At 40.4% G+C, this 72,089-nt stretch overlaps 1 protein-coding gene across 1 annotated transcript; it reads left to right on the forward strand.

The window, feature by feature from the left end:
- The first annotated feature begins 5,203 nt into the window (after nt 1-5,203).
- LOC149431625 (aquaporin-4-like) lies at nt 5,204-58,977 on the forward strand. Its single transcript, XM_089665457.1, has 5 exons — nt 5,204-5,312; nt 42,967-43,381; nt 47,218-47,382; nt 49,705-49,785; nt 58,199-58,977. The coding sequence occupies exons 1-5, from the start codon at nt 5,281-5,283 to the stop codon at nt 58,460-58,462; spliced, it is 957 nt and encodes a 318-aa protein (XP_089521583.1). The 5' UTR covers nt 5,204-5,280; the 3' UTR covers nt 58,463-58,977.
- The last annotated feature ends 13,112 nt before the right edge of the window (nt 58,978-72,089 follow it).

Genomic DNA, 72,089 nt, shown 5'->3' on the forward strand with positions numbered 1-72,089 from the left:
CTATTAAAAACCAAGCCTGTAGGTTGCCCTGATGCTGCCTGTGAAGAGGCACATGTTTACCCTATATAAAACCTACTATAGCAAAACTTTACAGACATTTACAAAGAAGAAAAGGTGTGTTTAAAATAACAGCAAAATGTCAGCTACCAGCTGCTTCGTTCTGTTTGTAAACCAAGCAGCCAGAGATTCCTTTCATCTATATCCTTATCCTAGATAAGGGTCTGAAATAAAATGTTAATGGTGGACTCCTACACAGAAAAAAATGGTATGGGGTTTCCCCAATTCACGTCAGGCCATTTAGGTCTGGTATGAACTTTAGGGGTGACCCTAAAGAAAAGAAAACAAAAAAAATTAAAAAACGATGAATTCACACCAAAAAATCTATGCCTGACCCTTATCTGAGAATGCAGCCTGGCATGTCAAGAAAGGGAGTCCCCCATACCAGGCCACATGCCATCAACATGGGAGCTTACTTTGCCAGGGGGACTCTGTTATGGTTCAGAAAGGGGGTGCACACTCATTTTCCCAACCTTTTCTGGCTTGCCAGGCTGCATACTTGGATAAAGGTCTGGTGTGGATTTCTGAGGAGACCTTTCACTTTTTTTCTTATTTTTGTGTGGGGTTTCCTATTAGAAATGCCTGGCCTAAACAGCCTAAACAGTCAGAGGGTCCAGTATAGAATTTGGGGGGACTACACATAATTTTTTTGTTTTCATTTCTTTTGTGCATGGTGCCCCCCTTTCATTCCAGACCTTAAAGGCCTAGCATAAACTATTGGGGGAACTCCACAATTTTTTGTGTGGAGTCCCATTAACACATACACTGTATTGCCAAAAGTATTGGGAAACTCCACCTAATCATTGGATTCAGGTGTTCCAATAACCTCCATGGCCACAGGTGTAAAACATCAAGCACCTAGGCATGCAGACTGCTTCTACAAACATTTGTGAAATAATTGGTCAGTGAATTAATTCATGGTACTTGATAGGTTGCCACCTGTGCAATAAGTACATCCGTGAAATTTCCTTGCTACTAAATATTCCACAGTCAACTGTTAGTGGTATTATAACAAAGTGGAAGCAACTGGGAACAACAGCAACTCAGCCACAAAGTGGTAGGCCACATAAAATAACAGACCAGAGATTACGGTGTGGGGTTGTTTTTCAGGGGTTGGGCTTGGCCTATTAGTTCCAGTGAAGGGAACTTTTAAGGCATTAGCATACCAAGACATTTGGACAATTTCATACTTGTGGGAACAGTTTGGGGATGGCCCCTTCCTGTTCCGACATGACTGCACACCAGTGCAAGGTGCATAAAGCTATGGATGAGTTAGTGTGGGGTGGATGAACTTGGCTGGCCTGCACAGAGCTCTGACCTCAACCTTTGGGATGAATTAAGTTGGAGATTGTGAGCCAGGCCTTCTCATCCGACATCAGTGCCTGACCTCACAAATGCGCTTCTGGGAGAATGTTCAAACATTCCCATAGACTCACTCCTAAACCTTGTGGGCAGCCTTCCCAGAAGAGTTATAGCTGTTTTAGCTGCAAAGGGTGGGCCAACTCGATATTGAACCCTGCAGACTAAGACTGGGATGCAATTAAAGTTCATGATCGTGTAAAGGCAGGCATCCCAATACTTTTGGTAATATAGTGTATTTCAGACCCTCATGTAGGACAAAGGGTGTACATAAAGGGAATCCTCGGTCATTTAAACAAAGGAGGTGGGGATAGTTTTAAAAATTGAGTGGGGGTTCCCCCACTACTTGTATCACGATTGTGGGATTTTTTTAATTAAAGGACTAGTCAAAAATTGTTTCTTTTTATTTACACTGTACATTTTTTTGAATGAAAAGGAGTACTATGTAGCCCTTACTCATACTAATGGTGGGGCAGTATCTGGGGACCCCCTTGTTGTTCAAGTGTCCTTCCAGATTCTAAAAAGCCTACTGCTCATGGACCCAAACAACCACCAGGCTGGGGGTGGGGAAGAGGCTCTTGTCCTTAACGTAGGGACAATGCATTTTTCTTAATTTATGTGGTTAAGTATGAGAAACTAACAAGGTTTAATTTTTTTGCATGGATCCCCTTAAAACTCATACCTGACCTAAAGGACCTGGTATGAATAAAGGGGTGAACCCAACTCAATGGGCCTGGTATGAATTGGTGGGAATCACAGGCAATTTTTTTAAACTATCCAGGCTCTGTTGCTTGCATTGACAGGAATTACCTTCCATGTAAGTGAATATGTTCAGTGACATCACTGGTTGTTAAAGGCATTGCAGTACCTTGTCCCGCCAGCATCCTTAACAACCATTGACAGCAAGAAGCTGTCATGTATAATAGTGGATGTAATATCACTATTATACATAACATTTGGCAAACAGATAATTGTTCTAGCATTAGTCTGAACAGCCAAGGTTTGTCCTCAGCTTGAGTTTGAACTGAAACTTAAGCTCATTCCTAATGCAGAGTATGTGGCTAACATGATGACATTAGTACCGCACTCTGCATCAATACACTGTGAGTGCATGGTACTAAAGCCATGTCACCCTTCACTCATAGTCTTTCTTTATTCTTTTGGGTTGAATGATACTGGTAATCATTTAACATGGAAAACTTAGGACATTTTGCAGATAAGAAGAGATGTTGTGGTGCACAGTTCTGTACGCGGATGCACGGAAATTAAAGTATCATTTTCCATTAAAAAGTCAAATTATATAACAAATAAAATATTTTAAGGCATATTTAAAAAAAGTTGTTATATATCTTGCTTTAATAAAATAAATGTATATATCTTGCTTTAATAAAATACATTTATATATCTTGCTTTAGTAATTTGGGTCACTGAAAACATATGCAGGTAAGGACTTCCCTGATCTGTATAATAGTTCTGAGTCAGTATTTTAGAAATTTAGAATTACAGTTTGACAGCTTGCATTTTAAAAAAGCAGTCAGCAATGGCAGTCCCCATAAATAGGAAAAAAATAGTTAATCATAATATTTAAATTGTTCTGTTTTTTTTTTCAGTAATAGTCATCATAGTGCTACAGTTCCGGAATTGAGTGCCATCAATATAATTAGAAAAATGTCAAGTTGTTTTTGGCTTAAGGATTAGTCAATAACAGCTATCACTTGGGCTTTGCATATTCTTGTTTGTTTCAGACATCATTTTCACCCAGTTTCAAGGAAGCATACATGTAAAATCCCAAGAGAGTTAAAAGTGAGCCAGGCAACCCACATATTTACATTAAAATATATATGAGTGTCAATTCAGGAAAGTCTTTCTACTTTGTTTGGGTTATCTGGGTTGACTTTTGTTGTATTTCAATCTTGTCAGCTTGTAAATGTGTAGGCTTTTTTATCTACACCAGGGGACTTGGCATCTTTCTGGAATGCCAATCAATATGCAGTTATTTTCTGGGTGCCACAAGTCATTATGGGATCAACTGTTGGAACTCCATTACTACTGGATGACTAGCAGCTAAAATGGCCTATTAAAGATTATTTCACACTGTCCAATTTACCATAGAATTACTTAGTCAAGGACTATCTTAAAGAGTATTTCCACTTTTTTAGCCAAACTAAGACAGCACCTACTTTATATGTGTTACATGTTCTTATTCACATAGCATAATTTTATTTATTTATTACAGGTACTTGTATAGCACTGGCAATTTACGCAGCGCTTCACACATATGCATTCACATTAGTCCCTTCCCTCAAGGAGTTTACAAACTAAGGTCCCTAACTCACATTCATACATACTGTATGTACTAGGGGCAATTTAGACAGAAGCCAATTAACCCACCAGCATATCTTTGGAGTGTGGGAGGAAACCAAGGAAACCGAACTGCCAGGAGGAAACCAACACCGGCACAGGGAGAACATGCAAACTCCAGGCATGTAGTGCCGTGGTTGGGATTTGAATGACCCTAGTTTTAAAAAAATATTAAAAAGTTGCTGCTACTCTTTTTACATGTTCTTTTCTGGAAACTTCAGGACTGAAAGTTTGACTTGGTATTGTTCGTTAACCCTGTCTATACTGTACTGGTGGATCTCCTTATCAGTTGTAAACTAGATTTGAGCACTCTGTCCTAACAATGGTTTAAAGATGTAGAAGCTCAGCTCCTGAATTATATGTTATTGAGAAGTGCATTTAGCCTGTCCTTAGCCTTACCATTGGGGCAAACTTTGCCCTCATTTACACAGGTGCATTTATGCAGACATCCATGCAAAGGGTTTCTTTGATTGCATAGGAAGCACAGGTGTTCCATGCATCTGTGTGCAAGTAGTTCTTTTCATGTCTGTTGGGATGCAGTAGTTTCAGTGATACAGATGCTGGTCTCAGTTTGACAGCTCTGCAGGTGTGTGTCCCCAAATGCACACCTGAGCATCCTGAGTGGGTAAAGATAGTCCTTCACAAAGATATACGCATAAGAATGCCTGTATGAATGAGGCCTTGCTCTGAATGATACAAAAATGCTTGCAGTCAGCCATGACACCTTCTCTAAAACATCTAAAAGGAAAAAAGATAAATGTTTGCAGGTATGCTATGTGAATAGGAACACATAACAAACATATAGTGGGATTTTGCAAAATGGGCTGCAAAAGTGGAAATACACTTGAGGCCTGTTCATCTGAGAGCAAGGATCAAATCTACAAAAGACTAGATAACAGCCTTATGCTTGCATTCTGTATTGCCTATAGAAACCCATTAAATCCTCTTAGTAATTTTCCTACCTCATGCTCAACTCATGAAATAGGAATTTGAATGAAGTTGGATCCTCTTTCACATATAAACACGTGGTCAAGTGTAAATAAACCACATAATACTATAATCCCTTATGAAAGTAATTAGGTACATTGTAAGTAATAGAGCACATAATGTCTATTTTAGTGGTTCAGCCACATGAAATCTCCATTAAAAAAGCATTTTACTAAATAGCGAACAATTCAGAGACAACAAACATCTGACTACGACAATGCAATACAACCATCCTCATATTTAGGTGTTTCTTTTTTATTGTATGCATTTTTTTATTACAATCTTTCATTCTAATTATACACTTTAGAAAGGAGCACACGAGGCAATTCTAAATGTATTCCTATGCTCTGATATTATTTGTCATCAGTAGATCAGTTACATCATACCTGGAGCACATAGCACTGTCCATGTCCACCCCTACCCCTGCAAAACCCAATCAGACAACTTGCTGAAATCTGACTCCTCATGTTCTTCTAGTGTGGACTATTAGAACATATCATTCTATCCTAAGGAGGAATGAGTGGCAGACCTGAGTCAAGGGTTCGAGGGTAAGTGCTTTCCACTGTGTTAGCTTTTACAAGTAGTGTATCAATTCTGCATCTGCAAGACACAGATGGCATGTCATTAGCTAAAAGTCATTGAAGTTTCTGGCTACATTTAAATATTAAAACAAGGGCAGACATTCTATGTATTCCTATTATAAATAGATTGTATAGTTACTATCTAAAACATGTAGAATAATTTAAACAATAATCATAAAGTCATTTGAGCTTAGAAAGAAAAGATGTGCAGAAACAAAAGTGAATAAAATGTACCATAACAGACGGTCAGATTTCTATTTACCATAATCAAATCTGTTGAGACAAGTGTTCTGATTGGTTGCTGAGACCTCTTGCACTTTCTACATTCTATTGTTATATATACTTCCTTATTAAATGCGTTCATTTTGCTTTTACGAACATAGAGCAAAGGACAACTGTCCATAGCACAAATCCTGTAATGGGAAAACAGAGACTGCCATTGCTAAGGTTCTTCTGAAAATGCTCGTTGCCTGGCTCTTTCTGGCTTTGTTACTGGGCCAAAATAAGCAGATCAGGAAAGTCAGAGAGAAGTCAGAGCTCTTCATCTCAGAAAGTATTGGATCATTAAAATAGCCAATGAACTGGCATTTTCAGATGAAGGAGGCAGCAATGGCAGTCTCCATACTTCCATGATTACATAGAGGTTGAAGCTTCCATTTTTTTTTTTTTTTTTTGTGAAAGCTTAATTAAACAAGCTGAAGTTAGAAGCTGATTGGCTACCATGCACAGTTGCACCAGATTTTACACTCTCCAGTTTTGGTACATCAACCCCATAGTTACATAGAGGGAAATTTACTAAAGCTGGTGCATACATAATCTGGTACAGCCATGCATAGTAACTAATCAGCTTCCAGGTTTTATTGTCAAAGCTTAATTGAACAAGCTGAAGTTAGAAGCTGATTGGTTACTATGCACAGCTTCACCAGATTCTGTGTGTACCAGTTTTAGTAAATCTCTCCCATAGTTTATAAGGTTGAAAAACGTCTATCCAGTTAAACCTACGTATGTGTGATATTTACACTGTAACAATTTACATAAAATGAGGCCTATATAATCTGCTACACAGCACTTTTTTTTTTTAAGTTCCAAAAGCAGATCATTGTTTGGTTCCCAGAAATTACTGCATGGCACTTGAAACTCTATTAAATTAGCTTCTTCTCAAACATATACTGTATAATTGCATTTCCTGTGATATTATCAATGTATGATGAACAGTACCAAAAAGAGTCATAGGTTTTATTATGTTTGTTCTGTTGAATAAATCATATTATTCCAATCTATAGTTTATAGTACTGAACTAAATAATTCTGCAGTATGTCAATTCACAGTACCCTATAACACAGTCATAATAACATAAATATGTAATGTTTTGTAAGATGGCTGCAATAGATACATGATCTGATCTTCTGTCCTGACTACTGACCAAAGTATTATTATAGTTTTATGAATTTATGAATGTGTTTACTCTAGTCTAGGTAAACAGATTGGAAAACCTACCAAATTGTGGTTTTTAGACAATTTTCTGAGTATAATTTTAACAAATGTGTGAATTTACTGTATTTCGGCTGTCACTAAAATGAAATTCTGGGCCCCCTTTACAAGTTGTTGAAGTGAGCACGCTAACGTGTGTTGTATTACGGCAACCCATTCATTATGCATGGCAAGGGGCCAAAAAACAGACACAACCCTTTTTTGTAATGTGGTGTCACAGCATTGCTTGGCATGTGTGATATGGTGCACAGAAGTGTGGCTGCATTGCAGCCTACTCTAATAGTATGTCCAGTTTTCTTTCATTCTAGTCATTAGACTTTTCAGCAGCACTTTTTTTTCAACAGGCTGTGGAGAATGCATGGGCTATTGTATTGTTGTTGGACTTTGCACTTTCCATTTAAATAAATCAACATACACAGTATCCAATAATGTCATCCACAAAACAAAAATGTATGATCATCAATTGAAGGAGAAAATACTGGTACTATAATAGCCCTTAGAATAGGAAGTCACTTTTTGAACTGATGAAAATTTAAAGTGGTACTAAATACGAAACCGATGCAGTAATCCCTCACCTTTATTGCTATGTTCTACCCTAGCATAGAAATCCCCACCCCACCCTTTCTGACTTTGAAAGTAGCTCCCTTTCTTTTAGAAGTGCATTCTTCTATATGCCTAATGGAAATCCAGTGGTGAAAGGATGGGGGGGCAGTTACACTATATTGCTTCAGTCAAGTTTGGCAGGAAAACACATTTCAGTTAACACGACACACACAAAAAAACACGCTATTGCTTTCTGTTGTTGAGATAAAATACCAATCATATGAGTTCGCTAATTGGTGAGAAGATGCAGTATAGCACATACACCGCATAACATTACAAAGCAGGAAACAGCATTTGCACATTTAATGTGCAAATATGGCCATCCCTGTGAGCCATATAATTATGGATTCATAGAACAGTCTTTTAAAAGAATTATTACCATATATAGAAAAAAGGGCTTTTAAAACATTAAAAACATACCAAAATTGCCCCTTTTACATGTGTATTTAAAAAAAAAACACACTGAACAGACTATCCAGAGTAATTTCATCAACAAAATATGAACATTTCCATCTGAAAAAAAAACTTCTTAAACACATTTGCACTGTATTCACAAATGTTTTCACAGACAGAAATTCCTCTCCCATGAGCTGTTGTGGCAAAACCTTTCCTATACGAACTGGCCCCGTTTGCACTCACTATTGAACACGCAAATGCCAGAAAACATTGAAATAAACAGATAAATGGATGAAGAGTGTTCATGAAGCCTGATTGTTAACCTTTCATTGATGCAGCTAGACAAGTGTCAGGAGCCATGGTGAGCATGGGTACCCTTGAAAACATACAGTACAGTACCCTTGAGAAGGCAATACAAATTAGAACACAATTTGATAATGACAGAAAGATTTAAAGAGGGAAAAATATTTGCTTGCTTGACATGAGTTAAGCTAATGTTGAATAACCTACATTAGACTGTACAGCTCAGACTATGAAAAATAAAACACCCCAAGACAAGTGCATTAAACAAGAATCACAAGTTTACAAGTACAATGTAAATTCAAATATAATAGTAAACTTGTGTTGGAAAACTAGCAATGATCCAGCTTTGTAGTCACTGAAACTCTTCCTAAACTTCCATAAAGTCTCCATCTCACTTACCAACCATTAAATATCACATGCTTTGATCAGATGAAACTGTTCTGTTTAAATTTCACCCCTAAAGTGTATTAATAAATCAGCACATGTCCCGTTAACACATGCAAAATTGCAAGTACAAACTTTTCGCCCAATTAAGTTGCGCATGCAAAAAATATATGTAGCAAGAACATTTCAGTGAATCACGTTATTTGGAAAAATAGTTTTCACTTTAAAACAAGCCAATAATTAAATTAAAAACCTTAGTGAAGCAGGCAATATGCATTCTCTTTAAAGATTATCTATAGTCATCTCAAAAAAGCTATATATCAGAAGCCCAGTTATACAATGACATCTAATAATTACCAGTGAAATGCAAGACCTTATATTTTAATAACTTGCAGTTTTCCTTACTGGCAAGGCATTCATTGCAAAATGGGAATGTCTGTGGCCACTGGAGATGCCCCTGTGGGGTAGAATAATGCAGTCAGTGGCACACACCCATTTTCCATCCATAGCAACATTACTTTCACACACCATTTAGTGGATGATTCTGACTGGGTGGAACATGGCTAGAATGTTTTCCTTCCCCAACCAATGTCTATATTAACACTCTGCAGCCAGACAGCTTGGCAGGAGCCAGTTCATGAACAGACAGCCAGGCCATTAACAGGTAAAGAATTAACATTGAGATAACATTTTAAAAAAAATGCAAGAACAACTATGAAATGGAAGTTTCTAGATATTACAGTTCAGCATTTAGTCATATTTCAAAGAGATTGTTTGTCTCATATTACCCCCCTGTAAATGAGTCAAGTTAGCAAGCACTTATATTACATATAGGAACTTTTACATATTATCACTAGTAATATGTTAGGGTGCTCAATTGATAAGGTTTGACATGCAATGTTTTTATAGGTATAATCATCATCATCAATGAAACTGGTTTTGTTTTCTCATATTATACTTCATTATATTTTACAGTTTCTGAGCAGAAATTGGTGCAACGTTTTGTTTTATTTTGTTTTTGTTTTTAACCAAATCACATATCTATTATTTATCTGAACCCTTTTGCTTTACCTATTAAAATTGATTGACACTTAAATATATATAATCCTAAATCTGCATGGAATATAGGTCTTAAAGCATATCTGTCTCATCGTGTTATAAATCAACATGACAGTGAAGATGCATAGCAGGGACAAACTGTTGCTAAATCACAGTGTTAGTGGTCCTGACTGCCTATAGTAGAAGTACTGCTACAGGGTGGCATGGCTGTGCAAAATCATGTATATATATATATATAAATACATGATTTGCATTTCCAGGTAGGGGGCTCGTGCATGCGGTGCACTACCAGCACCACCATTGGCAGCTACAAATGACAATCACCGGGTCCCGGCCAGAGATTCCCCGCCAACGCCCATTGATCACCGAGTAAAACTGACAGGTGAGAGACCTGTGCATAAACAGCACAGGTCTCTCTCCTGCACGCAAGGACATGCTGCTGTGTATTTCTCTGCACAGCAGAGAAATACACAGCAGCATGTTTCCTTATTAAAACACACACACAGCACATTATGTAAAACTGCACACAGCAAACCCTTTGATCACCCCAGATGTTAACCCCTTTCTGCCTAGTGTCAATAGCACTGATCACTGTATTAGTGTCATTGGGATGTCAGTGGCAGTTAGTCATTTCCCGCCCAGTGTCAGAATGCCAGTACTGCAGTCCCGCTATAAGTCGCTGATTGCCACAATTACTAGTATAACAAAAATAAAAATGCCTGTATTTATACCGTCATTTGTAGATGCTACAACTTTCATGGAAACCAATTAATTTACATGTATTAGGATTTTGTTTTATCAAAAACATGTAGTAGAATACATTTTGGCCTAAATTTATGAAGAAATTTGATTTTAAAAATTTTATTACTGGATATGTTTTATAGCAAAAAGTCAAAAATATTGGGGTTTTTTTTCAAAATTGTCGGTCTTTTTTTGTTTATAGCGCAAAAAATAAAAAATGTAGAGGCAATCAAATACCACCAAAAAAAGGTCTATTTGTGAGAAAAAAGGACATGAATTTAATTTATGTAGAGCATTGCATGACCGCGCAATTGTCAGTTAGAGTAACACAGCTCTGTATCGCAAAAAATGGTCTGGTCAGGAAGGTGGGTAAATCCTCTGGAGGGTAAGTGGTTAAGAAAGAGAGATTATACATATAAAAAGCCTTTAGGTAAGGTGTGTCAATAAAAATTACAATAACTGTAAACTAAACCAAAGTGCTGCATCATACGAAATGTTTCTGTGTATGTATCTGAAGTTGTGTATGTATCTGAAGTCTACCTGATTTTCTTCTTTCTTACTTTGAAGTGTTACTAAATCCAGAATTTTTTTAAATTAAAATAGCAAACACGTTATACTCACCTGCTCTATGTAGTGGTATTGCATAGAGTGGTCCCGATCCTCCTCTTCTCAGTTCCCCCATTGACGATCCTGGCTCCTCATCTTCTTTGTGTGTCCCCATAGCAAGCAGTTTGCTATGGGGACACGCGCTGTGTGCTCACGCCCGTCCTGTGTGTTTACAGAGCTGTACTCCATAGACACACACAGCGGGACTTAGCCTTGCTCTCAATTCCTCTTCACTACATTTGATTGACAGCAGCAAGAGCCAATGGCTCCTGCTGCTGTTTGAGTCCCTGTATGAGGAGGGAGTGAGGGGAAAAGAGATGTAGCTGTGCACAGCACTGATCTATTCTCCCCTTGCTTTCACTTCACACAGGGAAGGGGGAACACAGGGGTACTAAAAATGTTTTTTATCTTAAAGCTAGTGAGCCAATGAGAAGAGAGGGGGGGTGGGGCCGAGCCGCGGCTCCGTGTGTGAATGGACACACGGAGTAGCGGGTGCCCCCATAGCAAGCTGCTTGTTATTTTTTTCTTTAAAACAACAAACCTTTAGAATCACTTTAAGACAAGCAATGCATTAAGGTAAAAAATGTTTTTAGTTTTAGTATCACTTTAAATCTATGAAAACACAGCAGTGGACATTATTTGATGTTTAGTTACTTTGTTTTGTTTTGTTATTTTTGCTACAGCTGCAGTCAGATAACTTATCTATAATGAAGTGCATCAAATGTCCTGTGGGCTGATGGTTTCTGTAACAAGTTCTGTGAACAGGGCACAGGCGGATGAATGACAGGATTCTCTCCCCATTCACACAACGTTACATCCTGTGGAAAAAATGCGTTTTTGCATTGAAGTCAGTGGAAGGCTTTTTTGTATTGAAGTCAATGGAAGCCAATTTTGCATAGAAGTCAATAGAAATGCAGAAGCCAGAATCGCACCTCTGGTGAATTCTCACTCAAACCACTATGCTATTCACACAGAAATGCATGCATACATTGGATTGTAATTTCAGCATGCATATGTGTGAACCAGGGCTGAAAGTGATTTTTAACTGCGTCAATCACACATACCAACCAAATTAAAATATTTATTCTCTACTTGCCATTTTCCTTTTTGGGTTTGAATCTAATCGGTTGCTGCTCTGAAACAACACGTATAGTTTCGATAAAGTATACTTTCATATTCAATGCTGTCACATTATCCCTGTGCCAAACTCCAACAGGAAGGGGGGAACGGGATTACTAAAACTGGAGCACAAAGAATATGGTAGAACTGTGCATAGCAACCAATCAGCTTCTAATTTCAGCTTGTTCAGTTAAGCTTTGATAATAAAGCCTGGAAGCTGATGATTCACCTACATTCTGCTGGTTATGAAAGTGCCCTTACTTGTCACGACTATACTATTATCAGACAATGGGATAGCAGCTTCCAGATCTTAACTAGAAAATCATGGCTCTAGTAGGAAAATAAATACTGGTAAAAGCTGAACTTCGGGCAAACAGCTAAACACACAAGTGGAATACTTATATGTAAGCTGTTTTACCTGCCAAAGGATTCTGTCCATCCAGTCCTAAGATTTATACACCTCTGTCCAACAACTCAGTCCTGTCTAATAAGGGAGTGACCCTGACCTTTCCCTGCTGCAGTTTCACTTTTATTTACAGGTCCCTTACTGTTCTGTCTCTCCAATCTAAGCACTGAAAGTGTGATCTCTTTAACTTACAGTTGTGATGAGATAGAAATAACTCCAAACTTAGTTGAATATCACAGGCAGTGACTCAATCCAGAAGACATCTTGTAGATCTTGTGAAGTTTGGTTTCCTCCCACACTCCAAAGACATGCTGGTAGGTTAATTGGCTCCTGCCTAAATTGACCCCTAGTATGTGTATATATGAATGTGAGTTAGGGACCTTAGACTGTACGCCCCTTGAGGGTTAGGGACTGGTGTGAATGTACAATATATATGTAAAGCGCTGTGTAAATTGACGGCGCTATATAAGTACCTGAAATAAATAAACAGAGAATCTTACAACAATGAACATTGGATAGGTCAAAAGATCATAATGTGATCTGCTTCATGACATGAGGCTAGAGTCTGCAATGCCTTACTGGGAGAAAGGGTGGGCTATCTATACAGCATTAATTAAACTAAAGGAAAGGGAGGAGCCAAAATACAGAGAACACTTAAAGGCATATGACAGTCATGTGAAACATGACACTTACTCTGAGAGTGAAAGAAGAAGTAGTACACTGATGAGCTCATCTCTCAGACACTTTTTTCTCTCCTCCTATCAGCATGCTCTTTGCACTGCAGCACAACTGAATAGGTTCTTGTGCCACTTCTCCCTCCGCTCTCTGAGCTCAGCTGTACAGACTGTACAATAGATTGCCAAAGGTGATACCAAGTCTGATCCAGGTACTTACACTGCTTGCATTAAAACATGGTGTGTTAATGGCTACAGAGCTACATTCATTTGGGTCTTTTATATTTGCCTAGAGTTCAGCTTTAAAACAACAATCACTCACCATACTTTATCTATAGAGTTGTCACCCTAAGACCAAACTACAGGAAACTATCTGTAGCACCCATTACAGATTTAAATTTGACCAATTTCAGGTAGGAGGCCGAGCAGTATGCAGATGGGCCCATAAATATGAGAGAGCCTAGCCAGCAGAGGTGTCTGGTGATTGGATGGAAGATGGAGTGTTGAGGATCGTGAGGCCTGGGAGGGGACCCTGGGGAAGGGGGTCTCCAACTCCAGGCTGGAGCTGAGGAGGAAGGAATGAAGGAGAAGAAGTGAGACAGAAGGAACTGCACCACAAGCCCTATCCAGAGGGTACCCTGCTCAGCATGGAAGAGTAGCACAGCTAACAGACCTGAACAAGCATTCTTATGTCAATCTGCAGGACACAAGGGACAGAGTGAGTACCTCTACACCCTCAGGGCAAAAAAGGGAGAAGGCTGCCAGATGCAATATCCAGCATGATATAGTGAACTCGGTGTAGAGCTATTCACCCTGAGGTCATCACAGAGGACAAGGGGGCACTCTTTACATCTGGAGGAAAAGAAATTTAATCTCCAAACATGGAAAGGTGTCTTTACAGTGAGAGCTGTGCAAATGTGGAATAGACTCCTTCAAGAGTTGGTTCTGGCCAGCTCAGTGGATTGCTTCAAAAAAGGCCTGGATTCTTTACTAGATACACAGAATATAACTGGATACTAACATTTATAGGTAAAGTTGATCCAGGGAATATCCGATTGCCTCTCGAGGGATCAGATCAGCAAATTTGATCATGCTTTGCTGGGATTTTTGCCTTCCTCTGGATCAACTGTGGGTATAAGATTATAACTTTTTTTTTAATTGTTGAACTGGATGAACTTTTGTTTTTTTTCAGCCAGACTAACTATGTAACTATGTAACTATAAATTCACGGGAACAGTGTCACAGCTAACCTAATCCCTTGTTCTGTGACACTTGTAAAGCAGCCAGGTGGATTCCTTCGCCAGCTATTGGGACTTTGTGAGAGTTCACCCAAGGGGACCTAGCGTTCCTTAAGTCATATTGCTCCTGAAGTCACTTTGTTATTGATCCTTAAAAGGCACTTTGTCTGGAGTAACGTCCAGGATTCATATTTTTTTATATAGTCGCAGTAAGTTTGTCCTCAATCTTTTCTTCTAGTCAAGTTGGTAATCCCACAACCCTAAAACTCTATCTACTCTAAATTGTTTTCCCCTAAAAAAAAAAAAAAAAAAAACAAACCAGTGGACTGGATTCTTGACTTTGCGTGCTTGTTAAAAATTTGTGTTGCCTGGTCGTGTGAGAAATAGGGGGACCCAATACTCAGCGCCTCCTTAGGAGGTAGCACTACGATCTCTCTTCTCCATAACATAGGATGAGGTGTTCTGTTGTCCATAGAGAGTTGAGAACAATGTTATCTGATACAGAGGTAGTGCCCAAGACGATTTTCTGGCAGAATCAACAGATTTTTTTAATTTAATAAACAAAACACCAACCAGATCAAAATGCCAAAGGGGATCAAATAAGAGAGGTTTATTGTTAGAGTTTACACACTTAAATCAGAAATTAACTTATTTGCTGAAGAAGTGAAGAATGTTCTCTTAGCAAAGCAATCACATGTCCATCGTTTTTATAAAAGATATCATTTTGCCTAAAAATAAGACTTACTACCATTAATAGGTAATTGATTATAAGGCTGATAATTTTCCATAAGGAAAGTGGCAACCTAAACATGACTGAATTATTAAAGCAAAAGAACAAAAACAAATATACAGTATACATATTGCAGTTAACTGATGCTTAGATGATTAGTTTTCTTTTTCAACGTTTCTTCTTTTGGTTGCATGGGGTGATTTGGACAGTAATATACTTCCTGTACTAGAGTAACAACTATTAGGCCTTATGCACACAGGGCATCTATTTACCCCCTCTGAATGTCAGAACTCTTAGCAGGAGAAAAGCTGCTTAAAAAATGCCACAAAAGATTCGTATTACGTGTTTAGACACATCAAGCATTGGAGCGTGAGTGGATTCCATTTTGACCAGAATATTAATTTATTGTGGCTATTGGAATACATTAAGGTTTAAACGTTAGCTATGTCCAGCGTTTGGGCATGTTTTCCAGTGTTTGCACGTGTTTAGGCACATTCCTGATCGTCGGCTCTTCTTTATGTGCTTTTGGTGTTTTTGTTTTGGGGGTTTTTTTAGCACTCCGCTTCTATGTGTGCATAGACACACAAGTTTACATAGTGGTGCTTTTACAGACTGAAAAAAACACCAAAAACCTGTAAAAGTGGTGGTTTTTAAGGCCACTGTGCATGAGACCTGACTTACTGTACTACATTGATAAAGATGCAGCATTGTGTCCTTCGACAGTGTGAGAAAGCCTCACGCAAGGTATCCAGAGAGGAAGCAAACACACACAAAGGGGTTGATTTAATAAAACCAGAGACTGCAAAATCTGGTGCCGCTGTGCATGGTAGCTACTTACTTTCTAACGCCAGATTATTCATTTAACCACTTGCCCTCCAGAGGATTTACCCCCTCTTCCTGATCAGACCATTTTTTGTGATATGGCACTGTGTTACTTTAACTAACAATTGCGTGGTCATGCAATGCAACGCAGTACATAAATTAAATTTATGTCCTTTTTTTCTCACAGATGGAGTTTTTTTGGTGGTATTTGATCATCTCTGCATTTTTATTTTTTGTGCTAAAAACAAAAAAAGACCATCAATTTTGAAAAAAAAAATTTTTTTTTTTCACTTTTTGCTATAAAAGGTTTCCAGTAAAAAATAAATAAAATAAAATTTCTTCATAAATTTAAGCCAAAATTTATTCTGGTACATGTCTTTGCTAAAAAGAAATTCCAATACGTGTAAATTAATTGGTTTACGTGAAAGTTATAGCGTCTATAATTGGGGGTATACGGTATATGCTGTAATTTTTAGTTATTTTTTTAATACTAGTAATGGTGGCGATCAGCAACTTATAGTGGGACTGAGGGACTGTGGCAGGCATTCTGACACTGGTTGGGAACTGACTAATGGCCACTGACATCTCCAGTGACACTAATACAGTGATCAGTGCTAATAAAAAGCACTGACAGTGTACTAATGACACTGGGCAGGAAGGGGTTAGCATCTGGGACAATCAAAGGGTTAACTGTGTGTTGTGTTGGGCTTACACTGTGTACTGTTTTACTAGGGAGACATGCTGCTTTGCTGAGAGAGAGAGAGAAAGCAGCATGTCTATGCTGACAGGAGAGAGATCTGTGTTGTTTATACACAGATCTCTCCACTCTCAGCTTTAGTGGCGATCACCGAGCGCCGGCCAAGAATCGCCAGCTAGGACCCGGTGATTGACATGTACTGCAACCAATGGCATTGCAGGTAGGGCAGTGTGCGCCTTCTACCTGGAACTGCTTAATCACGTACATTTATGTGGTTTTGTGCTGAGCGGCTGCCCTGTAGCAGCTTTGACAAAAAACCTAGAAGCTGATTGGCCTCTTTGCAGAGCTGCACCAGATTTTGCACTCTCGAGTTTTAGTAAATAAACTCCAAAGTCTTTAGTGCACTGAAATAACTTGTAATAATCTGTACAGGTTGCTAGTACCAAACCTAAACAGTTCTGTGGGCATTGGTATATGGCAATCCAGAATTTGTGATGTCACTTTGTTATCTGCCTTTTAGTTTGTATTACCAGAGGTCAACTTCTGATGGATGGGAGGTGGTATATGTTGTTCCAGGGTGGTACTGTTTCCACCAAATGAGGAGGCCTCTCTCTCCTATTCCAGACACCGGGCAGTACCTCACACTGAACAGGTTCTCCCTAAGCTGTCCATACTCATCAGGAGCCTTTCCCTGCACTGTTCTCTTTCCCTAACCAGCTGGTACCTGTTCCTGACCATGCCCAAACGATGCCATTCACCCTATTTATAAGCTCCCTCATCAAGATGACTGCCTGAGATCTCAAGGCATTTCACCAACCAACTAGACAACAGACTTCCCTAAGAAGACTGATGGATTCATTAAGGGGACACCTTTCTTAACAAACTCCTCTCCACCTGCAGCATAGTGCCACCTACAGATGGGAGGAATGCCCGCACCTGCCTACAACAGGGCTACAGAAGCCTCTTCTTATTCTCCATAACTCAAACAGAAGGAGTTTTGTGGTCTTCAGAGATAACTGGGACCAATGTAACTAATAATACTGCAGCATAAAGAAAGAGCACAGGAGGTTAACAGCTCACACAATTTCTGGCAAGATCAACAGGTATTTTTGCACTTAGTGAACAGATAAAACAAAATGCTTGCAATGGCAGATTTAACAGAACAATAGGGTGCAAATAGGAGGAGTTCATCATTAGGATAGCATCTGCTTTAAAGTAGAATTCCATTTTAAAGTTTCATTAAACATTATTCTTTTTGCATGGATATCCACTACTTAGAGGCTCTGTAATCTATTTTTCATGAAAATGTTTCATTTGTGTGTTTTTCCCCCTCTTTGTAATGTCCTCCATGAGCTCACTAACCTCTCCTTTTCCCCCTCTGGAATAAACAGTGTACATTAGTGATGGTCGTGAGCACTGCTCTATGCACACTACAAATCCCATAGTCCATACTTCATCACGGAAGAGAGCAATAGAGCATGGTTTCATTCCTACATACAGTGGTACCATGAAGAACCAACGTTGCCACCCTCTAACAGAAAATCAGATCATAGCAGTAAAATAGATAAGAATTTGGAGATTTGGAGGAGGCTGAAAGGAATAAAGGGTGTTTTTCTTAGTTAGGAATACATACATATCAAATTTTTTTAGGCCCAGTGCACAATTATTGTGATTAGAAATCGTCATGCTGAATGGCATCTCAAATGCATTGCGATTTTGCCACAATTGTCATGCAAAAAAAGTGCAAGAATCGCAGCAAAATGTCTGTGTAAAATCATGCATGGCTCTTGGCTAAAATTTGGTCCCTGAGCTTCTTTACCACAACAAACACACATAGGGCAGCCCATTCAATGGAATGGGTGGCCCTATATGCGACACATGAAATCGCTTTAAAATTGCCCATAGAGTACAAATTGGAACACTACGTGAAGTGTGAACTGGGCCATGGTGTCACTTTAATTCCTCTTTAGTTTGTTTGGGCCAAACAAGCCCAAATAAACAATTTTCATGATAGAACTTTGCGGCCGCTGTGTCTTTTAGTAGGTGCATGGGTGACTTCCCACCTGGTCCTGAAATTAGACAGGTTGAGTGCTTCTTTGCCATTCAAGAGGAATTTCAGTTTGTTTGTTTCACAAAGTCAGCAACTGCAAGTACTGTAGCTGGTTTTTAAAAATCATGTACTTACCAGTGCCTGGAGTAGAGCCCTGTCTTCCTGCATCCAATTCTTCCTAACATAGTGGGTTATTGGCACTGCCATCTTGGATATGGGAGCCAGTATGGTGCTCTGTGAATGGTCCTGCAGTCTCATGGGACATCTGACATGTCTTGAGAGGCTGCTGGAGGGGTCAGGGCAATGGATGTCTTCCTCGCCTACCAATAAAAATCAGTACTTGCGCTCCTCCCTAAAAAATCCTGTAATCCAGTTGTGAGATGGGAAACAGCTCTCATTGTTTGAACACTGTTTGTGTGGAAGAAAATTAATGTTTTGACTGACATTCTGCGGTTTAGCCACAAGATGTCACTGTTTTTCTAACAGCCTCAGACTGCATAGATATTTGTATATTCATGAAGAGGTGGGGTTTTGCACACAGAGTTGGAGAGAACAGGAAGGAGAGAGAGAAGCCATGTTTTGGAGCATGGTGAATAAGGGGCCGCGTGAGCTGAGAATCTGATGACATCCAGGTGTGAAAGGGTCCCTCAGTAACCAGAGATTGCTGCCAGGAATGCTGATGAGATTGCTGCCAGGAAGCTGATGAGATTGCTGCCAGGAATGCTGATGAAATTGCTGCCAGGAAGGCTGATGAGAGCAGAGGAACTAAGCAACATATACGGCAAGACCGCATGCTTGTTGGAGAGACATTTGTCCTGTTCAGAGTCACCAGCAGATGAAAAAAGCAGACCCGGGTCGGTAAGATCGTGCACGCACTTCATTTCAGTGTTGGCGCCTTGAGACTGAGTCCAGGCCTATATTTAGTTACTTAGGGTCTCTTTTTGTGTCAGGCCACAAGTGTTGTTACTGATTATTGGAAGGACTCCACAACTTAAAGTGACATTTCACATTGGAGAGCTGATAAAATCCTACAAACTCAAGCCAGACTGGCGTTTTGCTCAGAAGGAATACTCAGGCACGTGCTACAGGACCAGTTATGGGAGGGGGAATACTATAGATTTGTGTAAGATTGTAAGCTGTTGTGCTGCACCGCAGGCTAGCCCATACCATACACCCATACACTGATTCCTGCTCTTTAGGGTAATAACAGGTAAGGTGTGGCAGCTTATTTGTGCCCCCCAGTAGGTAAATTACTACACCTTCTACCTTCATCCATCAGAAGGCGCCGTGCTGTGCAGCACAAGGGTCTCAGCCTTTGGGCTGGGTGTATGTAAATTTATTGTATGTTTCCAGCATTTGTGGTTGTGCTTATTTGCCACATCTAAGTAAAATTCTGTTGTGGCAAAAGCTGGTGTTGGGGTTGCTTTTCTCTTTCGTGACTTCACTGTATCCTGGGGAGCCCACCCCGGTACACGGCTTACACAGTAACTGGCTGGGGAGGAAGGCTGTGTGCTGGAGGTCCCTCCCCTGTCACCGTTTTTACTCTGTGCTGGAGGTCCCTCCCCTGTCACCTTTTGTTAGGAAAACTTGACTCAGATAGCAGAGGAAACGAGGCAGCAGAAAGAAATGACACTGAGTTCTCTTCATTGAGACAAGTACACAATATAGCAGGATATGCTTTGTTCATATTTCAGGTCTGAGATTTACAACCACTTTAAACTGAAATTCATCATGGAATAAGGTGGCTCCTTAAAGTGTTACTAAACCCACAACAGTAAAATCAGTCTGTATGTGCAGTAAAGCATGCTTGTTATACTCACTGTGGAACCTAAGGGGTTAATCCTCTGCATTGTGTAAAAATGCTGCTTGATCCTGACTTCTCTGATCCTCCCCTTCTTCTAGTGTCCCCCTGTTATCTCCTGATAAGACATATTGTCTGAAGAATGCACATGCTCAGTTTGGTGTGTAGTGCTAGAGAGGTTTTTTTTTTTCTTGGGAGAGTGCATGTGATCAGCACAGGGCCAGTAAGCACTGCCCAGACAGAGGTCAGGGGTTCTGCATCCTCCTAGAGAAAACTCCTTCTACAAGCTTTAACCAGTGCTCTGCTGAACACTGATGGAAGTCACAAGACTGCTCTAACTGCTGATAAGAAAAGGTATTTAGCCGTTTATATTTACTAAAATAATTGCATTTCCATGTTCTGTGTACTGTAGGAGACCAGATATAGTGAGTGCAGGGTCCTAGGTTTAGTAACCCTCTAAGGCTATTATTGCTATACCAGTGGATTGCTTTGCAGAGGCAATTGACAGGTGGTGAGGAGGTGATAGGTTACCTCTTCCCCATATGTTTTAACCCCGTATATGTCACACCAACACGATGCAACCATTCTGGTTGCAGGGCAGTTGTGGCGCAGCTCTATTCACTTGAATAGGCTGTGTTTGGTGACAGTACCAACCAGGGGCGGACTGACAACTCATGGGGCTACCGACCTGTCCAGCTGCCTTTGCACCTTAAGGGGGGAAAGTTGAGGGTTGTAAAAATGCTCCTCAGTTGCCTAGTTATACTGCCCCCAACCACAAGTCTAAATGTGCCTTAATGTACTCTTAAAGTATATCTTACCCAGGGGCGGACTGACAACTCATGGGGCCCCCAGGCAATAGGGGATCATGGGGCCCCTGTGTCCTTGCCCACACTCAAAAAAGCCTATAAAAAAGGTACCAGGGGCATCACATGGGGCCCCCTACTAACCCCGGGCCCTCAGGCAGTGCCCGAGTGCTCGAATGGTCAGTCCGCCCCTGATCTTACCCCAACATTACATAATCCTGATACTGTATATATCTGCTGTATTATGTACTTGTGCTAAAACGTATCCCGTTCTCTTTGTTTTTCTTCCTCTGTATGAAATACTTGGTGTTCCTGCCAGTCTCCCTGCTTTCCTACTTTACACTGGCCTTGCTAGGCATAAAAAGCACATCCATCCCAATGTGGTCAGTTTTCTGGCTGTGCTGGGAAAATAGCCTGCCTGTCCTTCAATGATGAGACGTGTGCTGATATATGCTCCCCTGCTCAGCAGTTCTTCACTGGGAACATCAGCTCTGCCTCCTGCTGATACCCCCCCCCCCTTGCCCACTGTCTCCACCCCCACCTTTCTAAGCCCCTTTTAAACTGAATGGGTTGTTTTACAATGTGAGGGTTCATACATTGAAGGATACTTTTACATTTTGAAACATGTTACACCTATATTTAGGGTATATTTTAACATGTTCCAGCTTATGTTACCCTCACCCTGCCTCATAACAGCAGGCAGGGGTTCCTCTCTCTCTAGCCCCTGCTATATTGAACATTGGTGTGGCTGTGTGGGGTTCCCCCCTCACAAATCAGATCTGTGAATAAGGAAACTACAAGTCCCATCTTCCACCACGTCAGACAGATTTGTACTTTCATTGGCGCCCCTAGGGGGGTGCGGGTGACACCATCAGGGGCAGACTGACCATTTGGAAACTCGGGCACTGCCCGAGGGCCCGGGGTCATTAGGGGGCCCCATGAGATGCCCTTGGTACCTTTTTCATAGGCTTTTTTGAGTTTGGGCAAGGACACAGGGGCCCCATGATCCCCTATTGCCCGGGGGCCCCATGAGTTGTCAGTCCGCCCCTGGACACCATCACAAGGGGTGCAGGAGCAGGATGCCAGCAGAGCTTCTGGGCTCTGTGAAGGTTCTGGCCAGTTATTGGGGTGATCCCGGATTCCCGTCACAGTCACAGCTGCCCCCAGTGTAGCGGTAAAATGAGTTTCCTGTGAAGATTTGTATCCCCTGAAACAACTGCGCATGTGCCGGTTTCAGGCTGAAGAAGCCAATTTCAGACTTTAGCTCCTTCCTCTCTGGAGGGGTGACACCACTTGTCAACACACTGGGTGACACCAACTCTAGGGACACCTCTGACTTTCAATGAACTGCGAATGGGCTTAGTAACACCTTCCTACTGCGTTAACTAGTCCTAACAGAAAGGAAAGGTACAGGCAGAAAGTAGGAGGGCTTGTCTGAAGGAGCCTGACATTGCACCTGCAAACCATTGATCGTGGGTACAATACTTTGTATGTTCCTGAGAGAAAAAATAATAAATGCACATTTTTTTCTTGCAGAAATATATGTTTTTATAATTTGCCTCAAAGGACTTACCAATCAGCACAACTTTGTCATGATGAATTTCAGATGTTTTAGGAACAAATGGTATAACAATGTTTCTGCATAGATAGCGGCGACATTGACTTTGAACATTTTTTATGATAGAGATGCTAGCTATTATGCTATCTCCGAGTAAACATTGTTAATTATACTTGGCAGCAACCAATTCAGCTAAAAAGCTTTGGAAAAAAAACATAATAGTCAACTCTGACAAGGCCAGTCATATTGTTAATCTTTAAATCTGAAGAATACAAAAACATCTAACCCACTGAACTGTATACACTTACACAATATAACATCTAAATTCAAAAAAATGTATAGAACATTAAATAACGTGCAAAATCACATTTATTTATACTTATAAATATACACAGGCATTCCATTTCTTAACCTGTAACGTTAGCATCATAAATGGTTCAAAGATACAATGCTACAGATCATTTTTCAAATACTTCTGAAATATGGTTGCTGTTCTAAAAAGCAATTTTAATACTTAAGCCTAAAGCGCCCTCTATTGATAAATATATGAAATACCATTTATGTTGTAATTCTGAATTCAGTAGCTAGTATAGATTAAATTCATAAAATAAGTTATTTGAATATTGCATCTACATATACTTAAATGTGTTTGTAAATGAATTAAAATACAGTACTTTACTGGACTTGCTTTATTTCTGTTTAATTTTCCATTGATGTTCTGGTTTAGTGTTGTCATTTAGACTAGGTTCACAGTAGTGCAGCTGCAACATGATCTGATTTTCAGTGCAATTTTATAGTATGACCAGGGGCGGACTGACAACTCATGGGGCCCCCGGGCAATAGGGGATCATGGGGCCTCTGTGTCCTTGCCCAAACTCAAAAAAACCTATGAAAAAGGTAGCAGGGGCATCTCATGGGGCCCCCTACTGACCCTGGGCCCTCGGGCAGTGTCCGTGTTTCCAAATGGTCAGTCTGCCCCTAAGTATGACAGTGCTCATTTTTCATGCATTTTCATGCTACATGCATTTTTTGGAAGTGGGCAGGAGACTAAGGGGTTTTCATCTTAGGGGTGATGGTTGTTAACTCCATGGCGCCGAGTGTACGCAGATATGTGGCCTCCCGGTGGCTGGGCCTTGGCGAAGAGGGGCAGCATATTTGAGTACCCAACGTAAACAAAACATATGCTGAGAGTGCTCGCCCTGCGCTCTCCTTGCACATTTTCCAGTGCCTCACAGAAAGGTCCCGATCGCTGCTTGCGGTTGGGAGCTTTTCAATCATGTGACTGCCGTGACAGCCAATCACGGCAGTCACATATGACTCTAAACCCTTCCCCACCTCCCAGCATCACAGGAGAAAGGAGAAAGCCCCGTTGGCATCGTAATGACCATTGACCCATCTTTGCTGTCAGCCAGAGATTCAGCCAGGGTAAAATGAAAAAAAAACATCATTAACCTATTAGTAAATAGCAAAATACATCATAATACACAAAGCTACCACAAAGACAGACACAAACTCTGACAAAGTATGGAGTCAGGATGTTACATTTTATCACCTTTGCTGTATGAGTGAAGTACTCTCAGCTCATTGGACTTAAAGAGGAACTCCAGTTTCCTGTGTAAAAATAAAGTCATCAGCTACAAAAACTGTAGCTACTGACTTTTAATAAACAGCCACTTACCTGTCCCATTATCCAGCGGTGTACTCGCCTCAGCCAGATCATCTCCTGTCATCTGTCCCTGGCTCTGACATGTTAACCACTTCAGGTTTGGACACTTTCACCCCCTTCCAGTCCAGGCAAATTGTCAGCTTTCAGTGCTATCACACTTTGAATGACAATTGCGCGGTCATGCAACACTGTACCCATATGAACTTTTTAGCATTTTTTTGAGACAGATGAAACTTGATTTTGGTGGTATTTATTCACCACTGGGATTTTAATTTTTTTTCCTATATAAATGAAAAAATCCCAAAATTTTGAAAAAAAAGTGTTTTGCTTACAAAATTTTGCAAATAAATAATCTGTCTTCATAAAGCTTGACCAAAATATATTAACCACTTGCCCTCCTGAGGATTTACCCCCCTCTTTTTGCTACTCGGCGCTGCACTAATTCAACTGATAATTCCGCGGTCATGCAATGCTGCACCCAAACGAAATTTACGTCCTTTTTTCACACAAATAGAGCTTTCTTTCGGTGGTATTTGATCACCTGTGCGCTTTTTATTTTTCACACTATAAAAAAAAAAGTCTAAAAATTTTGAAGAAAAATGATATTTTTTACTTTCAGCTATAAAAAATATATAGTAAACTCAAAGTTAGTTATAAATTTAGGCCAAAATGTATTCTGCTACATGTTTCTGGTAAACAAAAATCCCAATAAGTGTATATTGCTTGCTTTGTGTGTATGTTATAGCGTCTACAAACTATGGTATAGATACTGCAATTTACGCCAATTTTTTTGCTATACAGCGCTGTACTAGTTTACCGGACAATTGCGCGGTCATGCAATATGGTACATAAATGTAATTTATGTCCTTTTTTTCACACAAATAGAGTTTTTGGTGGTATTTGATCACCTGTCCACTTTTTATTTTTGGCGCTATAACCAGGAAAAGTTTTGAAGAAAATTTTTTTTTAAAAAAAAACAATATTTTCTCATTTCGGTCATAAGAAATATCCAAAAAAACTAAAATTTCATCATAAATTTAGGCCAAAATGTATTCTGCTACATGAAACACAAATGATGCAGCGCTACTACCATAAAAATTCTTCACACATAAATGAATAAGTGAAACAGTGCAAAATTAGTGACACAAATAACATAAACACACAATATTAAATAGTGCCAAAGAACTCATAAATATTCACATGTGACAAGTGTCAATACGAGGTCCTAAAAGGACCAAATAACATAAATGGTGCCCCAAGTAATCCAATGGGATCCAATAGTGCTCCAAATCAAACAAATAAGTCACAACAGGACTCAATGTGCTAAAAAACCTCCCACCGGAACTAAAAATCAGTTCCCACCATATAACACAAAACACACGTGCATCCCAATAAACGCATAAACTAAGAACTGATCATGCAAACAAACATGAATAAATGAATAAATACATAAAGTCCCGTGAGGTGTAAAACACCTGACAATATACAAAAAACCATATATAAAGTCCACAGCAATTCTTGAAGAAGAAAAAAAAAAAAAGTGCTGATAAATGTGCATATCCAAAAATGGCTGAATTGCACGCTCACCTCCCTCTTGCGACCCGCACAGGGTCAAAAGGCCTTCAGGATCACTAACACATGGACCCTTAATAGTAGGTAATCCTCCACAGCTCTCCACACTGACCTCCCCTTATGCACAGATTCAAGCACAGGCTCACAGGGCAGCAGATCTCCTCTTCAGGCACATAAGGTGGCTGCAGACACTTGATCCCTCAGATCAGATGTACTTGCATGGGTGTCCAATGTAAATAAAGAAGGCGTCCGACCGGAAGTGCGTCACCACCAACGCGTATTGTCACGCTTAACATGTGACTTCATCAGGGCCCTGTCACATGTCGTAAATTGTCACTGTTGTAAATAGCCTTGTACCATGTGACCTCTGTGAACATTCACAGATTTCACAAGTAGTAAGCAATGGTGTCAGGAAGTGAATAGTTTACTACTATTCATGTGATCACTGATTGGCCAATCAGTGATCACATGAATCGGGAACTCACAAAGGGAGCGCACACCGGCAATGGATGCAGGGGGGCATTTATAAATGTTCACCCGCTTTGGCAGTGATCCCGTCTGGCCGTTTATCTACATGGACCAGATGGGAAATGGTTAACTGTGGGTGACAGCTTGCAGCTTCAGATACAGGTGCCAACTGCACATGTGAATGGTCCCATAGTCTTCTGGGCCATGTCATGTGTCCCAGAAGACTGCGGAGAGGGAGGGGGAAGGAGAACTTCAACTTCCAATCATCTAGGGGGTTGGAGTGGAAGTGGGAGTGGGTACCTGTCAAAATTAGGTACCTGCTCCCCCCCCCCCCCACGTTCCCCAAAAGTGTAATTTCTTAACCAGAAGTGGGGGAGGAGGCCGTAAAGCAGAATTTTGGGTGGAACTCCACTTTAAGCGATGTTGAACACTTTACATTTTGTGTAGGATGAGTTCTTTGGGTATTGGATGGTGAAGAACCCATCTGGCTGCTGGGACAATAGACTGAATGTAGTTACCAGGGATAGAGATAACTGAAGACTATGCCAGCTGTATTAATATGACTGGATTTATGTGAGCAGGGAACGCTGAGTTTGGTATGTTGCTGCCATGTTTGATACTGGCCATGGTGATGACCAAAGATCTGGAAATATGACTGGGATCTCTTCGCCCTCCCTCCTTACTGGCCTCATCTTCTGACTCTCCTGAACCAGAAGTGTCCCCTTCCCTAAGAGTCCCAGAGCATATGCAATATCCCAGACAGACTAAATGCTGCCATGCTGTGATGCAGGTTATATGCCTGGGGGACTGGAGCCAAAGGGAGCCAGAGCTGTTGGTAACTCTACCAGCCCAGGCTTTGAAGTTGCAAATCCCATGCTATCTTCAGCCAGGTAATGTTTGTGATAATCACATACATATAAATAAATGATGTAGCGCTTAAACAAAGACAAAGTATGATAAAGTGATCACCAAGTGAAATAACTAAATCCTCATTCCTAGCATAAGCCTTGGAATAGTGAAGCAATCCACATGTGCAGGAACAAATAAAAAGTCCTTTCTCCACACAAGCACTGCAAACAGTACACACGGGAAATAAAATCCTATAATGTTGCGCTCCCAAAACACTCCAATTTATATATGGAATCACTTTATCTATGAATGGATGAATCCCCCTGATGAAGCCACGTGACCAGTGGCGTAACGCGTAGGGGTGGGACTGTAACGTCACTCGGAGGGAGTCAGTTCATTTGCCGGACCACGGGTGCATGCCTCTGACAGTCAGCGGAGGACTCGGTTCATATTGTGATACGGATTTTGAATACAACACATGTGAGTGTTATACTTGGAGTCAATAAAGCCAATCTTTATAAAGGATAAAACACCATGTTGAGATCTTTTTCCTATGTGGAGAGCCGTATGGAGATGAGAGTATAGAGGAGTTGCATCCTCTGGAGAAGGGATCAATCCCAGAGCATATGTTAATAGCGGCGGATATCCATTGTTCCAAAGGAGGGAGTCCTAGTCAAGTAGGTTCCATAGGAGGAGAACCAAAAGCGCATATAGCCTAATTATAGGCAGAGAAGGAGGTGAGCGTACATCTGCACTAATGGGAGGATTCACAATCAGTCACGGATTCACATGCAATATGGATTGAAGATTAATTAACAGCACAAAGTCACTTTTATTATATGGGACACTGTTTTCACATATGCATTTATTAATTTATTTATGCACAATGATCATTTGAATAATTTTTTATAAGTGGAGTTATATTCATCACAGGTCTTATTTTAGTATAATCACAGAGGTTTCTTTTAATATCAATTCAGTATATTTTTTATGTCATTTGATTTATTATATATATTTTTTTTATTTTTTCTGCATATGGTTCTTAGGACATAGATAAAGTGATTCCATATATAAATTGGAGTGTTTTGGGAGCGCAACATTATAGGATTTTATTCACATTTTTTTCACATTGGTAGTTATGTGTTAGATGTTTGCGATCCGACTATATAGAGGACATATATTTTATGTTGTATATTAGGGAGACCTTTTTTTGTTTTCTGGCTCGCAAGACACTTTAAGTACACACGGGAAAGTCCAGTAATCCGTGTCACATTCCTCTTAAGCATGCAAAACAAAGGAATGTGTATGAACCCACACACCCTCGAATGTGATCCAGGAATGGCTAGAATGGCCTCTCACCTCCAACCTGCGACCCTGCAGGGCCACAGCGCTTTATATAAAATACCACCACCAGAACTAGGATGGGCTCCTCACGATGTAACTTGAAGATGTTTCTACAGGACACAGCTTCCACCTCTCTTTGATATCCTTGCAGGCCAATGAGCCAGATAAATCCCAGCTCAGATCCCCATAAGACAAAAAAAAATATCCTCCATAGTGCAGACCGTTTATTAAAACATATAAAAGCAATGAAAACACACTCACATGGGCAGAGTTTCATATAGCGTTTTTCCCCATATGCTGGGTGTAGGCATAGACCTCAAGGGTGTTCAAAGATGGCGCCACGCCGGAAGTGCGTCACCACGTAGAACCGTTGACGCGTTGCGTCACGTGACCTCGTGACTTCATCAGGACTAATGTGATTGGTCTATCACACTTCCTTAAATAGACCTGGATTAGCACCAATGGGAAACCCATTGGGCGGGATCACGGCAGCCATATTCCTGTAGCCCGTTATTAGCAACCGCAACACACAGGATACAGGACATTATATACCCGGGACTGGATAGAAATATATCAAAAATTGCTGAAACCAGTCAGTAAATGTCCCGGATTCTAAAAACCATATTCAAAGCCCCCCAGACGAGTCCTCATTAGATTGCCTACTGCCAGCCCAGTACCACCTGTAAAATAACACTTTATTTCATTAAAAACATAGACAGTATATATAGGACACCATATATAATATGTCCTGGTGACTATAGTCAATCCTTAGATCCAAAATAAGATCTATTGGATATATCGAAGAAAAATGTATATATATGGCCCCAAACAACAATTTAGAATGACATAACAATATAAAACCCGTAAAAAAAGTAAAAACACATAAAATGATAAAAATAATTGACCACCTATAGGCGTATGCACATCACCCCTCATATTTACAGATAATATGACGAAAAAAATTCTGAATTGATAATACACCAAATAATAATGGTACATACGAAAGGTCAAAAATAAATAGATAGTACAGATATAATATCAGCATTAAAACAATAGATAAATTCAATAGTCGCTGATAAAACAATTTAAATCAAATTCAATATTTAATCCTTTCGGTACCTGTGTATCCATAATAAAAATCCACTTCGACTCTGTCTGACTCAATACTCTGACCTTGTGACTCCCTCTCCAGTGTCTGCGATATTTCTCCACTCCCCAAAAGGAGAGACTAGCCGGGTCTTTATTGTGATATTGCAAAAAATGTTTAGAGACACTATGTTTCGGAAAGCCCTTTCGGATATTTTGGACATGTTCTCTAAGTCTAACCCATAATGGCCTTTTCGTCCGTCCTACATATTGGAGGCCGCAACCGCATTGCAACACGTATACTACCCCCTCCATCCTGCAGGATATAAAATCCTTAATCTGAAATTCTTTTTGGTTACTGGTAGAAATAAAGGACTTACGTCTGGGGTTAGGGGCTTTAATAGCTCGACATGCGTAGCACATTTTACAAGGAAAAAACCCCTTTTGATCTAAAAACGTAGCTTTTTTATTATTGGGTGGATCCAAAACATTGTGTACTAGTGTGGATCTCAATGTGGGGGCTTTCCTATATATAAATTTAGGGACTGATGGTAACATTTTACACAATACAGGGTCAGTGAGTAAAATCGACCAATGTTTTTTAAAAACATTCTCTATCTTCCTATAATTAACCGTGAAGTCTAACACAATTGCCAATTGATTATCAAATTCCATGGTGTTTTGCTTGTCCACTAGAAGACGGCTCCTATCCATATCTCCTACTTCAATGATTTTGCTTTGTATAATATCTCTTTGGTATCCTTTATCAACAAACCTCTCTTCCATAATTTCAGCCTGCTTCAGGAACTCTTCCTTTGCAGTGCAATTCCTCCTTAGTCTAATCAGCTGACCTTTGGGGATGTTCAGAAGCCATGGGGGGTAATGGCAACTATCCAATGGGATGTAACCGTTACGATCTACTTTCTTAAAGAAAGTTTTTGTACACAACTTCCCCTCATGTATATACACACATAGGTCCAAAAAATTAATTGATACCTGATTAACCTCCCATGAAAATTTTATATTCCGGTTATTAATATTCAACTGATTAAGGAATAACAGTAGATCATCTTCTGTACCATCCCAGACGATGAACACATCGTCGATGTATCTCTTGTACAGGATTAATTGCTGTGGGGGTTGATGGTATACCGCCTCCTCCTCCCAGTGGGCCATAAAGAGATTGGCCACACTGGGAGCAAATCGCGCCCCCATAGCCACACCCCTGGTTTGTTTATAGAATACATTTCTATACCAAAAATAGTTGTGAGATAGGCAATAGTCCAAACATTCTGTAATATATCTCCTCTGCGTCCAATTAAATTGACTGAACTTTCTCAGACCCCAATTGACTGAATTGACTGCATCTTCATGGTTAATTATTGTGTATAAGGCCGATACATCAGCGCTCGCAAAAAACATTTGATTACTCCCTTTTATGTTGTCCAGCACCTGTATGAGATGCTTGGTATCTCTCAAATAGGCCTTAGTGTTACTAACTAAAGGTTGGAGGAATAATAAGCTTCATAAGGTCTTTTTTATATAAATTAGTAGGATCCTTTGGTAGGGCTGAGTATGTGGTCTCATCACTTAGATGCATTTCCATTTCTTTTGAGCCTTTGAGACATGAATATCCCGATAGGGATTTTTTGTGGAGGGACAGGGCGGAATTCAGTCCAGGCCGGAGAAGCCCCAACAGAGGAGTCAATTTAATTGGACGCAGAGGAGATATATTACAGAATGTTTGGACTATTGCCTATCTCACAACTATTTTTGGTATAGAAATGTATTCTATAAACAAACCAGGGGTGTGGCTATGGGGGCGCGATTTGCTCCCAGTGTGGCCAATCTCTTTATGGCCCACTGGGAGGAGGAGGCGGTATACCATCAACCCCCACAGCAATTAATCCTGTACAAGAGATACATCGACGATGTGTTCATCGTCTGGGATGGTACAGAAGATGATCTACTGTTATTCCTTAATCAGTTGAATATTAATAACCGGAATATAAAATTTTCATGGGAGGTTAATCAGGTATCAATTAATTTTTTGGACCTATGTGTGTATATACATGAGGGGAAGTTGTGTACAAAAACTTTCTTTAAGAAAGTAGATCGTAACGGTTACATCCCATTGGATAGTTGCCATTACCCCCCATGGCTTCTGAACATCCCCAAAGGTCAGCTGATTAGACTAAGGAGGAATTGCACTGCAAAGGAAGAGTTCCTGAAGCAGGCTGAAATTATGGAAGAGAGGTTTGTTGATAAAGGATACCAAAGAGATATTATACAAAGCAAAATCATTGAAGTAGGAGATATGGATAGGAGCCGTCTTCTAGTGGACAAGCAAAACACCATGGAATTTGATAATCAATTGGCAATTGTGTTAGACTTCACGGTTAATTATAGGAAGATAGAGAATGTTTTTAAAAAACATTGGTCGATTTTACTCACTGACCCTGTATTGTGTAAAATGTTACCATCAGTCCCTAAATTTATATATAGGAAAGCCCCCACATTGAGATCCACACTAGTACACAATGTTTTGGATCCACCCAATAATAAAAAAGCTACGTTTTTAGATCAAAAGGGGTTTTTTCCTTGTAAAATGTGCTACGCATGTCGAGCTATTAAAGCCCCTAACCCCAGACGTAAGTCCTTTATTTCTACCAGTAACCAAAAAGAATTTCAGATTAAGGATTTTATATCCTGCAGGATGGAGGGGGTAGTATACGTGTTGCAATGCGGTTGCGGCCTCCAATATGTAGGACGGACGAAAAGGCCATTATGGGTTAGACTTAGAGAACATGTCCAAAATATCCGAAAGGGCTTTCCGAAACATAGTGTCTCTAAACATTTTTTGCAATATCACAATAAAGACCCGGCTAGTCTCTCCTTTTGGGGAGTGGAGAAATATCGCAGACACTGGAGAGGGAGTCACAAGGTCAGAGTATTGAGTCAGACAGAGTCGAAGTGGATTTTTATTATGGATACACAGGTACCGAAAGGATTAAATATTGAATTTGATTTAAATTGTTTTATCAGCGACTATTGAATTTATCTATTGTTTTAATGCTGATATTATATCTGTACTATCTATTTATTTTTGACCTTTCGTATGTACCATTATTATTTGGTGTATTATCAATTCAGAATTTTTTTCGTCATATTATCTGTAAATATGAGGGGTGATGTGCATACGCCTATAGGTGGTCAATTATTTTTATCATTTTATGTGTTTTTACTTTTTTTACGGGTTTTATATTGTTATGTCATTCTAAATTGTTGTTTGGGGCCATATATATACATTTTTCTTCGATATATCCAATAGATCTTATTTTGGATCTAAGGATTGACTATAGTCACCAGGACATATTATATATGGTGTCCTATATATACTGTCTATGTTTTTAATGAAATAAAGTGTTATTTTACAGGTGGTACTGGGCTGGCAGTAGGCAATCTAATGAGGACTCGTCTGGGGGGCTTTGAATATGGTTTTTAGAATCCGGGACATTTACTGACTGGTTTCAGCAATTTTTGATATATTTCTATCCAGTCCCGGGTATATAATGTCCTGTATCCTGTGTGTTGCGGTTGCTAATAACGGGCTACAGGAATATGGTTGCCGTGATCCCACCCAATGGGTTTCCCATTGGTGCTAATCCAGGTCTATTTAAGGAAGTGTGATAGACCAATCACGTTAGTCCTGATGAAGTCACGAGGTCACGTGACGCAACGCGTCGACGGTTCTACGTGGTGACGCACTTCGGGCGTGGCGCCATCTTTGAACACCCTTGAGGTCTATGCCTACACCCAGCATATGGGGAAAAACGCTATATGAAACTCTGCCCATGTGAGTGTGTTTTCATTGCTTTTATATGTTTTAATAAACGGTCTGCACTATGGAGGATATTTTTTTTTGTCTTATGGGGATCTGAGCTGGGATTTATCTGGCTCATTGGCCTGCAAGGATATCAGAGAGAGGTGGAAGCTGTGTCCTGTAGAAACATCTTCAAGTTACATCGTGAGGAGCCCATCCTAGTTCTGGTGGTGGTATTTTATATAAAGCGCTGTGGCCCTGCAGGGTCGCAGGTGGGAGGTGAGAGGCCATTCTAGCCATTCCTGGATCACATTCGAGGGTGTGTGGGTTCATACACATTCCTTTGTTTTGCATGCTTAAGAGGAATGTGACACGGATTACTGGACTTTCCCGTGTGTACTGTTTGCAGTGCTTGTGTGGAGAAAGGACTTTTTATTTGTTCCTGCACATGTGGATTGCTTCACTATTCCAAGGCTTATGCTAGGAATGAGGATTTAGTTATTTCACTTGGTGATCACTTTATCATACTTTGTCTATGTTTAAGCGCTACATCATTTATTTATATGTATGTGAGTATCATCTGTTTGGTATAGGATTGGATGTTAGCAGCTGCTGAATATTTGGTGTGTGCCATATATTTTTTCCATTACTGCCTTACATAAGAGCGCAAGAGGATTTTGTATTATAATGTTTGTGATAATGGCACTACCCAGCTGGCCACCCTTCACCTAGATAAAAATCACACATGCACCCTGCCTGACAGATATTCTTATACTGATAGCGCACTGGCTCATCATGATTTAGACCGGATTCCATGAGTTCCCTTGTCAGGCCAAGAGGATCTGTGGCCATTTCAGTGGCTGTATTCAGCCAGTATTCTCCTGACAGAATTACAGCACCAACGGGTGCTACCTGCCAACCACCTCATCTGTGAAACCCCACATGCTGAAACTCAATATTGCATCATCATCATCATGCATCAGTGTATACCTCTGTGATTACTGTATATTGACAGGCTCTGGGGAGCTGGGGTTCTCCCTGTATTCATCATTAAAGGAGAAGTACAGCCAAAGCTTTTTTGGCTGTACTTCTCCTGTGGATCACAGGAGTTCAGTTCCTTCAGCACTCCTCTGACCCCTTTTCAGCTAACAGCAGGCTAAAGCCCACTGTCAGCTGATGTCACTCAGACGGTCCAGGCTGGGGGAAGATCCCAACTTTAAAGTTGGGATCCATCCCAAAGTCTGGAGTGGCACCTGGATGAGCCTCTCAATAAGGTACTGAGAGCCTGAGCCAGACACTCCCTCCCCCTCCACAACCCAACTCTCCAGTGAGCATGGCGGGGGAAGAGCAGACAGCAGAGACTAACAGTCACTGCTCTCTGCCCACAGCAGTAGTGAGAGCTCATGTGATCACTGAGCTGTCACCCTTAGAGCTGGCAGGGGACAGATGCAGCATTGGATAATGCTGCATCCACCTAGGTATGTACACTGCTCAAAAAAATAAAGGAACACTTTGAAAACACATCAGATCTCAATGGGGAAACATATCATGCTGGATACCTATAATGATATGGACTGGGCAATGTGTTAGGAACGTAATGATGCCCCATTGTTTGATGGAAAGAAAAGTTATCAACCTACAGAGGACTGAATTCAAAGACACCCCAAAAATCAAAGTGAAAAAATGATGCAGCAGGCTAGTCCATTTTGCTGAAATTTCATTGCAGAAACTTAAAATGGTACTCAGTAGTTTGTATGGCCCCCAAGTGCTTGTATGCATGCTCCTAAAGAGATGACGGATGGTGTCCTGGGGTATTTCTTCCTAGATCTGGACCAGAGCATCACTGAGCTCCTGGATAGTTTGAGATGCAACCTGGCGGCGTCGGATGGACCGAAACATGATATCTCAGAGGAGTTCTATTGGATTTAGGTAAGGCAAGCGTGGGGGCCATTCAATGGTATCAATTCCTTTATCTTCCAGGAACTGCCTGCATACTCTTGCCATATGAGGCCGGGCATTGCTGTGCACCAGGAGGAACCCAGGACCCACTGCAACAGCGTAGGGTCTGACAATGGGTCCAAGGATTTCATCCTGATACCTAATGGCAGTCAGGGTGCCATTGTCTAGCCTGTAGAGGTCTGTGCGGCCTTCCATGGATATGCCTCCCCAGACCATCACTGACCCACCACCAAAGCAGTCATGCTGAACGCTGTTACAAGCAGCATAACGTTCTCCATGGCTTCTCAGGACCCTTTCACATCTGTCACATGTGCTCAGGGTGCACCTGATCTCATCTGTGAAAAGCACAGGGCACCAGCGGCGGACCTGCCAACTCTGGTTTCAATGGCAAATTCCAATTAAGCTATATGGTGCCAGGCAGTGAGCACAAGGCCCACTAGAGGACGTCGGACCATCTGTCCACCCTCATGAAGTCAGTTTCTGATTGTTTGGTCATAGACATTCACACCAGTGGCCTACTGGAGGTCATTTTGTAGGGCTCTGGCAGTGCTCATCCTGTTCCTTCTTGCACAAAGGAGCAGATGCCGGTCCTGCTAATGGGTTAAGAACCTTCTATGGCCCTGTGTAGCTCTCCTAAAGTAACTGCCTGTCTCCTGGAATCTCCAACATGCTCTTGAGATTGTGTTGGGAGACACTCAATCCTTCTGGCAATGGCAAATATTGATGCGCCATCCTGGAGGAGTTGGACTGCCTGTGCAACCTTTATAGGATCCAGGTATTGCCTCATGCTACCAGTAGTGACACTGACCCTAGCCAAATGCAAAACTAGTGAAAAACAGTCAGAAAAGATGAGTAAGGAAAAAAATGTCAGTGGCCTCCACCTGTAAAACCCTTCCTGTTTTGAGGGTCGTCTCATAGTTGCCCATCTAGTGCACCTGTTATTAATTTCATTAACACCAAAGCAGCTGAAACTGATAAATAACCCCCTCTGCTATTTAACTGACCAGATCAATATCCCAAGAGTTTAATTGGCTTGATGCTATACTCTGATTAAAAAGTTGTCATTTAATTTTTTTGAGCAGTGTATAATTTGGAATAAATAAAAACCCACACTTCTCTATTTAGAATGTATGCAACATTTTGACACCTGTTTAAGAGGTAAGGAAAACAGTGAGCTGCAACAAGGCAGGGATTAATGATACAATCACTCTTTGCTACATTTTTCCTTTTCCAAAGTCCAGGCAAGGTTGTATTTAGTAAATTGTAGGTTTAAAGGACAACAAGAATGATGGCAGATGGCAAGCACTAGCACTAGCCATTATTGCTGTTGGCAACTGAGGTAGGTAACACATGTAGTGATATGCTCAGTAACACTGTGTGATCCAGTATGATTGTTACTCCACACAGGCTCAGCGCAGTTCCCAGTCATGTACTGCTCCAATACTCTTTGGCACATGGTTGAGAAAGCCATATAACTGCACCATCTGATACCGGCAGTAGCAGTCTTTGAACACAGGAATGCAGCAGTATATCTTCAGCAACACAGGGTGGCAAGGCCTACATTACTGGGATGGCATCTGAAGGAGGAATGACTGATGAGCAGGGTGGTGGCACAAGGGGCACTTTGGAAAGCTAAACAAATCCTCTAGTTGGAAGATGAGGAATATAGTGTTATCCCTAATATTTGAAAGAAATCTTGCGAGCCAGAAGACCAAATAATATATATAAACAATCTATATGTTGGATCGCAAACCTCTAACACATAACTACCAATGTGAAAAACGTGAAATAAAAATATATATAGTGTTGCGCTCTCAATCCTTCAATCAATATATATTAAAAAATGTGTATTAATAAACATAGATACTTATACTTGTGAATCTTTTGAATCAACTCAAATAACCAGTGTACATGGGGCAATGATAAATAAATAAACAAATATATAAAAAAATAAAAAATTAAGTAATATAAATATATAAAATATAATTATATATAATATATAATAAATGTCCCAAAAAGTGACTTTGTGCTGAAAAGATCTTCAAATGGCATAAAATCGGTGACTGCTTGTGACTCCTCCCTCAAGTGAAGATATGCGCTCACCTCATAGGTAGCCTGCAATTAGGCTATTAAAGCTTGCGGTTCACCTACTTTGGAACCTGCTTGTTACGAACTCCTGTTACAAGAAATCCATGGAATGCGACATATATTATGGAATAAATCTCCTCTCCTAGGGTGCCACTCCTCTATCTTCCTGTCTCCATGCGGTTCTCAGAAACGTCTCGGTTTGTGTCTTTTTCTACTAACAGGTGTAAGCATTGACTGCAGCACGGCTATCTTGGTATAGCTATGTCCTTTTCCTATATAGAAACACGAACCGCTACCCTCCACTTCGGTTCCGCCGATCCTTGCCCTAAGGATAATTCTCTGGCCCTGAAAAGCGTGGCTCCCCTCCTTACACTATCCACTTGTAAATGCACATCAAACCAAGCAGGACACTACCCCAATCAAGATTGCCACGGAAGGTTACTGGGATTTGTAGTGTCCAATCAGACAGCTACTCCCCCTGCTGACACCTACAGAGGCTGCAAGGGAACATCATTTCCCTAAAATTCCACTCCATCTCCAGTGCAGCAGGGCACCACCTACTGGTTGTAGTAAAAACTACACCTACCAACAATGACATCATTGACCTAATATGGCCACATTGAATGCCTAGGCTGCAGGCTTCCAGACATAGCCAAACATGGGTTCAGACCAAACCCAAGCTTATTCTTACTGATGACAACATGCTTCCTGTACTCTCATCCCTAATAGGAGGGCAGAGGTGTCAGCGGCTTCCTCTGCACCACTTTTCTGAGTTTTTCAAACTACAGTGGTCAGGCCTGGCTGCAGGCAGCATTCATGGATAATGTCTGAACCACATTATACCTAACTACATAAGGTTCAGGGCTGATTCAGACACTCTCAAGTATAACAACCCCATGGAATATAGGACCACTGGCCAGAGCTTGCAAAGTATGTGCTGGAGTTTCTGGATTGCCCTGTAGCCAGTGTGCTGTCTAAAAAAACCTTTGGTGCATTAAAAGTTGTTATTATGAAGAAGAGGTAAATCCACCTATCTCCCAACAGTGTAGACCGGCTGTCTTTTTTTAAAATAAAGGGTAAGTCACCTTTTGCTAAAAAATAAGAAATGCACATTTCAATTTTTGCAGGTAAGAAAAATTTGCATTTATTATTTTTTGTTACAGGAGCCTGTAAACCATTGCAGCAGTGATCACTTGATCACTGGTGCCATGCAGGTCTCCTGCAGGTCTGCCAGTGTACCTGCTTGCACGTATGCGATGTACAGGCAAGCAGATATACTGACAGGAAAAATCAATAAACTACCACAGTGTTCACAGTGCAGTGGTAGCTCATTGAGTACTTCAATCTGACAGCTGCTAAGGCTGTCGGGACTTGTAGTTTCTCGTTCACAGAAGACTGTTAATGAGTGACATGGCCAGGTGGGTGGAGCCCCACACGGTCACTTTTTTTTTAATTTGACAGCTTTTGGGGGGAAGAAGAACCCCCATTAGCTGTCAAAGTGGGGGATTGGGGGGAGCAGGGGCCGGTGCATTCATAACATGATACATGTTACATGTTATACCCTGAATATTCTTTAACCAGTCTTGGTTTATCCATAACTATAAAATCCCTGCTGCTAATGCTACAAACTAACTTTTTTATTGTAATCCAACCCAGAAAATGTAAATAACACCACCACCATTAAGAGCCCCTGCTACCTCTTCTGGACTAATCTGTTGTTGCAGAACTGTAAAGATGCCACACAATGTTTCTGTGGCTGGACCTCAGCTACCAAATTTCTAATGTTTGTGGCCAGTGTCTCATTGTTTATTGCAAAACAAAACGTGCCTTGACTCTTCCTTTTGTATTGTGGTCTAAGCAAACTTCTTTCATACTGTGTGGCCATTGTACAATCTGTGTTGTCATTGTCTCTTAAATAATACAAATGAATGTTTGTTTCAGAATATAACCTATCTCATCTCTCTCTTTTATATTGCGGCCTAACCAAACTGCTTACATACTGTCCAGCCACTGAACAATATTTGTAGCTTATTTTTCTCAGATAATATACTCCAATTTTTATTGCAAGAAAAGCCTGCATTGTCTCTTTCTATTTGCTGCCTAATCAAGGGTTTGCATTCTGTCCTGACACTAGCCAATTTCCACCAAACACATGAATTCTATTAGAACTAATGGCACCCGCCCACGGGTCCGCATTCCTCTCTGCGGTTGGTGCAGGTGCACGGATCTTCATGCAGATCCCCAGCGGTACCACCCGCACAGATGTGAACCTAGCCTTAGGGACTGTATTGGTGAGGTAACTCTACCTTGGCTTGCACAACTGCAGTAACTATTAAAAAAGGTACCTCACTGTTGATTATTTTTGTATTTATTTTGCATTATGAAGAATTCAGCAGAAGGTCCTGGATCATATAAATAGGGTGGAAGCACCCAAGACAGACAGAAACAGAACCAGGATTTATGGCAGAAAGATTTACTGTTGGAGAATTTAAGAAATACAGTATAACAAGCTCATTTCAGCCACCAGGTTCCATCTAACCAGGGGCGGACTGACAACTCATGGGGCCCCCGGGCAATAGGGGATCATGGGGCCCCTGTGTCTTTGCCCAAACTCAAAAAAGCCTAAGAAAAAGGTACCAGGGGCATCTCATGGGGCCCCCTACTGACCCCGGGCCCTCGGGCAGTGCCCAAGTTTCCAAATGGTCATTCAAACTAACATATAATTTCTAGGAGGACCAACTATTTAAGTCTTTCTTTGCAGTCCATAAACTTTATATCTACATTAATTTCCCTGTGTGACATCACCTAATAAGGAAATACTACTTCTTTATATGTCTGCTGAAATCACTGGAACTGAAACATTTCATTGGATTACTCTACCAGTTCAAAGAGATATTCCAGTTCACTAGCAAAACAAATCTCATTCTTATTCTGACTCTGAAATCCTCATCAAAAAATTTTACCGAATGTGATCAGTAATACAGTATTGCTTTGTACATTGTTTTCTCCATCACAGGGTCACATTAAATTGAATCTCCCCTTTTTTACTATTCTTTTAAATGTGTTGATTATTAGATATAGCATCTATAATTTTCTATGTTTCTGTTGCAGTTGGGATTAGCATAAAAAAAACAATGAGCTTCCAGCTTTCCTTCTACTGTTTCTCTTCTTTGGTTTCTGTCACTTTCGAGTTTGGCAAGCTGTTAATTAGATTAGTGAGATCTCCAGCTTCTGTATGCTAGGAGACTGCATATGTACTGGTTGCAACACTTAGTAAAAAGTGGAGGGCATTAGAAGAATATAGATAATGACAGAATAAATAAATGTCAAGTAAGTTAGAGGTATTATTATTATTATTATTCAGGGTTTATATAGCGCCAACAGTTTGCTCAGCGCTTTACAATATAACAGGAGACAATACAGCAACAATACAGTTCAATACAAGAGGGCTAGGAAGGCCCTGCTCCTTGGAGCTTACAATATAAGAGATATAAAGGTATAACGTTTGCTGCAGTTTAACTAAGACATATAAAGGAAACCTATACTAAGAGAAATATGAGGCTGTTATTTCTGGCCCTTCATTCTGAAAATGCTAGATGCCTGTCTGCCATGCTGACCCCTGGTTTCAGAATCACTTACCTAGAATAAGTATTCAGGCCAGCAGTTCTTTTGTCACTCTGATTTTATTGACTTCATAAATGTTACTGGTCAGTGGATCACAAAATATTGATGTCAGGGACCACCAGGTAAGTAGCATATTCAAAAGGTTGGTAAGCAATGACAGCATATTTCACTCAGCACAGGTCCCGCTTCCTATAAGATACTATAAAAATCCTTTTTGACTAAGATCAGACTTTAACATGTTTTTTTTTATGCTGAACATATAAGCTATTATATTATATTTAGCTTTCAATACCTATTCTTTTTTGAGCCATAGTTTATTATGTTTACGCTGGAGTGAAAAAGGACAGATTGCTAAAATATTCAGATGGCAAACTGTTTAATAGCACATTAACATTGGTAAACATCTATTTATTTATTAACATTCACAGATTTATTCATCAAAGTTTTAAAAACAGTCTGGAATAGTTCCATCTTGATTCACACTCTGGTCTAATATTGAGTTTTTCAGTATCTGAAGTATTAATCAAAGCGCTGCCAGTACAAACACAGTGTTGATATGTGTCCAAGATTAAAAAAAAAAACACAAATTCATCTATATTTAACCGGAACTTGGAAATGAATCAGTAGTTCTGTACATATTTCATGCTTGTGTGTTTTATTGTGATAAATATTCCATGGTGCCCCCAAACTGAATTCCCTTGGTAGCACTGCCCACAGCATTTTAAAAGGGTGGGGGGGATTTGTCTTCCAACTTTAGAACTTTACTTTCTTGGCTGAGTGTTGTGCTCCATCCATTAGAGTAAAATGTTCTCGTAGAAGGCTACAAATTCAAAATTTTACTTTCATTATTTAGGGCACATAAGATATTCCTTCAGCTTTAAAGGAAACCTGTAATCAAAAACATATGGGGATTGTTAGGGTTGGCTTCTCCATCTGAAAATCCTAGTTACTTGGCAGTCATGCTGACCCTCTGATTTCAGTACTGCATGAGAGAGACACTTTCCTGGAACAAACAAACAAATACTTTTTCTCTGATATTCCTGGTCGACATACTTGTTTCAAGTTGGTGAGTCAGAAAACATTGTGGCCCATGGGTCAGCAGTACACAGCTACTGACATGTGTGCAAAGGTCCTTAAAGCCCTGCTCCAGCCAGGGACCCCCCCTTCCACCACAGATAATACCACCACCCGTTAATAATTAATGACTGCAGAAAAAAATTTAAAATCCCTTTTGACACATCTAAATCCATGCTCAGACAACACTCCAGGTCCTGATTATTATATGTTCTAGACTGCAGTGGGGAGGGTCCTTCTTTGGGTCCTCAAATCTCTATCTGAATGATATGGACACATTGGCTGTTCAGTGGCAAGGCCCTCTTAGGCTCAAAAAGGCTGCAACGGCATGATGATCGCACAATGATGGGACCAATCCACAGTGGGCTGGATCATTGGTTTCCACTACTGGAAAAGGAACTGCTTTAGATCACAAAAACGTTTAAAAAAACTGCTTTGGAGGGCTTGTGTAATGGTGGAAGCCAGGAGGGGCATGGCAAGGATGGGGGCACTTTAGATTTTTCCAAGAGATGGGCTTTAAATGTAAGTGTTTGAGTATCATTTTGTATTATTGGTAAGTAACTACTTTCTTATTTTTCTTCCTTTAGCAAGTGCGGACGTTTTTGCACGTGCAATCCAATCATGGTGGCCTGTAAAGGTGTGTGGACCCAGCCATTTTGGAAGGCAGTCATTGGTGAATTTCTGGCTATGTTTATATTTGTTCTTCTCAGCCTTGGTTCGACCATTAATTGGAGTAAAAAAGAAAACCCTCAACCTGCAGATCTGGTCCTTATTTCACTTTGCTTTGGACTAAGCATTGCAACCCTAGTGCAGTGTTTTGGACACATAAGTGGAGGCCATATTAACCCCGCAGTTACTATTGCAATGGTTTGTATGAGGAAGATCAGCCTTGCAAAGTCAGCCTTTTATATTGTTGCACAGTGTTTGGGTGCCATCGCAGGAGCTGGAATCCTTTATGTAGTCACTCCATCTGATGTTGCTGGAGGTTTGGGAGTTACTGAGGTAATCATAAATTCTAGTCTATTATTTAATTTAACACAGAATCATTTATTGTTAGTTTAATATTTTGTAATGCAAGCAAACATCTAGTTTTGACAAATATTGGGTGGGAGGTCTTGTCACCTTGTATACGTTAGCACAATCCCCAGCTATAATCATAAATCAAAAAGAAGGTACTTGTATGTCCCTACAAAGAGGAGACTGTGGGAAATAAGGATTTTAAAGTGCCCAAATCCAAAACACAAAAATGAAGTAGAAAGAATAAACATAAAAGCCTATTTTTAAAAAGTATGCCATCATAAAATACATTAGCTACAAATACATCATAACATTTTATATAATTAGATGAGCATGGGAAAGAGGAGCAGGGGGATCGACTTGTTTTTCCCAAGAAGAGCTTTCCCAGTTCATTTAACAGAGAATCTAGTTTTGCATAGCAAGTCTTTTTCAAAGCAATTTTAGAAATGTATCATTCTTTCACCCCATTTCCAAACTGGGCCATAGTAAAAAGATGTCCTCGGTTTAAAGTTGAAAACCAGTGTAATGGCTGCAGCAATATGCCAACACCCCATTATTGTTTTTTTCAGCCAGTGATTCCCCAACCACTAAAAGTGATCTGAGCAGCTGGATCCCTTTTAGAAGTGGCGGGAGCTTTCCAGTGGTTCTTGGGCTTACCTGCCTGATTGGTGAGCCCGGGGCATCACTTCTGATTTCAGCTGAATGTAAGCAAGACCATTTTATATGTAGGAAAGCACTACGTCAATGTTTTGGGGTTTTTTTTTTTTGGGGGGGGGGGTCTCATGCTTTCCATGGTAGAGAAGAGATGTTTACATTTCCTGTGATAGCAATACAAGTGATTAAAAAAAATGTAAAGGGAGAATGTGAAAATTAAAAACAATTAATAAATAAAAAGAAAAAAAATTTAAGCCGCCCTGATTCCGCTCGTGCTCGCGTGCAGTGGTGAATGCTTATGTAGGTCACGCCCACATATGTAAACAGTGTTCACACCATACATGTGAGGTATTGCCATGAACGACAGAGTGAGAGCAATAGTTCTAGCACTATACATCCTCTGTAATTCTAAAATGGTAACCTGTAAACATTTATAAACCGTCACCTATGGAAATTTTTAAACTGTTACTAAACCCAGGACCCTGTATTTACTAAATCTGGTCTCCAACAGCACAGAACATGGAAATGCAATTATTTTAGTAAATATAAACTGCTAAATACCTTTTCTCATCAGCAGTTAGAGCAGTCTTATGACTTCTATCAGTGTCCACACGAGCACTAGTTAAAGCTTGTAGGAGGAGTTTTCTCTAGGAGGATGTAGAATCCCTGACCTCTGTCTGGGGGGCAGTGCTGATTGGCACTGCACTGATCACACGCACTCTCCCAAGAAAAAAAAAACCTCTCTAGCAATACACACCAAACTGAGCATGTGCAGAGTGTCTCCACATGATATGTCCTATCAGGAGATAAGAGGTAGACACTGGAAGAAGGGGAGGATTAGAGAAGTCAGTATAAACAGCATTTTTAGACAATGCAGAGGATTAACCCCTTATGTTCCACAGTGACAATAACAAGCATGCTTTACTGCATATACAGACTGATTTTACTGTTGTGGGTTTAGTAACACTTTAAGTACCGTAGCTCCACAAACATGCGCAATTTTAAAGAATGACATGTTGAGTATCTATTTACTCATTGTAACATCTTCTTTAATATTTTACAAAAAGTATTATAGTTACATATTGTGGGGTTTTTTATTTAATAAATTGTATTTTTCCCAAAACAATTGCCTTGGAAAAATTGCTACGCAAATACTGTGTGACATAGAAAATTACAATGACCATCATTTTATTCTCTAGGGTCTCTGCTAAAAAAAATTATATAATGTTTGGGGTTCTAAGTAATTTCCTAGCAAAAAAGCACTGATATTTACATATATGAGAGAAGTGTCAGAATTGTCCCAGTATGGAAGTGGTTAAAAACCATTCATTTAGATTTAAGCCTTAATTGTTTAACTCATTTGCATGCAGTCCTTCCTATTAATCTAAGAACAAATCAATGATGTGCCACCTGGAGATTGGCCTCTGAAAGCATGTTATTATCTGTAAATAATGGAAAGGTCCACTTTTGCCAACTAAATAATGTTTTAATACTGGCAACAAAATGAAATGCCGTTTTCTTGCAATATGGCAAATGAAGGGCATTGTGCACAAGATTTGCACATAGAATTCCTACAGAACTGACATCTTGGTTTTGTGTCTGGCTCACTGCATTTCCTAGAAGCCTACACACAGCTGGAAGTCACATTAGTGGCAACCCATGCAACAGGATTTTCACAGTTAGGTTCCATGAACATGGGGCATTTTAATAACACTGGTTATTTACATATACACATTAGCTGTGTAAAGTCACGTTAAAAATTTGAGTTTTTTAGCATTCTTGCATTAGCGTTTAGCAGCGTTTTGCCATTTTTCAGTATCAGAGCGATTTTACAGCTAAAAAACTTCACTAGAAACCCACTAGTTCTGGGTTTTTTTTCCAGCCAAAAATGCCCCTGCCAAAAAACGTTGATTGCAGTCTATGTGTGCATGGACACCTAGGATAACATGCTGGGGAGCTTACTGGCTGTAGAAAAAAACATCAAAAGACAAAAACAGCAGCTGTAAAAATGTCCGGTGTGCATGAGGACTTAAAGCAGTGTTTCTCAACTCCAGTCCTCATGGACCCCCAACAGGTCATGTTTTCAGGATTTCCATTATTTTGTACAGGTGATTTGATCAGTTTCACTGCCTTAGTAATTACCACAGCTGTTTCATCTGAGGGAAATCCTGAAAACATGACCTGTTGGGGGTCCATGAGGACTGGAGTTGAGAAACACTGACCGATGGTGTTCCCTTTGATTACAACAGTGGGATTGCTCAGGTTTTGTTAATGAAGGAGAACCTTCCCACTCTCTCACTTTGATAGTTTTTAAGAAAGGAAATGGTAAGAAGTGTGCAAGAAAGTAGAATGTACAACAGAGATTCACTTTAAGCTTTGATCAGAAGTAGGCAACATGAAGGCTAATGTGTTAGATTAGATAGATACAAAATGTTGTCCATTATCCAAAATGGACTCCCAGAAACTCATTTTTGAGTTCTCCATTTATCACTGGTATTCAATATTTAACATGTGGGGCTCTGGTGACACCTTTTCGGGGACCAGATCAAGGAAAATATCATGCTTGTTGTTATAGTATAAGGCCCGGTTCACACTACATGCATTTCAGTTGCATTTCTTCTGAATCCAAAATACACAGAAAGCAGGTTATATGGTTGTTGATGTCATAGTTCACATCAGTGCTTGCAGTTACAGTGTGTTCCGGGTGCAGAAAAAAAGTAGAACAGGCTGCATTTTTTCTGCACAGAACTGTACTGGAATGTGGTAAAATGCATCAAAAACTCACCGGAATGCACTGGAATGCACCAAAACACACTGGAACACGCATGTCACTATTTAAATTGAAGAAAAAGAGGAAAAAATTAATTGGAATGCATAAAAAAATGCACTGGAACGCATCAAAAATGCATCAAAAACATGCCAAAACGCTTAAAAATGCGGATGCAAAAATGCATCCAGAGCGCATCAGGACTACATTTCTATAGTGTGAACTGGCCCTAAAAGTGTCTCTGGGCATTTATATTATATATTAACATTATGTAACAATTAAAGGATAACTAAAAATATTAAAAAGGAAATGAAAAACATTATATTTTACCTTTTATACTGTGTTTCATTTAAATATAGCCCTCTTGCATTTGTAATTTTTGTATTTAATACATTCATAGGTGAATGCAAAGCTTTCTCCTGGTCATGGGCTCCTGGTTGAATTGATAATTACTTTCCAGTTGCTTTTTACCATTTGTGCAAGTTGTGATTCAAAGCGCAATGATATCACTGGATCAGTAGCACTCGCAATTGGATTTTCTGTGGCAATAGGTCATCTGTTTGCTGTAAGTAAAAACCACTGTAGATACAGTATATTATGTGAACCTGTTGTTATTCAATGAGTTGGTTTCTACGCATAGCTGCACCAGGTTTTGCACTCTCCAATTTTGGTGGATAACCCCCAATATGTTTATGACCCATTCACCCCTATTCGTTGTGAAAACAGGCGTGTTACCACAGCACATGATGTCATGCACACGTTAAGGCATTGCAATGTCATTGAGATGTCACCACAATGCACTAAAGCACTTGCATTGCAGCGTACCACAACACAAGGTAACAAATTAGCAAGTGTTGGGATGCGCTACATTACAAAAAATAGCATATATCCAATTTCTGGTCCATTGTGGTGCATTGGCAGGCCATTCAAATAAATAGGCTACCTTAATGCAATGTACATTAATGTGCAACATATTGGGCATTAACCCTCCTGGCGGTATTCCCGAGTGTAGCTTGGGGTTAAGTTTCAGTACCAGAAGTGGTAACACCGAGCTACACTCGGGATTACTCGGGATTACCCTGCAGCGTTGCTCAGGGATTTCCTCCAGCACTGTCCCCCCTGCAGCATCCCCAGCCATCTCCTCCGGCCGATGCCGGCATCCGTCTTCCGGGTTCCGGTCCCTGCGAGCTTCAGGACGTACAGGACCAGCAGGAAATTAAAACATTTTAAAATGTGACATTTACTCAATACACTAAAATCACATAGTATAACATTACTGTATCAAACCATTTCACATACATTTTGTCCCTAGTGCTTTGTCCTGTGCCCTGTCTGCATTTTTACTGTTCTTTATGCCTGGAAACTGAGAAACGTCCATGGCGTCCAAAAAGCGTCCCTTTAGGTCAAAAACGGTTTTAGACCAGCTAGAGAACAGCGATAGTAAATTAGAACCACTTGCAGAATTGAGTGATAATGATTTGTGAGGAAATTCGTCATCAGACACTGATAACGATTTTGCAACTAAGATCAGTGATGTGCGAACTTGGCGCTATATTTCAAATTTCAGAGTTTTTGGTTTGATTATATTATTGAATTACATTTTTTATTATTATTATTATATTATTTTTTATGATTATGTATTATATTATAATTTATGATTTCGTGTTTCAAATTTTATCATACCCGGGATGTTTACTAGACTCTTGTTCGGACAGATTTCAGTGAGTTATTCCTAAGAATTACAGGCTTACAATAAAAAAAATACATATTTCCATGCAAAAAAAGTACCAATTTGAGCACAGAAATACTGACATAATCAGACCGCTAGGGAGGTTAATACACTGCAAAAGACCAGATAGATGTGACTTGACCCTCAGGCTTTAAATGTAGTGAACTTATTTATGGTATAATGTACTTCCTTGTGCGTTTATAAAATTCCCTGGCAGTGCCAGCCTGGTAACGAAAAGCAGCCCTGGATTTTTACACCATCTCACATTTATGATCAAGATATGCCAACTATTACTATATCTGTAATATATCTGTAATTGCCAACCTTCACCTCCCCTCTATGTTGTTTGAGAAAAAAAATGGCATACAACAGTGGAGGAACAATGGGGCATCTGCTGGTACACTGGAGGGGAGTTTGTTCCAATTATTAGGTACTGATGAGTTTTAAGCTCATATTTGGCAGTGGTTTCTGTGAGCATTAGCAAAGGAAAAGGTTGTTTTAATAATAATAGATAACACATCCATCACTGCCCTACTGCTGGATAGAAAATTAAAAGATTATGAGAATGATCATGATGAATAATTTTATGAATTTATGATACATAGAAACATAGAAAAGTGACGGCAGAAAGACTGAGTGGTCCATCAAGTTTGCCCATTTTGGGGGGGGGGGGGTTTTGTGTGGTTTTTTTTTGGGGGGGGTTGGTTTTTGTTTGTTACTTGCTTTTGTTAACTTTTTTGTCTGAGTAAAGATCTATGCTTGTCCCAATCATGTTGGAAGCTATTTACTGTTGACTGGCTCACTACTGCTGCTGGAAGTTTATTCCAAGCATCAACTACTCTTTCTTTAAAATAGTACTTTCTGAGGTTAGTTTTAATCTTTCTTCCAGTTAGTTTAAGGTCATGTCCCTGTGTTCTTGATTTTGTTTTCGTGTTTAAAATACTGTCCTCCTGAACTTTATTCACCACCTTGATGATGATGATGATGTAACGTCATGGCTGATGATCAGGTACCTTGGAGTACTACTGTCTCAAGCTAATCGCCTGCTAAAATGGTATGGACAAGAATGTCAAATGGTTATCAGCATGAAACAATGTTTATACATTTAACTTTCTCTGTTTAGCAACTTCATTTGTTTTATGTTCTATCCTTCTATAGATCAACTACACAGGAGCCAGCATGAATCCAGCTAGATCATTTGGTCCAGCTGTCATCATGAACAAATGGGAAAACCACTGGGTAAGACAAATTAAATACACTAATTATAATACATTTGTTTAAAGTCTATTAAAATATATACATATACTGTACATTAATTAATGCTAGTAGAAATCCTTATTAGGACTAAATTGAGGGAGGTTGTATTGCATTTTATTTTTTGCTTTAACACTGGCGGGTCTATTCGAAAAGCAACGAATGGCTTTAAAACACATGCACCTATAAGATTCCTCTGCTTTATATATATATATATATATATATATATATACACACACACACTGTATACACATATTGAAGCCCATATTAAATATACTTTACCAACCGTTCAGTGTCTGCTACCCCTCTCTGCCAATCCCTCCACTTGCTTCCACTCACTAAACGGATAAAATTCATAAAACTAACAACAATTTACAAAGCCATCCACAACTCTGCCCCCCCCCCCCAGCTACATCACCAACTTGGTCTCAAAATATCAACCAAACCGCTCTCTTTGATCCTCCCAAGACCTTCTGCTCTATAGTTCCCATGTCACCTCCTCGCATGCTCGCCTCCAGGACTTCTCTTGAGCTTCCCCCATCCTATGGAAATCCCTACCCAAATCTGTCCGGCTATCTCCTAATCTGTCCGCCTTTAGACGATCCCTGTAAACCTTTCTCTTTAAAGAAGCTTATCCTGTTTCTAAGTAGTAAACTGCCATTTATTTCCTCCATCAGCTCCTCCCCTCACAGCTATTACTTTTTATATCACTCAACCTTTCCAACTAGATTGTAAGCTCTAATGAGCAGGGCCCTCTTTTTCCTCTTGTACCAAATTTTATTGTAATGTCTACTTTTATTTTGTAAAGCGCTGTGCAGACTGTTGGCGCTATATAAATCCTGTATAATAATAAATAATAATACACATGTTGAAGCCCATCTCCAGGCAAAAATGAAAATACCTTCCCCCTTACTTATTCAAACCTTTCTATTTTTTGTTTTCAAATCTGCCTTCTAAAGCAATGTTTCTGGGTGTGGGGGGCTGGTAATCCACTCCCCTTTTGCTGACTTCACTCTTGAGAATTCTGTCCTGGATCCTGAGAGAACTCCTCCACTGAACAGCTAATAGAAAATCCCCATGTCATACAGCAAGAAGAGAGAAGATTTGAAATGTCACATTACAGTTGATAGAGGTGATTAAAAAAGATTTAGGTAGTTGTTCAATTTTTTAAAAAATTTTCATGGCACCAACTAGTTAGAGGAGAGTGGGGATGGAGGGCATGTTTGAGCCTGGAGGGTAGCTCTCTCAGTACGTCATATAGACTGGAGAGTGAGGGGTTCTACACACACTTCCAGCTTTTAAATCTGACAATCAGACTCCTGCCTGTCAGGTGGAAGCAGTCGTGCGCCCCCGTTGTGTATCCCCGGCTCTGCCTGCCCGGGACCAGAATAGCAGGTGCTGCCAGGTAGAGGGGAGGAAGCTAAGCAGATACATGTCGCATATCTCCCCGTCTTGTTGCTGACTCAGAAGCAACATGTAAAACTTCACTTCCATGTCTCCCTCTCAGTTTCCCGGCCATCAAATTAGGTAATTTATTGTGTTTGTGTACTTTTTATTGAAATTTTGCATTTCACAGACCTTTGCAGTAAAATCGTGATGTAAAAAAATTGGAACTATGACTATTTTATTCTCTAGGGTGTATGCTTTCAGAAACGTTTTGGGGTTTTTATGTAATCATCAGACCTGAAATGATTTTTAAAATGTGTGCATTTTTTTAAAAAATGTATCTGGCAGCAAAAGGGTTAAATATGATTCTTTTATTAACAGCCTCTTAATTGTTCTGAAAAAATACAGTATTTAGATTTACATCTGTATTATTCATTACAATTTAACCTGTTTCCAGTCAACAAGTGGATATTTAATACAAGAGATAGATATTTTTGTGGCATATGACCACTGCTATACCTGTATGTGGTCACCCCACAGAGGTGGACCATTGCTGGATCTTTAGTAGGTTTAACCATGTCAGCCAAAGTGGTAGTTACGCATAAGGATATTTTTATTGTCATTCAAAAAACTTGTTATACATGAAAGACATCAAATAATATACTCAGGCCGTAGTGAACAATAATACAAGACAAATACACAAAAATAAATAAATGTGTAAATATAAAAACATACAAATCATTTTGCAATTATTGCAATCATAAATCATCATAAAGTACAGTACTATTAATGTAAGTTTGCACAAATGCTAAGAAAAGAAATACTAATATATAGAAGTGATATTTTAAGTTGATGCAGAAATATTTAATCTCACAGCATTAGGAAAAAAAGGTGTTCATGAGTCTGGTGGTTCTGGCCCTGATGCTGCATTACATCCAACCTGAAGCAAGGGGGACCAACAGTCCATATGTAGGATGGAAAGAGTCCCTCATAATATTAAAACTGCTCTTCAGGCATTTCTTGAAAAATTAAAAGTCAGCAGCTACAAAAACAGTGGCTGCTGACTTTTAATAAACAAACACTCACCTTTCCTGGGATCCAGTACCTTCCTCACCTGAGCCAGTTTCCCAGGGGTATTCAGTAACTCTAAAAACTTCTATCCCCAACTACTTAGTTCACGTTTATCCATTCAGAGGTCCCCAGCCTTGCCTGTAATCTTCACCTGTGTTTCCATAGACCTTACAGCAATGCGTCCCACAGCTCTCCACCATTTACACTGCCTGTTAAAACTATACTATACTAATATATACAGTTGTGTTCAAAATAATAGCAGTCAGACCTCACTAACCTGATCAATCACTGTTTTTGGTAGAAATGATATTTCTACATGGCAAATAATTTACTAGCAGGTGTAGTACAGTAATAGAAATCCAACAGACCCAACAGTCATGACATGCATGCTGCTGATTCTGTGTAATTGAATCACTAATTGAAAGGGGCATGTTCAAAATAATAGCAGTGTGGAGTTCTATTAGTGAGGTCATTCATTCTTTGAAAAGCAGATGGCAATTATTGCCCTTATTTAAGGAAGGAGGCAGCAAATGTTGTTCATGCTGGTTACAGTGCATTTCTCTCTGAAATTCTGAGGAAAATGGGTCGTTCCAGACATTGTTCAGAAGAACAGCGTACCTTGATTAAAAAGTTGATTGGAGAGGGGAAAACATATAAAGAAGTGCAGAAAATGATAGGCTGCTCAGCTAAAATGATCGCAAATTCTTTAAAATGGCAACTAAAACCTGAAAGACGTGGAAGAAAGCAAAAAACTACCATTCGAATGGTTAGAAGAATAGCCAAAATGGCAAGGACTCAGCCAACAATCAGCTCCAAGAAGATAAAAGAAGGTCTAAAGTTACCTGTGAGTACTGTTACAATTAGAAGACGCCTATGTGAAGCCAAGCTATCTGCAAGAAGCCCCCGCAAAGTCCCACTGTTGAAAAAAAAGACGTGCTGAAGAGGTTACAATTTGCCAAAGAGCACATTGACTGGCCTACAGAGAAATGGAGCAACATTTTGTGGACTGATGAAAGTAAGATTGTTCTTTTTGGGTCTAGTGGCCGGAGACAGTTTGTCAGACGATCCCCAAACACTGAATTCAAGCCACAGTACACTGTGAAGACAGTGAAGCATGGTGGCGCAAGCATCATGATATGGGGATGTTTCTCATACTATGGTGTTGGGCCTATTTATTGCATACCAGGGATCATGAATACATCAGAATACTTGAAGAGGTCATGCTGCCTTATTCTGAAGAGGAAATGCCCTTGAAATGGGTGTTCCAACAAGACAATGACCCCAAACACACAAGTAAACGTGCAACATCTTGGTTCCAGACCAACAAGATTGACGCTATGGAGTGGGCAGCCCAATCCCTGGATCTTAATCCAATAGAACACTTGTGGGGTGACATCAAAAATGCAGTTTCTGAGGCAAAACCAAGAAATAGAGAAGAACTTTGGAATGTAGTCCAATCATCCTGAGCTGGAATACCTGTTCACAGGTGCTAGAAGTTGGTTGACTCCATGCAACACAGATGTACAGCAGTTCTCAGAAACAGTGCTTATACAACTAAATATTAATTAAATGATTCAAAGGAAAGCAAAATCTTCACACATTTTTCAGTTTATATAGTGAATGTTTGAGTTTGTAAAGAAGAATACAAACACTGCTATTTTTTTGAACAGTCTAATATTCACTTTTCTTCAATTTGTTAGAGGAACAACACAAATTTGATATATTTTTCTTTATGTTTTGATTTGGAATAGATTGTGTAGTGCTCCCAATGCATTTGTGTGTATGGAAATAAAAGCTATTAGAAGGATTTGAGCTTTATTCACTTTTTTCAACACACTGCTATTATTTTGAACACAACTGTATATATACTGTATATATATATATATATATATATATATATATATACACATACATATATACAATATATTGCCAAAAGTATTGGGACACCCCTCCAAATCATTGGATTCAGGTATTCCAATCACCTCCATGGCCACAGGTATATACAGTCAAGCACCTAGGCATGCAGACTGCTTCTACAAACATTTGTGAAAGAATGGGTCGCTCTCAGGAGCTCAGTGAATTCAAGTGTGATACTGTGATAGGTTACCACCTGTGCAATAAGTCCATCCGTGAAATTTCCTTACCACTAAATATTCCACAGTCAACTGTTAGTGGTACTATAACAAAGTGGAAGCAACTGGGAAAAACAGCAACTCAGCCACAAAGTGGTTGCCCATGTAAAATGACAGAACGGGGTCAGCACATGCTCAAGCGCACAGTGCACAGAAGTCGCCAACTGTCTGCAGAGTCAATAGCTAAAGATCTCCATACTTCATGTGGCCTTCAGATTAGCACAAAAGTGCATAGAGAGCTTCATGGAATGGGTTTCCATGGCCGTGCAGCTGACTCCAAGCCTTAAGTCACCAAGTGCAATGCAAAGCGTTGGATGCAGTGGTGTAAAGCACGCCACCACTGGACTCTAGAGCAGTGGAGACATATTCTCTGGAGTGACTAATCACGCTTCTCTGTCTGGCAATCCGATGGACATGTCTGATTTTGGAGGCTGCCGGGAGAACAGTACTTGCCTGACTGCATTGTGCCAAGTGTAAAGTTTGGTGGAGGGAGGATTATGGTGTGGGGTTGTTTTTCAGGGGTTGGGATTGGCCCCTTAGTTCCAGTGAAGGGAACTCTTAAGGCATCAGCATACCAAGACATTTTGGACAATTTCATGCTTCCATCTCTGTGGGAAGAGTTTGGGGATGGCCCATTCCTTTTCCAACATGACTGTGCACCAGTGCACAAAGCAAGGTCCATAAAGACATGGATGAGCCAGTTTCGGGTGGAGGAACTTGATTGGCCTGCACAGAGTCCTGACTTCAACCTGACTGAACAACTTTGGGATAAATTGGAGCGGAGACTGTGGGCCAGGCCTTCTCGTCCGACATCGTTGCCTGACCTTACAAATGCACTTCTGGAAGAATGGTCAAACATTCCCATAGACACACTCCTAAACCTTGTGGACAGCCTTCCCAGAAGAGTTAAAGCTGTTATAGCTGCAAAGGGCGGGCCAACTCAATATTGAACCCTATGGACTAAGAATGGGATGCCATTAAAGTTCATGTGCATGTAAAGGAAGGTGTCCCTATACTTTTGGCAATATAGTGTATGTACACTTGTATATATTTGTATAAACATATGTATACACAACCTTCTACTCAAGATACCCTGCTCTAAATAACCCTTCTAATCACTACTATCTTACATATGAGGACCCCTACTGGCTCCAACAGCTCAATTGGCTGCCTACTCTTATTACAGGATTCCAAACCTTAACTATGGTGACATCTACTGGTCAATTTGGGGAACTACATTGGACATATCCGTAAAGCTGAATTAAAAGGATTAATGCTCACCTTTCCCAAAGGTTTCTTGCTGGTGCCGACATCCTATCCTGTAAAGTGTTTTTTGCAAATCTTCATGGGCTGGCACAGGATGAGCTAGTCATGAAGCTAGTCACTAGGATATAGCTGTATGTTTTATTGCATGTCTCTTTTGCAATAAAAAGTCTGTCTGCACTTGTAACAGCAGAACTTTCATTCTGCATTAAACTCCAATATTATAGGTTCATGACAGAGTCACCAGTGATGCATATAAATACTGTACTGTAAGTTAAACATAGTAGTTTCTGGGAACAGGTAAGTTTCTGAGAAAACTGTGTGCAATTTTAAGCAAAAAAAAATAAAAATATATATATATATTAACCATTAGCCGCCCGGCCAATGGCCATTTGGCGGCTTCAAAAGTGCTTCGTCCTTCCGGGTGCATGCCATTTGGCGTGCTCCCGCACATGCGCAGTTTGCGCTAATGCAGAGCCGCGCAGCGGCGCGATCTGTCACCGGCCGTGTACCTCGGACACGGCCAATGACAAATCTGAGTACCTGCCCCCGTTGCTAGTACCATGTGACCTGCTGTGACCAATCACAGCAGGTCACATGACAGTTGTATACAATGGATGGCTTCATTCATGCCATCCATTGTATACTAGTGCCTAGCTGTGAATGGTCACAGCTAATCACATGCGCATGTCATGTGATTAGCTGTGACCAAATCACAGCTAAGCACAAAAAGAAAAAAAAAACCTGAATGAATCGATTTCATTCAGGTAAATGCTTACTTATAGCAAAGTAATTCTTTGCTATAAGCAAATTGTGTAAAAAAAAAAAAAATACTGATCACTTCCCCAAAGTAGTACAATGTTACTATGGTAACATTGTACTACTTTGGTCATAGTAAAATATGAAAAAAAAATCTTAAAAAAAATAAAAAAAATCTAATAAAAAATTAAAAATAATAAAAAAATAAAAAATATATATATTTTTTTTTTTTTCATACATACATACATGCTCACTGCCATGCCAGTTATATGATGACGCTGTACTGCACTGGTGACAGTATGTAAAAAAAAAAATAGTGAAAATAATATTTTTCATTTTTTCATTTTCCGAAAAATTCTGACAAAAAAAATACTTCAAAAAACTCGCCATGCCTCTTATGAAGTATGTCGGACTGTCTACTCTGCAAAAAGGGGTCATTTGGGGATATCTGTACTATTCTGACATTCTTGGACCTCAAGAAATTAGATTGGCTGTCAGTACTTCAGGATTGATCAATATTCAGATATATACCATAGTTTGTGAACTCTATAACTTTCCTACAAACTAAATAATACATCCTAATTTGGGTTTTTTTCACCAAAGACATGTAGCAGAATACATCTCGGCCTAAATTTATGAAGAACAATTATTTATTTGTAAACTTTTATAACAGAAACAAAGAAAAACGTGTTTTTTTTTCAAAATGTTTGGTTTTTTTTGTTAATTTAGCAAAAAATAAAAAGCCCAGCAGTGATTAAATACCACCAAAAGAAAGCTCTAGTTGTGTGAAGAAAATGATAAAATTTTAGTTTGGGTACAATGTTGTATGACCGCGCAATTGTCATTCAAAGTGTGAGAGCGCTGAAACCTGAAAAATGGCCTGGGCAGGAAGGTGTAAAATTGCACGGTATTGAAATGGTTAATTATAGTGCAGCACAGTGACTAAGTAGTTAGCACTTCTGCTTGGCAGCACTATGGTCATTAGTTCGAATCCCAACCATGGCACAACCTGCATGGAGTTTGCATATTCTCCCTGTGCCTGAGTGGGTTTCCTCCAGGTACTCCAGTTTCCTCCCACACTACAAAGACATGCTGGTAGGTTAATTAGCTCCTGTCTAAATTGTCCCTAGTATGTGTATGTATGAATGTGAGTTAGGGACCTTAGATTGTACACCCCTTGAGGGTTAGGGACGGATGTGAATGCACAATATATATGTAAAATACTGCATAAATTGATGGTGCTATATAAGTACCTATAATAAAAATAAATAAATATTGCATGTAAGCGAGGTTCATTTACTAGAGGAGTATAAGCAGTTCAGCCAGGAAAGTACATTTTTGATTTGAAAAAGGCATGTTCATTTTGTAAAATGAATGCTATTAAAAAAGGGGAAACAGTTCTTTTTGAATATCTAATTATGAGCAAAAGAAAGAGGAAAACATGGAGTATTGCTAGCACATGAGTGTGTATTCACCCAGTTTACTAACATTCATTTTGCTAAGCAAACAGCCTCTATTAGTAAGCCAACCCCATTGTATGCATGTGAGTATTCTTATTCATATGTGCATATAGGTGTATTTCTAAAGGTGTTTAACTGTGTGTGTACTGTATGTACCACTGCATGCATTTAAAATACGTCCATCTGTATGTATGTACGTGTGTAGGAATGGGGTCCCAAAGATGTTTTTTCTTGACAGTATTTGAAAGCAAGTGCAGCTCCCTCACTTTATGTAATTTAGATTGGGACCAGCTAAAATGGTAATATCTGTTTTTATTTATATTTTAGGTCTACTGGGTTGGGCCAGTTGTTGGTGCTGTTTTCGCAGGGTGCCTTTATGAATATCTTTTCTGTCCTGATGTTGAAATAAAGAATCGCTTAAAAGAAGTCTTAAATAAAGCATCACAACAAAGCAAAGGCAAGTATAGTGAAGTAGAAGAAAGCAAAAGTCAAATTGAATCGGATGATTTGTTGCTGAAACCAGGCATTGTTCATGTCTTGGATGAGAAAAAAGGAAAAGATCCTTCTGGAGAAGTGTTATCTTCTGTATGACTAGGACCGGCTTCTGCAACAAAAGAAATGCCACCCATATCGCCATCGCTATTTCTTCCAATCAAAGAAACTGATATATTACAATAGCAGCAATTTTGTAAAAAGTCACAAAAACCTAATTACCAAATATAATTTAAACATACACAATGTAAATACACTATAAAAATATTTACACACAAGATCTTCAAAGAACATCCATTTGGCAGATCTAAGGTAAATAAGAATGATCCTTAATTTAACAAGAAGTCAATACTGAGCCTAAAATCTGCCCGTTTAGCATCTAGATTGACAGTGGACATTAGTTTAAAACACCCACTGGCAAATTCAAACAAATGGTTTTTCCTCTGGCGCATAATTGGCTGTTGTGTTGTCAGCACTGATTAAGACATGCCCCCATTTAATCTATCCAGAAGCATTGTAGCAGCAGATGAGCAAATTCAAAATTAAGCCTTAAAAATATGATATGTTTATTAAAATGATTGTTTCTGTAAAATAAAATATATGTGTTTTTTAAAGATTTGTTTGCTGGTATAAACTTTCAAAAAGTAGTTTAGAGGTAAAGAAACAGCATGAAAAACAGCCAATGGCTGCAGGATGAAAAGAAAAACATTAAGCACCTTTCTGTCTTTTTCTGACCATGTATCTTTTCCTTTTGTTTGATCTGTTGAATGGCTGTAGCAATTCATCAAGACAGTGCAAAAGAGTCCAGATCACACTCTAAAAATAGAAGCTCATTCTGGTTATCTAAAAACAGCAGATAAACACATGCATGAGATGACAGTCAAAATATCAAAAGATCCCTATACCAAAGGATCTTCTTGTAAAATATCTTTACTTAAATGCACATTTTTTTAACTAAATATTCTTGTTTATGTAAGACTGATAAAACAATACTCTATGTATATTCCTTGCTTGTGTAATGTTTTTACTGTGTGGGACAGCAAATGACCATTAGAAATCAAAAAAGGTCATATTGTGGATGTTCCAGTAGACTTACAGTACATAGCAGTAATACCCCAGGATTAACCATCTCAGGGTTGATTATTCTCCATGTTCTTAGACAAAAGATGCTTGGCAGTCATTTGTAAAATAAGTCTGAACAAATAATTTATTTGTAAAATTCAAAATATAGGAGTGTGAGGGACAATCAGGATTAATCTAGATTTTTTTTTCACTAACTTAGAACGGCATCACACTTTCTCTAAATAAAAAATTATACATACTGGATGTTGGATTGCAAAATTAAGTTTTGCAAAAAAAATTCTCTGAAGAATTTTAGAGAAGCATTTCTAATTATGCTTGGAAAATATATATTCACATGCTGATCAATGAAACTAAAACTTCTATTTTATTGGTACTTAAAGTATGTTTCAACTCACGAAACCCATGTAATATATCTATAGCCTACCAGTCTATAGATGAAGTGGCTATGTTAGTTTTCTTATATTATTATATAATAATTATTATATTATTATATCACGACTTGACTACTGTAACTCCCTCCTCACCGGCCTACCTCATCAGAGACTATCCCCGCTTCAGTCTATCCTGAATTCTACGGCCAGAGTCATCCACCTTACTAACCACTCCGTATCCGCCACCCCCCTCTGCTAATCCCTCCACTGGCTTCCGATTGCCCAACGCATAAAATTCAAATTACTAACATTGACGTACAAAGCTGTTCATAACACTGCCCCAAACTACATCACCGACCTGATATCCATTTACCACCCAAAACGTACTCTCCACTCCTCACAAGACCTCCTACTCTATAGTTCCCTGGTCTCCTCCTCCCATGCCCGTCTCCAGGACTTCTCCAGGACTTGCCCCATCCTCTGGAACTCACTACCCCAATCCATCAGACTGTCACCTACCCTCCTAACCTTTAGGTGCACCCTGTAAACCCATTTCTTCAGGGAAGCCTACCCCACCCTCACCTAATTGCCGATCTCCTCCACTCTTCCTACCACTCCATCCCCCACAGCTATTTCTTCCTGTACCACTATCCCCCCCCTCCTAGATTGTAAGCTCCAAGGAGCAGGGCCCTCGAACCCCTCGTGTATTATTGTATTGTTACTGTGCTGTCTCATGTATTGTCTCCCATTATAATGTACAGCACTGAGCAGACTGTTGGCGCTATATAAATACTGTATAAAAATAATAATTATATGCCAAGTACATTTTCTGCACGTACAGAAAAATACCCATTGATTTTGGTAGAAATCTTGTCTTTTTAACTTCTTGTGTACTTAAAGTGGTTGTAAACCTCTGACATGAAATCTGAACAAAAAATATCCCTCTATAGTGTGTATTTGTCTCAACCCAGAGCAATAAGTGTCATTTTTGTCTGCTGTCTCGTTTCTCTGCTATCTGTATGAGTCACTGCATGAGGCAAGGGATCCCCAGCACACAGTCTGTGATTGACAGCCGCAGCTCTGTCCCTGTGTGTTATGTGAAGGGGGTGTGTCCATTTCCTCCAATCAGCTCTCAGAGCTCTCCTCACTGAGCTCTGCAGGTTGTAACTTCGGCTCCCTGCCCCCTGATTTCTGGAAGCTCAGATAAGTGTTATAAATTCTGTACTTTGAACGGATGTAAAGAAGAGAAGAGTGCAGATAAACAGGTAGAACTTATGTAGGAGGAGTTGTTGCATCTATGTGTATCACCTGAGGCCAGCCACTTCACTTGGTATATCAAAGGGTTTACAACCACTTTTTACCCAAATTTTAAACAATGTTATCAACTTTCCAAGTCCTCTTCTGAGGATTACAGAACTACTCCTTCATATGGATAGCAGGATGTGTTCTATTGTTCTATCCTAGCATGACATGCTGCTTCTCCATAGATACAGTACAGTGAGTGAGCGATACTGGAATAATCACCAGTTGAAAATAAAGGAAACAAATTCAGAAAATGAAAACTAATGCATCCACCGCATTTAGAGACTGGAAAGCTGCAATATATTACATCCTTACTTTTGGGTTTAGTAGCGCTTTAAATTAGCTTTATTTGCTGGTTTGCTGTTCAGATCTGTTTCTGTGTAAAGGCATAAGAGCTCTACTCTGGTGAGCTAGTATGGCTATTTATCTACCCCCTCAACAGCTTGGCAAACGTATAAAGAAACATAATAGCTTGCAGCATTTTGCCTGGTCAATGGACCTCTGTGTGTAAGTAAAAATTACAAGAACTCCTATTTGTATACCCACAAAATGTTTAGCCTATATCACTGTAATGTAAAAACTGCCATCCACTTTATGGGACTCTTGGGAACAATGTCATGGTTTGACAAAACCGGTCTCCCTCTAGGACAAACCCAAGTCTTGCATACATTGTATCCTGACTGTACCAAATCACTTTTATGTTTTTCTCTGTTTATATAATTGTGGGAGGTGTGGGATATATTGGACAGCCTCAAAAATGCTAACATCATATTGCATTTCATTATATATGTTATGACGCATTCTTGGAATTACACACTTTTGTCTTGTTAGTGCAGAAAAAAAAAAAAATATTATATATATATATATATATATACACTCACAGGCCACTTTAGTAGGTACACCATGTTAGTGCCAATAAAATATCCACCACACCATTACACCAACACTACCCCAGCCTGATCCATGTTTACAACATGTTTATGCCAAATTCTGACCTACCATCTGAATGTCACAGCTGAAATCGAAGAATGCCCATTCACCTCTGACCTCTGACATCAAGGCAATTTCATCCACACAACTGCAGCTCACTGGATATTTTCTCTTTCTCGGACCATTCTCTGTAAACCCTAGAGATGGTTGTGCGTGAAAATCCCAGTAGACCAGCAGTTTTTGAAATGCTCGTACAGTCCGTCTGGAACCAACAATCCTGCCACGTTCAAAGAAACCTAAATCCCCTTTCTTCCCCATTCTGATCCTCAGTTTAAACTTCCACAAGTTATCTTCACCACATCTAGATGCCTAAATGCATTGAGTTGCTGCAATGTGATTGGCTGATTAACAGTTTGTATTACCAAGCAATTGAACAAGTGTACCCAGTGGTGTATTTAGGTTTTGTGCTGCCCTAGGCAACACAAAATTCACCCCCCCCCCCAACAGAGAGAGCCTGACATTGACCAACAACACACCTGCCCCACCCCCACCCAAGACAGCCTTCCCCCATACACCGGCCACTCCCCTCCCAGCAAGAGAGAGAAGGACACTCATCTTCACAGCTCTGGACATCCCCGAGAATGAGAGTCAAGCAGCCCACAGCCTCTCTCAGATCCCACCTGCATGTGTCCCTTCTTCCATCTCTTCTTTCAGGAGGGTGGTGCTGCGCCCCTGAAAAATGCCGCCCTAGGCAAATGCCTTGTTTGCCTTGTGGTAATTATGCCCCTGAGTGTACCTAATAAAGTGGCCGTGGCCGGGGAGTATATACATATATATATATATATATATATATATATATATATATAAAATGCAGCAGGCAGTAGGTGCACTTAACGGGACTTACAGCAGGAGGAATTTTTCAACGTTGTTTAATCAATGTATAAGATAATGCAGGAAAGTATTAGCACACCTATTTGGGTATTACTGCTAACTGGGTCCTTGATTTCTGTCACTAACTGGCACAGAAAATAAAGAGAACATCTCACTCCAAATCCAGGTCTCATGAATCAACTTACTGTTCACAGACAGACATTTTTGAGAAAGGTTAGAGCTAACAGAGGTTCAAACTCTTTCCAACTTCTGTATGTCTAAAAAAAAGGTTTTGGTTGGGGGTCCCACTTTTATAAAATGTTTGATTAAAATTGTTCAACTTAAATAGGCAGAAAAGTATTTTATTGATTGGATGTATTTTGTAAAATTTAGTATTTAGTATATAATTGTAATTTTGATTTTCAGCTGTTGAACAGAATTGTGTGGGGATTTGACAATCAATAAATACATTTTTTATTTTCATAAATAGATGTATATATTAAAGTTGATTGCATACATCTGTAAATCTACTGAATAAAAGTAAAACAAGTAATGTATTTGTATGACTTTGGATAAATGTACTGTTTTATTTAGAATGTATATGGAGTGTCAGTGAGAGCTATAGGTGTGTAGAAAGGTATAAGCTGCTGGCACTAAAGTGGTATCCTCACTAGTGATTGAAATATAAAAGGTGCAGCGCTAAAGTAATGAATGAATCAAATGAAATACTTTATGTACATGTTTTAGAAGTATTTCATTTGATTCATACTATTTTTTTAACTTGATATTTGCAGCAAAAGATTTTTACATGCTATGGACTCACCTGCCGTAGAAATTAAAGGTCAAATGATATAATAATCCAATTATCTTTTTTTTTACGAGAGTGCATGTGATCAGCACAGAGCCAATATGCACTGTCCAGGCAGAGGTCAGGGGTCCTGTATCTTCCTAGAGCAGAATGAAAACTCCTACAAGCTTTAACATGTGCTCTGCTGGACATTGATATAAGTCACAAGACTGCAATAACTACTGATGAGAAAAGGTATTTAGCAGTTTATATGTAGTAAAATAATTGCACTTCCATGTTCTGTGTACTGTGGAAGACCATATTTAGTGAATGCAGGGTCCTGGGTGTAGTTACACTTTAAGTATTTGAACCAGCTTTTACTTATGAACTTCATTGAAACAGTTAAATTATAACTAAAGGCAAAACATTTTTTTCTTTTTTTCTTTTTTTTTTTAGATTTGTGAGGGAATAGAAACACTGTTGGGTTTTTATTACTGTCTTTGTCCCCATTGAGGAGATTCACTCTCTCTACCTGTTCTGATCACCAGTGTCACTGAGAATAGAAGTGAGGTTAAAGTAAACAATTTGAGTTGTCACAGAACATGAAAGTAGAGAAAATCTTCTAAATGGGACATATGCTCCCATAACAACTGTCTTTGAAGGAATATCAGTTTGCAAGGATAACCTCTCACTTATTGTTACATCTACAAGATAGGAACTGAAAGGAATCTCACAGAGGGCAAAAAAAAACTCCACAGCAACTTTCACCCTCCCCAACTCTATCTAAAATGAAAAAACAAATAGACTTTAGATATACTTTACATACATGTACAGTATATGAGGTGTGGCGATTTAATTCCCAGAATGCCCATGTCGTAGCACTATGGTGGTCACAAAGCCATTCGCACTCGAACGTGTTCTGACATGTTCTGACTTGCACTTGCCTGGGTCGCAGTTGAGTCAGTAGAGTAGTAGAGAATAGTAGAAGAAATAACACGTGTGTGTGTGTGTGTGTGTGTGTTGCATTGTTGTTGGAAAATGGGTGACAGGAATCTGGAGTAGCGGATTAACATCAAATTTAGTGTGAAAATTGGCAAAAATGTGAGTGAAACTTTGGCTCTGCTATAACAGGCTTATGATGAACATTCCATGAAGAAAGCAAGTGCTTTTGAATGGCATAGGCAGTTTTCTCTGGCTACTCTGGCTGAGCTTAGCCAATCCCTGAAAACTCACCTCTTCATGGAAGCCTATCACATCTCCTCCAACTAACTGAACATTGTTCATTTCCATCAGTTTATTCTCCACAGTTATAACCTTTTGTACCACTTGCCCTGCCCTATTAGATAGGACCCTCTTGACCGTTTTGTATTTTATTGTATTGTGACTGTACTATCTCCCTTTATATGATAAATTGCTGCGCAAACTGATGGCGCTATATAAATTATAATATAATATAATTATAATTACCAGTTATGAGTACCTGTCACCCAGTCCTAGCTGTTCTCCTTTATTTTACACTAGTCACTGGGCTGGCTTTGTCACAAATGCATAGTCATAATATTCTCTCTTTATCGATTCCTCATTTATTATGCAAATAAGCCCTTTTACAGATTGTAGACAATTGTTGGATATTCCTCAAGGGAGTGAATTTTAGACCTTTACAATCTATTAATTTGATATTTCCGTGGGTCCTCTTTGGCATTCTGTCACTGGCGTTTATTACTGCAGCTGCTTTTGCATGTTTCCTGTGCATATTAATACATGTCAGACTAAGTATATTCCTGACCGACTGAAAGATAGAGCTTGGCACCAAAGTGTATGTTCAAGTAAGTAAACATTCTCATTTTTTGAGTCATCATTTACTTAACAGAGAGAAGGGAAATGAGAATGAGACTTCAACTGCAGCTAAATGAGTGAAATACCACATTAGAATAGGCAAAAAAACTATGTGGAAATAGATTGCTGCTTAAATGCTAAAAATATATAAGATGCTGTTCAGTTATTCAGCCTGCCATTCATCCACACATACAGGTATCCCTCACTTAACGACGACCGAGCTACGTTGCGGAAGACCGGTCATTAAGCGAGTTTGGTCGTTAATCGATCAATTGTATTCAGTGTGTACATTACAATATTCAGAACAAAGAAATGGACAAAGGAAACTCCAACTTGATGACTTTGCTTTTATTTGCAAGTATGGTACCACCTGGGCTGAACATCAGAAAAACAGCAATGCCTAGGATGGCTAAGAATGGTAGGCAACTCCATGCACACACTGTACAGTACTTTTCATACAGTACATACTGAAGACATTACAGTACTCACCGAGAAATCTGTGGAATTTGTGAAGTAGAAAAAGCCACTAAAAAAGCCACCATAGACTGCACAGAAACCACCATAGGCCAGAAAAGACACCCTAGGCCACAAACAAGCCACCACAAGAAGATTCACCATAGGCCGCACTTCCGCTCAGTTTCTCCATCATAAGTCCCCCAGCAGGGTTGCAAATCCGAACAGCGGGTCATAAGTCAGAGGAAAGGAAACTGAATCAGGTCATAAGTCCAAGGACAGGTCGTAAGTCTGAACTGAAAAAAAACGGTAGTAAGTGCGAAAATTCGTTAAATGGGTGGGTCATTAAGCGAGGGATACCTGTATTGAAATAAGGCTTGCAGCATGGATGTCTGCTTAGGTTAATGAGAAAATGGGGACCTGCATGGGCTTACAGGGGAGAAAACAGATAGTAAGTGGGACCAGGGGATTGTGAAAAGTGTCATTACCCATCTTTTGTATGTGTATGCTGGGGGGTGATAGATAGCATCACACTTCTCAGGAATCTTAAAAAAATGTACAAAGCACAAATAAATGAGCAATTTAGATTAAGAGGGCAAAACATGTATTAAAGTTTTGTGAGGAAGCTGAGACAGAAATTATAGCACAATCTAACTATTGGCCTCTCAGATTCAATCTACTGATACCCAATTTGTATTTCCTTTTGGCAATTCAAAGGAGAGTTATGATACTCTAGCAAAACTGGATGTGCCTCTGTGCACAGTTACGCAATTTTAATTGTAGAATGCACAATTACTTGTTCACTCCATATTATGTGAGCTACAATCTACAGGTTCTTTACATCAAATATAAAGGTATAACCCAAAGGAATTATGGCAAGGTCAATATACAAGAACACAGAAGAGCCACCTTACAGCAGTAGGTATCAGCATGTGCCATGGGTAAAAATGTTTTGCATGGGCCAATCCACTATCCTGAGTGAGCACAAACTTCTTATTTTTTCGATATTTGATGGTAATGAAAAGGCTCAAATGTGCTTTACAATGAAAAATGTAATAAAGACATATTCTATACACATACATTGTCTGAATTAAAGTTGCACAGCCATAAAAATACACTAAAGTTCTAGTATTAGAGCCTAAGTAAAAGATGTAATAGGGAATACAGTTAATTAAAACTTGCAGGAACTATACAGTATAAGCAGGACATTCTTACCTTATTCCTTGTATAAACATCAAAAATGTAAAAGGTTTTTATTCTAAATTGAATGTGAATTTTATTACTTGTATGTTACATCATTTCTGATATGCTGAAATAAGATTATTAAAAACGAAGTATGTGTTTTCTGCTAGAAAGGAAAATATATCAGGAAGTATAAAGCTTTATAGTATATATACCAAATTGTATACTGCATCTGTTCAGATACATACCTACTATTTTGCATAGATATATATCTACTATTTTACATAGGTTAAAACATAAATCTGCATTGATATAATATTCTTATGTTCTTACTTGTTAAACAGTGCTTTATATGTACTGTGCCTTGTATCTAGGAAATGCTTCCAACATATACAGAGTTATCATAGCTGGGGAGAGCCCCACTGGCACTTGATATGAAACTCTATAAACTCATCATTTTGTGCTCCTCAGTTGGACCCTAGGGTAACATTAGATTGCTTTAATTCTTAAAAGATAACTTCTAATATCCTCTGAAACAGGGAAAAAGAAAATGAAGCTAAAGCTGTTACATTATATATTCTCATTGAACTGGTATCTACTTGAAATCCTGATTATTTTTTTGGTATTCTATATAACTCAACAGCAAAAGTGGTTGTGTTTCATAATTAACAGTGTTAAATAACTCCAAACTCACAAAACAATGCTTAATATCACTTTATTAGAAATTCTGGCCCATGTTATGATAGCCACAAAAATACAGAGGGAAATGTTGCTGTTTCCACTTCAGCTCAAATATATTCCAGCTCAGTCAGCAAAGCAGCAAGTACTTCAAGATGAGCTTTTTACAGTCTGGGTGACCATTTACCTTAAAATAAAAAAACATAATCGCCAGTAAAAGTTTTACAGTGCAATCACTGCACTTTCCCAAATCACATTCACAATCACTCTATTTATAATCATATAGTTAGCGAACAGCCAGAAAATATTACATTAAAAAAAGATGACAGCTTTTAACCCTGTAGACATGTGCTTTTCGTTTTGTAATGAATCGATTTTGGAAAATTAGATTTTTGGAGATTAAAATTAGAGATGAGCGAAGAAATGAAAAATTCGATTCGACTGATTCGGCGAATTCGTGGACAATATTCGATTCGAGTCGAATAAATTCGCTGTGAATTTAACTTAAAAAAGGGTGTTTCTAGGCTTCAGAGAGACTTAATATTAGTGCAGAACACTGTACCTTTAATTTAAATGCCCTTGGAGTCTGCTGGGGAAGAGAAATAATACTGTCAGTCAGTATGACATGCAGATGAGTGCCGTCGATCTTAGAATCACCGCACACTTCACTCATTTGGGCAGTCACGGGGCCAAAACCAGAGTGTGGAGCCACAGTGTGGCGGTGGAGGCAGCAGCAATGGGAGGCCATACAGCACCCTATGACAAAAATGGAAACCACCAGCAGTGTGAGGAGACCTGAAAGTGGCACATGGCAGAGTGTGGCGATAGAGACAGCAGCAATGGGAGGCCGTACAGGGACCCATGACACACTCTGGACCTGGCAGCAGCATGAGGAGGCGGTACAGGGGCCCATGACAGATTACGGGCCTGGCAGCAGCATGAGGAGTCGGTACAGGGGCCCATGGCAGATTACGGGCCTGGCAGCAGCAATGGGAGGCCGTACAGGGACCCATGACACACTCTGGACCTGGCAGCAGCATGGGGAGGCGGTACAGGGGCCCATGACAGATTACGGGCCTGGCAGCAGCATGAGGAGTCGGTACGGGGGCCCATGACACACTCTGGACCTGGCAGCAGCATGAGGAGGCGGTACAGGGGCGCATGACAGATTACGAGCCTGGCAGCAGCAACTTGGACAGGAGGACGTTCAGCTTCTGCACCGTCGGGTGCGTGCTCGCAAACTGTTGTCTCTTGGAAACGGATTCCAAGAAAGACTGCTGACGGAATCCGTGAAGAGGAGTAGCAGGAGAAGGAGCATCTGAACGAGCGGAATATGCCAACAAGCGACAACAGTGGCCCATGACAGATTACGGGCCTGGCAGCAGCATGAGGAGTCGGTACGGGGGCCCATGGCAGATTACGGGCCTGGCAGCAGCTATGGGAGGCCCGTAATCTGCCAGCACCCTATGACAAAAAATGGAACCCACCAGCAGTGTGAGGAGACCTGAAAGTGGCACATGGCAGAGTGTGGCGATGGAGACAGCAGCAATGGGAGGCCGTACAGGGACCCATGAGAGACTCTGGACCTGGCAGCAGCATGAGGAGGCGGTATAGGGGCCCATGGCAGATTAGGGGCCTGGCAGCAGCTATGGGAGGCCCGTAATCTGCCAGCACCCTATGACAAAAAATGGAACACACCAGCAGTGTGAGGAGACCTGAAAGTGGCACATGGCAGAGTGTGGCGATGGAGGCAGCAGCAATGGGAGGCCGTACAGGGACCCATGAGAGACTCTGGACTTGGCAGCAGCATGAGGAGGCGGTATAGGGGCCCATGGCAGATTAGGGGCCTGGCAGCAGCTATGGGAGGCCCGTAATCTGCCAGCACCCTATGACAAAAAATGGAACACACCAGCAGTGTGAGGAGACCTGAAAGTGGCACATGTTTGGGGCATGATTCATGGCGGATTTAGTCAGTTGTGTCAGGAACTGGTGGTTTGAAATCCAGACTAATCCACGCCTGATTCATTTTCACAAACGTGAGTCTCTCCACACTTTGGGTGGACAGTCGTGTCCTCCGCGGAGTTGCAATACCTCCTGCCGCACTAAACACGCGCTCCGATGCCACGCTACTGGCCGGGCATGACAGCCTTTCAAGGGCAAATTCAGCTAGTTGGGGCCAAAGGTCAAGTTTCGTTGCCCAGTAGTCAAGGGGATTGTCTACCTCGGTTGGCAGGGTGCTGTCCAAGTAGGCCTAAGCCTGTTGTTTGAGGTCCTGCTCCAGGTCCACCTGATGCTGCTGCTGCTGCTGCGGCTGGTTAGTAGTTTCCTCACTGCGCTGGTGAAGAAAGCTACTCATCATCGACTGCAGACTGAGGCAGCCGCTGCTGGTGGAGCTGCCACTGCTCCTACCACCCCACCCCTCCCCTGCTGCCATGGCAGCGGAACACGAGCGCACAGGGCCCACAGTGTCTGAGGATGGACGTTGGCGCAGACAGGCAGAGACCAGCTGACTACATAGGTGTTTTTTATAGTACGTTATTTTGGCCTCCCTCTCAGCAGGTGTGAAAAAGGCCACCATTTTTGAACGGTAGCGAGGGTCCAACAAGGTGGACAGCCAAAAGTCATCCCTCTGTCTGATGGTTATTATTCGGCTGTCGCTACGCAAGCAACCGAGCATGCTATGGGCCATTTGTGCCAAGGAATGCGAGGGACTCCCTGCCTCCATCTCCACAGCATACTGCCACGGTGCGTCTAGGTCCTCTGTCTCCTCTTCCTCCTCCTCTACCAGATGCTCCTGCTCCTCCACTCCTGTCCGCTGAGTGGAAAAACCACCCATTTCACTCAATAATTCCTGAGCACCAATGTCCTCCTCTACCTCCTCCTCTTCTTCCAGTCCTGCCCCCACAGGGGCCATGTGGCGTTGAGATCTGTGCGCCACGTCTACCGCACCCTGACCAGCCATTGTTAACAGCATTTGTTCCAGGACGTGCAACAGAGGAATGACGTCGTTCATCCCATAGTCCTGCCGACTCACGAATAGCGTGGCCTCCTCAAAGGGCCTGAGCAAGCGCAGGTGTCACGCATGAGCTGCCAATGGCTGACATCTAAGTTACACAGGGAGTACCTTTATCTGCTTTTAACATCAGGAAATCTGTGATGGCCTTTTGCTGTTCGTAAAGGCGGTCTAACATATGTAGGGTTGAATTCCACCTTGTTGCAACGTCACAGCATGAGGAGTCGGTATAGGGGCCCATGGCAGATTAGGGGCCTGGCAGCAGTTATGGGAGGCCCATAATCTGCCAGCACCCTATGACAAAAAATGGAACACACCAGCAGTGTGAGGAGACCTGAAAGTGGCACATGGCAGAGTGTGGCGATGGAGACAGCAGCAATGGGAGGCCGTACAGGGACCCATGAGAGACTCTGGACCTGGCAGCAGCATGAGGAGGCGGTATATAGGGGCCTACGGCAGATTAGGGGCCTGGCAGCAGCTATAGGAGGCCCGTAATCTGCCAGCACCCTATGTCAAAAAATTCAACACACCAGCAGTGTGTGAGGAGACCTGAAAGTGGCACATGGCAGAGTGTGGCGATGGAGACAGCAGCAATGGGAGGCCGTACAGGGACCCATGACAGACTCTGGACTTGGCAGCAGCATGAGGAGGCGGTATATAGGGGCTTATGGCAGATTAGGGGCCTGGCAGCAGCTATAGGAGGCCCGTAATCTGCCAGCACCCTATGTCAAAAAATTCAACACACCAGCAGTGTGAGGAGACCTGAAAGTGGCACATGGCAGAGTGTGGCGATGGAGACAGCAGCAATGGGAGGCCGTACAGGGACCCATGACAGACTCTGAACTTGGCAGCAGCATGAGGAGGCGGTATATAGGGGCCCATGGCAGATTAGGGGCCTGGCAGCAGCTATAGGAGGCCCGTAATCTGCCAGCACCCTATGTCAAAAAATTCAACACACCAGCAGTGTGAGGAGACCTGAAAGTGGCACATGGCAGAGTGTGGCGATGGAGACAGCAGCAATGGGAGGCCGTACAGGGACCCATGACAGACTCTGGACTTGGCAGCAGCATGAGGAGGCGGTATATAGGGGCCCATGGCAGATTAGGGGCCTGGCAGCAGCTATGGGAGGCCCGTAATCTGCCAGCACCCTATGTCAAAAAATTCTACACACCAGCAGTGTGTGAGGAGACCTGAAAGTGGCACATGGCAGAGTGTGGCGAT

Source organism: Staurois parvus, unplaced genomic scaffold, assembly GCF_062004578.1.
Source record: "Staurois parvus isolate SC_StPar_1 unplaced genomic scaffold, SC_StPar_1.0 ptg002197l, whole genome shotgun sequence".
Lineage (NCBI taxonomy): Eukaryota > Metazoa > Chordata > Amphibia > Anura > Ranidae > Staurois > Staurois parvus.

Bases quoted from the DNA above. Each gene is read 5' to 3' on its own strand.
- LOC149431625 (XM_089665457.1), top strand. From the start codon at position 5,281: ATGAGTGGCAGACCTGAGTCAAGGGTTCGAGG. The intron at 5,313-42,966 runs GTAAGTGCTTTC...TTCTTCCTTTAG, and splicing joins CCTGAGTCAAGGGTTCGAGG to CAAGTGCGGACGTTTTTGCA. The intron at 43,382-47,217 runs GTAATCATAAAT...ATACATTCATAG, and splicing joins GAGGTTTGGGAGTTACTGAG to GTGAATGCAAAGCTTTCTCC.